This window comes from Silene latifolia, chromosome Y (genome assembly GCF_048544455.1).
Source record: "Silene latifolia isolate original U9 population chromosome Y, ASM4854445v1, whole genome shotgun sequence".
Classification (NCBI taxonomy): Eukaryota; Viridiplantae; Streptophyta; class Magnoliopsida; order Caryophyllales; family Caryophyllaceae; genus Silene; species Silene latifolia.
In genome coordinates this window covers 137170074-137242162 of record NC_133538.1, presented here as the reverse complement: position 1 = coordinate 137242162, position 72089 = coordinate 137170074, and the positions used below count along the sequence as shown (strand labels likewise).

Here is a 72089-nt window from a genome sequence, read left to right as displayed (position 1 = left end):
AGAAGAAGAAGAAGAAGAAGAAGAAGAAGAAGAAGGAAGAAGAAGAAGAAGAAGAAGAAGAAGAAGAAGAAGAAGAAGAAGAAGAAGAAGAAGAATAATAATAATAATAATAATAATAATAATAATAATAATAATAATAATAATAATAATAATAATAATAATAATAATAATAATAATAATAATAATAATAATAATAAGAAGAAGAAGAAGAAGAAGAAGAAGAAGAAGAAGAAGAAGAAGAAGAAGAAGAAGAAGAAGAAGAAGAAGAAGAATATTACTAATAATACTATATATACTAATAATTATACTAATTTGAGTGTTTAGGTAGTCACCACAAACCACCTTCTATCCTAATTAGATGGAATAATGGAGCACCAATTTGCCAAATTGTTGTTCAAAACCTAGCTTGTGTAACTATCATACTAATTTGAGTGATTCGGTAGCCACCAAGAACCACCATCAATCCTAATTTAAATAATTAAATAAATAAAAGTTAACAAATCCTAATTTTATCTTTAACAAACAAATAAATTTTGAATGATTAATTAAAAATCAACAAATAATATTAATAATTGATAAAAAATTAAAATACTTTATTAATTGTTAATTGGGATCAATCTTTTGAGTCATTTGAGCAATTAGAATAAGTTTTAGGAAAAATGATGATTTAAGAGTTCATTTGGTCGGGTTTTACGTAAAAAAGGGTATTAAATGGAATGTTTAAGAAAAAAATGTATGTGAAAAAATAAAGTTCGTATTTGAAAAAAAAAACTTATTTATAATAAAAGTAATAATAGTAATATTTTTAATAATAATATTAGTTTATATAAATTAATAGTAGCAATGTTATTAATAATATTATAATTATTTAATATTAATATTAATATTAATAAGAGTATTAGTAATTGTATTATTTATATTAATATCGATATTATTTATTGTAGTAATCAGAATATTCATTATAATAATAATAATAATAATAATAATAATAATAATAATAATAATAATAATAATAATAATAATAATAATAATAATAATAATAATAATAATAATAATAATAATAATAATAATAATAATAATAATAATAATAATAATAATAATTGTGATGATTAATTAATTAATAACAATAATAAAAATATTAATATTATTGATATAATAATTTTAATATATTAATAATAAATAAATATGAACTGAATAGTTTAAGATAAGTAGAAATGAAATGTGCTGAACTTAGTGGGGCTGAACTAAACTAAATGAAGTCGAAATTTGAGCCGAGTTGAATCGAATCAATCAATGAAGTCAACTCAATCAACTCAATGAATAATCAATCGAATCGAATCGAATAGAGTTGAGCTCAACTGATGTGAGCTGAAAATAAGCCAAAAAGAACAGGGCCTTAGGGTTGCTCGATCGAGTTTCCGCTGGCATAATAAGCAATGATTCTATTTTTCCAACGATTTCGATCAAGTGACCCAACTACTAGATCGAGTAAGGCCTACTCGGTCGTGTAGGCACTTGTACTCGGTTTAGTAAGATTAAAACAAGGACAAAGATTACGAATTCGATTAATCGTTCCTGCAAAACAACAACTCGTTCGGAGTCCAAGGTGTACTTAGAACTCGTCACTGATTATTTCTATTTGATTACTATAAATTCACATTAACTTGCAAATAACACGATTACCGTAACCGATCATTACATATCCCATACTCCAAACAACTTACGATGCAACTCAACCATGACATACATTAACTCATATATATATATATATATATATATATATATATATATATATATATATATATATATATATATATATATATATATATATATATTAAATTGAATCATGTGAGGCACCCTCCTTAGGATGAGGCAGTTGAACCCTTACTAAACCATTGAATCTAAAAACTAATGACGCACTAGATGATTCCACGTGTCCCGTACAAAAACCCAATCTAACAAACACAATTCGCCTCATACTCCATCATTTACTTCACTGACTCCAGACTCTTCACTTTCTCTCTCTTCATCCCGTCTTCGTCTACAGCTCCGTCTTCACCATTCACTCACATTTCAATCGCCATTTTATCACTCAACCTTTGATCGCCATTATCAACCTAATTTCTTCTCGGAATTAGGTAAATTCAGTTCGATTCATCCCGATTTCATTCCGCTTCCATAACACTAATTTTCGATCAACTTAATTAATCTGTTAAACTTTTGATCAACTAGTTTAATTACTTATTTCCGTTCTTCTTTTGCAGGTTTTGATTGATTTTTCTGCGTTTTCGTATGTGCCTTTCTCTTTATTTACTATTTACTGCTTAGATTTCGATTTTTGTTGCTTAATCTGTTAACTTTTGGTCAGAAACTTATTTTATTAGTTTAATTACTTTGTTTCGCTCTTGTTTTACTATTTTCCTTCACTCGATTTCCATGTATTTCTATGTGTTTCTATTGTGCTCCATTATGCTCGCAATTGAAGCTTCGTTGTTATTGTTCAGTGTTAGTTAGGATCGATTTCATGTAACCTAGGTTTGTGATGAAACACTCAATACAAAATGTTGAATAATACCTAAGTTTGTTAGCATAAATTAGTCTATGCTGTTGTTTCATAGTTAATTTTAGTAGCTTCACCTATATTTTGCGAGTTTTTGGATGCTTGAGTACAAATTTTTGTGTATGTCAATAGAGACAGAGAATAGAGAATTATTTACTCAGGTTGACAAATATAACACAAGTACACAAGCAAGGTAACTAAGCTAGAAAAACTCATTGGAATAGACTCAAGAACTTTACATGAGTTTGTGCTTGCAGTCTCCCCTTCTACAAAGAGGAAGAAGTCGCTAACACCGATAACTTTATGATAGAAGATCCATGGTAGAAGTCTGTCCAGGCCAGCTGCAGTTGTTGATGTAATACATATCTGTCCAAATTATGGTCATTTAACATAAGCTCATACCTTGTTCAGAGCAAATAAAATCATGTTTGGACTAAAATGTGATGTCTATATATCGTGTCAATTTGACTCGTAAAGTGCAGCCGGCCAAAGTGAAGTGTCGAAGTAACACGAGCTCAAACTGCAACTAAGTATATCTAATGTTCTTAATTGAGTCATTAGTCAACTGAAATTGGCTGTCATTCACATGTCAAAGGCATCTCAGACATGTCAAAGGCATCTCAAACATGTTGTGTTTGCCACTTTATTTAACATTCAGGGAGGCCTTCATCAGATTTCATGGTTCCAGTTTCTCCCTAGCAATTCCGATGTAACCTCTTTGCCCGACATTAGGTTTGCGCTACCTCTTGACATATGTTGCAGTCCTTCTCAAAATGTTGTTACCTTGCTCTTGTTAACAATACTTATTATCGCAATTGCCAGTGCAAGGGCAGGACAGCGAGATGCTTCTATGCATCAAGTGCTTTCTTCACATCTTCAGTTACAAAAGAAAGGATTTCTCAGCTCGTGGACCAACTCTTTTGTGGATCCTTGGGATCCTTCTCAAGGGACACACAACCCTGGTAAGGCATAACCTCCCTCCCTGCCTGCCTCGTATTAGTTGTATACAATACAGGTTGTTTTCTTTTGGCCCGCTCTTTACTAGTCATTTCATGTGCACAGACGAGAAAATTAAACTATGGCTTTTTCTTCCTGGCCGATATTTGTCCATTCCTGAGACTGCTCAAACTGTTGTTTCTGGATTAAGAGGTACCTCCCATTTTTTGCTTATGTTTTCTTTTTCTTTTTTCTTCCTTCTCCCTTATCTTTAGTTTTGAGTTCCAGCAATGTGGAGTATTAACCTCTTGTGTATAGAATGGCAGCAGTTCCCTCCGTTTTTCTCTTTGGCAATGCTTTATGTGAACATTGCATCTTATTAGTTGTCTTTTTCTTCACGATTTGCGTCCTGTTTATCTAAAATGTTGCATACTTCATCATATATTTCGAATTCCTGTGATAGGAGCTTTAGTTTTCACTGCTCTTTGTTGATTCAATTGTCGGTCAGGTATCAAAAAACATACTATATCTTCTTAAAAATATGAAACGTGTTTGATGTTAGGCAAAACGTTAATGTTTTTTCCTGACCTGAAACTGCGAAGCTGGCCATAGACTGTAGCTGACTAGCTGTAGTGTGTTTGTTTACATTTAGTCCTAAACGCCAAACTTTTGTGACGGGGTATTGAAAAGTGTAGTTATAATTTGACATTGAAATGCATCTTGTAGATACTGATAAAAAAATCTGGATATGTGACATCCTTGTCGCAAATTAAAAGCATCCATGGGAAGGTAAGCAGACATGGTTGGCAAATGAACAAAAGAACTTTTGGAAGATAGTTGTGTACTTCATAAACTAGTATCCCATACGACTTCAAATTTATCACTCTCTGAAGTTTTTAAGGAGTAGTTGTTGCCTTGTTGGTATTGCATGTTCATTAGTATTGTACTGTCAGTCTTTTATAATTAATCATATCCTTCTGTCTTGAGAATCAAATTGGACTATTAACTGTATGTATTAGTGGCGGATCAGATTCATTTTATTTGTTTGCACGTTGCATAGAAATTATGACCGTCCTAAGTGCATGATGGCGTGATGCGTGTCTATTCTGACTTGAATTTGTAAAGCTTGGACTAGATTATGTGAACCCTAGACCTGATTTTGTGAAACTTGATTTTGTCAAACTTCATATTTCAACGGCTCCATAATATGGAAGAGATATAATGGGGGAATAGTAAATGTTTAAATTATTCTGCTCTTTTTATTATTTTGTGAATCATAGACCTTGTTTCGTGAATCCTAGGCCTTATATTGTGAAACTTGGTCATAAATGGTCAACATCGCGTATTTTCCTCTTTTTCTTATTTTGTGAATCATATACCTTATTTTGTGAATCTTAGAGCTTGTTTTGTGAAACTAGAAGGTAAGGGCATTAGCAATATATGAACCCATTTTGAGGTTTGTCAATTGCCAAATTATCAAAAATACAAACATTTCTACAACAAACCTCTTGTCAACAATAGATAAACCTTTTCAAGGTTCATAAGGTGGCCCACACATATTATTCCTCCTCTCACACTCTCTTTTTACAAACCCGTATACTACCTAGTAACCATTCCCAACAACAAACCTCAACACCCATGCCTAGCAATAGGAGGTTTGTTGACAAACCTGAAAAATAGAGGACATGTCATCGCACAAACCCGTTGACAAACCTCTATTGCTAATGCCCTAATATTGTGAAATTTGGTCATAGAATGGTCGAAATCACCCATTTTGCTCTTTTTCTTATTTTGTGAATCATAGACCTTGTTTCGTGAATCCTAGACCTTATATTGTGAAACTTGGTCATAAATGGTCAAAATCACCTATTTTGCTCATTTTATTATTTTGTGAATCCTATACCTTATTTTGTGAATCTTAGAGCTTGTTTTGTGAAAATTGATGGTAATATTGTGAAATTTGGTCACAAAATGGTCGAAATCGCCTATTTTGCTCTTTTTATTATTTTGTGAATCATAGACCTTGTTTCGTGAATCCTAAGCCTTATATTGTGAAACTTGGTCATAAATGGTCAAAATCGCCTATTTTTCTCTTTTTCTTATTTTGTGAATCATATACCTTATTTTGTGAATCTTAGAGCTTGTTTTGTGAAACTAGAAGGTAATATTGTGAAATTTGGTCATAAAATGGTCGAAATCACCTATTTTGCTCTTTTTCTTATTTTGTGAATCATAGACCTTGTTTCGTGAATCATAGGCCTTATATTGTGAAACTTGGTCATAAATGGTCAAAATCACCTATTTTGCTCCTTTTATTATTTTGTGAATCCTATACCTTATTTTGTGAATCTTAGAGCTTGTTTTGTGAAAATAGAAGGTAATATTGTGAAATTTGGTCACAAAATGGTCGAAATCACCTATTTTGCTCTTTTTATTATTTTGTGAATCATAGACCTTATTTCGTGAATCCTAGGCCTTATATTGTGAAACTTGGTCATAAATGGTCAACATCGTCTATTTTCCTCTTTTTCTTATTTTGTGAATCATATACCTTATTTTGTGAATCTTAGAACTTGTTTTGTGAAACTAGAAGGTAATATTGTGAAATTTGGTCATAAAATGGTCAAAATCACCTATTTTGCTCTTTTTCTTATTTTGTGAATCATAGACCTAGTATTTTCAGTGTTTGTGAATATTGGAGCTAATATTGTGAACCGTGAAGCTAGTTTTGTGAACTTAGTACCTGATAATGTGAAATTTCGACTTGATTTGAATGATTTTGTGAAACCTGGACCTAATTTGTGAACTTTGTACCTTATTATGTGAAATCTCGACTTGATTTTGTGAAACTTCATTTTGTGAAACCTGGATTTTATTTTGTGAAACCTAGATCTGATTTTGTGAAACCAGGACATGATTATGTGAACTTTAGACCTAATTTTGTGAAACTTGTTTTTGTGAAACCTGAACCTGATTTTGTGAAGGTAGGACTTAAATTGGTTAATTTCATAGTAAGAAATACTTGTATAAGCCAATGTGTCATGTTTCACATGTACACGAAGTTACTAATGTTTTCATGTCTTTGTTACTTGTTGATGCATAATTTAATTTTGGTACAATATCATATATTAGCTCAAAAGGTAGAGCATTGTGCTATTGCGCAAGGTGTGGGTTCGAGACCCACATAGATGAACAAATATAAATATACGATTATTATATAATAATTACCATTGCCAATGTATGTCTAAAGTCACCTATTCAAGTCTTAGATTCACAAAATAAGGTCCAAGATTCACAAAAAACATGCATAGGGTTCACAAAATCAGGTCCAAGCTTAGATAAATCAAGTAGTCTCACAAGCTGTAGCTTAAGAATTTTTTTTGTTATATTTTAGAGACAGAGTAAAGTATTTGGGCTTTTGTGTGTGAGAAAATATTTGGGCCAAAAGAAAAGTTAGGAATGACCCTAAATTTCTAGCCCAATAAACATTGAAAATCAGTCCATGAAGAAATATGGTGAGAACGGTGAGAACGCACACTAGCCATAGGATTAAAAACAATCTAATGGTCTTTATTATCAAAATATTCCACACCGTACCGCACAACACACTCAAGCTACCCATTATCTCTCATACCTCACCACCACGTCACTGTCAGTAGCCACATCACCACCCTCACTGTCGGCGGCCCCACGACAATTTCGGCGACACCACGCGCCACGGCGGCATCACTATTGCACCACCGACGCCTTGTATTCCTCCCTCCTCAATCCCTAAACTCCCTCCCATAAAATCTTATCCCGGTGGACCATCTACGATCACAGATTTCGTGCAGGTGGTGTAGTCGGAACATGCCAGGCGACCACCACATGTTCCGCTGTACCACCAACATCCATTCTTACCTAATCCATCTTACTGCCTTTTCACCTTCTCCCTATTTCGTGGCTTTTTTTTTTACTGTGGTTACCACCAGCGCTGGTGGTTGCTGATGGTAGTATCCAGGGTTGGGTGGGTGATAGTGGTTGTTGGTGGATCCCAAACACATCGATCTCCACGTTACATACAATCTACGGCGACCGTCGTCGAACGACTCTTCATTCCTCTTATTTAAAATTTGCTACAAAACCAATGAGCTAAATGAAACTAGTGTATCTAATTGTAATATTGATGTATCTCAAACCAAATTTAATGTACCTAATAACTAATTATGTGTATCTATGCTAGATACATTAAAACAGCGGTTAGTTACATCAAGGATTATTGTAGGTGCATCGAAATAGTTCAGAAACCAACGAGGATAATGAGGAGGTATTTTATTTTCAATTGTTAGAAAAGGACGCGAGCCATTGAAACTCCATTCGAAACTGAATTACGGCCGTCTGCAAGTCACCATCACGTGCGCTTCTTAAACGTCATGTCATCACCGGATATTATGGGTTGGGACTAGGGAGGAGCGCCGACGACGGAGGTAGGTCATGAATTTAATATAATCAGATTCAGATGACCGGCGCCGTCGTTAACTTATCAGATGGCCGATGTCAGGTTTGATTGAAATGGAGGGTGTTAGTTTGGAGTACTCTGTTAGTTTGATGAGGCATGAGAAGTATAAAATGATAAGAGCAGGTGAGAGAAAAGGCAAGTTTTGGGGTTTGTTGTGAGCAGTGACTTACACGTGAATTGTTTATATGGTTCGTTCTCACCGTTCTCACTGAATAGTCGTTCTCACCGGATCCTAAATCTATATATATATATATATATATATATATATATATATATATATATATATATATATATATATATATATATATATATATATATATAGGAATGGGATCATGTGAGGATACACTATCTTTTTGAGGATTGAGGATTTCGTTACAATATCATAGGTTGTTCAATACAATATCACGGGTTATTCGATAAAATATCACAAAAAAAAAAAAACATCTGTACAGAAAAAAAAATTATAATTTTTTTTTTAAAAAAAAAAAAAAATTTTTGGCAAAGGTCGGATTTTTCGTGATATTGTATTGAAGAACCTGTGATATTGTATTCACTAATCCTCAATCCTCAAATATTTAGGAGTTCTCACCGGATCCCGACTATATATATATATATATATATATATATATATATATATATATATATATAGGGTCGGGGTCAGGTGCGAACTGAAAGACGGTGCGAACCATACGAACTACCCCAAATACACATGGTATTAATACTGGATACATGTGTATCTAGTAGTCATACGAAGTGTATCCAGTATTTATATGAAATGTATCTAGGGTGTTATTTTTTATTCACTGCCCCACCGCTACCACCACCACCACTGCTGCCACCATCAACACCACCACTGTCGACAAACACCATACCACGACAACCACACACGACACGTCACCACCCCACTACCACCACTAATACGACATCACCAGCCCTGCCATCTCATGACCATCACCACTGACCCCACATCACCGCAACAACCAGGCAGCAGCAGCACTGTCACCGACAAACAATACTGAAAAACACCACGAATCCACAGTAAAACAATCACCACTAGTATGTTCTCCCTTCCCCTGCTATTTTGTTAAAATAGGTGAAGGAGACTTTGTTGATTAATTTGAGAGGTAGAAAACTTGTAATAGGAGCAAATGCAACTAGGGAGTGGATAAATAGTGTGTGTCCGAATTGTATCTAACTTGAGGGATGATTACCTCTTGTTAACTCTTGTATGATGGGCTTTTATTAATATATAAACTTACCTTTCCCAAAAAAAAACAATCACCACTGCCAACACCAATGCAACCACCACCACAATGACCGCACCAAGCAGCACCAACGACCACTACGAGCAGCCCTACGCCACCAGCTCTTCGGCGCTGACCTCCTTCCAATGACCTTTCTCCCACGCGAATCCCCTTATCGTCGATGACCCGTCACCACAGCGACCATACAGATCGACACTCTATTCGTTGCTGCTCCCACGCCTTCCTCGTCGCGACACACCTCCGCACAACACATCTCATCCGCACTCACAACCAGAACTAGTTAAGTTTTGGTTTTATACTTCTTAGAATTCGATCTAAATGTTAGATCTACCAAAAAGGAAGTAAAATTTCAAAAATCTAACTGACCCAGCGACGTCATCGGGGATTTTGGAGCTGGAAAATGGAATCAAAATGTTTTGTAGCCGGAAAATTTCCAAAATGTCGAGAATTTGGTGATGAAAGAATTGGAGTTGCCAAGTAATAAACGTACAGTCGCCGACGAGTTGGTGGGGCTCTTGTCGGAGATGGTTCGCCGGTGAAAGGTCCGGCCACCGGTAGCTGACGTTGGGATATAAGTGGATGATGAATGGTTGCTAAGTGAAAATAGGAGGAGAGAGGAGATAAGGAGCGTCAGTCTTGTTGTGTTTTGTATGGATATGCAGTATGTGTGACAAGTCTAATCTTAGTTGGTTCGTAAGTTCGCACCGAACTTTAAGTTCGCACGAGATCCTATTTCTACTTATATATATATATATATATATATATATATATATATATATATATATATATATATATATATATATATATAAACAACAACAACATTAATCTACTTTTACTTATACATATCAAATTCCATCATCCAATATGTGCATTCAATTGTATTAAACATTACATTCGGCAAATCAACTACCACTTATTACCCATATTTTACTCTATTACTTTACATATCACACACAATCCGGCGAGCACAAGTTGTAGTTCACATTGTTACACTTATTCACAACGGTATACGACATCATTTATCTGTTATATTCCATAGCATCTGACGACAAATTCACATCATCTAAAGCACATATAGAGACTTGTAACTCATTACCAACTTTAACGTGATCATATATTCTCATGTAAGCTTCCCACACACTCCGACATTCCTCAACATACATATTCACATACTCAACTATACACACACTTACACATCTTACCCTACCACTAGCACACACACAAGGCATCATATTGATACGTGCATTTTATATAGTCCTTTTAGGCCTTTTTATGCACGTATTTCTATGTTATTGTCGTAGTTTATGCTACGAAATGCCCCGAATATGCTACTTTGGTTTGTTTTGTCTTATATGCATGAATGAACCAGAAAATAGTGAAATCGAGCCTTTTACCGTCCGTTTAGCATGCATTTGGAGGAAGAGTGAATTTGGAGCGGGAATGTAGCTATTTTGAGATGCGCAAAGAAGAAAGATAGCTAGGCGAGCAAAGGAAGAACTTCAAATTGCTAGTGCCTACTTTGAAGAGCTATATCTATAGTTCTACAACAGATATTCAGGTGATTCCAATTGGAGATGAAAGCTTGTCCTCTTAGCTTTCCAACTCCACCGGAATCGCCCTATTTGCCAAAGTAACGAAGAAATGGCAGCCGTTTGAAGTTCAGTGCGCAAAGCAGGAAAAGTACTCGATCGAGTAGATAAATCACTCGATCGAGTACTAGCTACAGCGAGAAGATATTAGTCGAGAATAATTAGATTATATCTTAGTTTTATCTTATAATTAGATTAATAATAATTATCTCTCATTATATAAGAGATACTAAGTTAGACCTAAAGTATTCATTCATTCCCTGGAGTCAGTAGAGGGGACGGACGACGGCTTGTTCTTCATTTTCTTTATTTTTCGGATCCCTTTGTAACTTCTTCTCTTCTCTTAGACTTTAATTCTATTTAGTTTATTTCTCAATTCCTTTCTTATTGCCCTTAATTTCTCTCTTTTATTTATTTCTCTTATGCTAGTAGATCTTATTAATTCCCTTATTATGCCTCTTGATTTAGTTTATTCGTATATGATTGTTATTGCGATTATGAATATGCGTAGCTAATCCCTTGGGTATGTTAGGATTAGGGAAGCCGTGGTAGCAACATGTTATAATTGACTTGAATAGATTAGTCTTGCGATAAGAATTGTATTAGGCAATTTAATTGTTATCAGGTTGAATGTATGCATGCAGGAGACCAATAAATCTAGTTAACCCCGACCTGGATCGAAAGATTGGAAGGGAAGGCTTGCTTAATTACAATAGGGTATTGTAGTGAGGGCGAAAGCTAAGCTATTTACGCTCTAGGGCGGTTTAAGGACCGAAAGGTGACGACCATAGCTCTTCTTATTAGTAGTTTAATCGCCTCGATTTTTGGATAGTGTAGCTGCCACGGTGGACCGACTCTTAGCATACTCCCTTCCCTCTGTTGTTAATTTCTTCTATTTTTATCTCTCTTTCCTTAGTCTCTTAATAGTTTTAGTAAATCATTTCAAACCCCCACTTTGTGACCCGTTACGCATAGACTAAAATTAGACAGATAAATCTCATTTTTGCCTCCCTGTGGAGATCGACCCTACTTACCGCTGACTTCTGTTAGGTGTAACTTAGGTATTTATTTTTGGTACCTGACGACGGTACTTATTTAGCCAGGTTTTTGGAGTGGCTCGAGCCCAGACGAGATGCATTTTCTGAACTCCAATTGTGCTGGACTATCTTCCGGGGTATGAATGACCCTACGCGAGCATACCTAGAATCTATTGGTAAGTGGGATTTCGAAGGAATCCCCGTAAATGAGGTATTAGAATTCTTTGATTGGTTTGCTGCTGAATCTCTTAAACCCAACTTTTCTCTTCATGTTGACTCAAATGAGGGGGTGGGTGAGACCTTAGAAACCAATCTAGGAAATGCTGACGGAGACATAGAGGAGACCACTAGCGTGGTTGACAATCCTTTTTATGAGGATAGTTTAAAACCCCTTTATGATTCTAGCACTGATAGTGAGGGTGATTTGAAGGCTCTCTTTGAGAATCTCCATCTTGACGAGTCTAGCAATAAGGAGAGTGAGGAGGTAGGTTTAGACAGTCTTGAGGTCAAATGGGATACTTACGATGATATAGTAGATGAACCTATTATAGAGGACCCAATTGACCCAATTGACTTTACCGTCCCTTGCATTTGGGATGAATACCCACCTTCTCCTTTAGCAGTCCAGATTCCTCCACCTCACAGTTTTCACCCGTCTGAGCATCCAAATTCTATTCGCGTTGTTTTTGAGTCCAATGCTCTGTCGCTTTATTTTCCACCTGCGGTTATTTTGAGTTTTTATATTCCGCCCTTAGCTGGAGGGCAGAATTATCTTGTGAATGATTTTGGGAGCTGTCATAGGAAATTCGTTAGGCTTAAACGATCTTGCATTTCAATTTCCTATGCTATTACTATATTATGGTGCTACTTACAGTTTTGTGTAGCACATGCGCAGCTATTTGACAGGTTGGTGCGAGCTTTGAGTTGCTTTGATTGGGTTCAATTAGAGTAGTTGGCTGAAAAAGAAGGTCGAGCTGAGACCTGTCTGAAACTAGCGCTACCCGGGAGGCGACCCGGATATTTATTTTTAGTTGTTTTTCAAACATTGCATTTTATTTCAGTTGTGTGTAATAATTGGTCTTCGTACCATAGACTATATCAGTATGCTTGCTTTGTTAGTTTTGCGGGCAATTTTTACTGCGTTTTGCAGGAATACACTGGAGATTACTCGATCGAGTACTTTTTGTACTCGATCGAGTACTTTTTGTACTCGATCGAGAGCTTTTTCTGCTGATTTTACTCGATCGAGTGAAATTTCTACTCGATCGAGTACCCTCAAAAAAAAAAAAAAAAAAAAAAAAATTTTTTTTTACTCGATCGACCACTACTCCACTCGATCGACCACTATTCCTCTCGATCGAGCTGTTTTGGACGCCCATTGCTTGGATTAGCTTCTTGTGACGATGTTTCGGAGCTATTAGTGACCTCCCATGTTGCTGGCTGGTTTGGGGACGCCCCTTATTCGCGCAATCTTGTGAGTTTTCCGCATTTACTCTCTTTCTCTTTTAGTTTGCATTTCCTTTCTATGTTTTGGTACAATGAGGGCATTGTACGGTTTGGTTTGGGGAGGTTATACATCCATATCTGTGTCTGCATCTTGTTTTTATTGCATTTCTGTTATCACATTTAATTTATGTCTGCATTGTTGTTTATTTCCATAAAAATTCAAAAATTCCCTAATAATTAAAAAATTCAAAAAATATTCACGTTTATTTTTGCATATAGGTTGAGTCGGAACGGTAGATTTCCATTATGAAATTGCACTTTAACTTGTCTTTTTACTTGAGCCTTGCACTTTATTGATAGTTATTAGCTGAGTCTTACGCATATCTACGAGTTTTTGTTCAAATATAGCTGACCGTGTAGACTTGACCTGATAAGTTGGCAACCTACTCTACAATTTCTGAGTTTTAGAGCCTTATAACTGGTGACATTCATGACCGGTTCATGTAGGAATTGAGAGTAGTACTCCTTGCATAGCATGTTCATTATTTTTGCACTTTTATGACATTCGATTTCTTGTCAAATGCATACATTCGGGTTTGTGGTCGGTGTCACATGCAGGGAGGTGCTTATAAATTTTTCCTTGTTCTTATATTTTTCACCCATATAGCTCCACTTAAGCCAAATCTTGCCTTTTTGACCCATTAGCTACATCCAAAACTCAGCCTGCCTAGTTAAGCTAGTTTAGTTTGTCTTTTGTGGTATATTTTTCCGTCTGCAGATTGGCCATGTGTATTTTGATTGGAGTTGGTGTATATAAGGAGGGAGAAAAGAAAAAAGAAAAAAAAAGAATTGGAAAAGAAAAAAAAAAAAAGAGAAATTTACGTGAAGGAAAAAAAAAAATATGAAACAAAATCAAAATCACGTATGCAGGAAACCAGGAAAGAATGAAAAAATCAAAAATTTGTTGTCTGGTTGTATTTTGAGACCGTACGTATTCATTTTTATCTTGTGACGGTCTCACTCCTCCGTTTTATTCATATCTTTTTGAGGAGATTGTGTATTGGGTAGTGAGTTTTGTGCCAATGAAGGGCACTTGTGTTTATTTTTTAGTCAGTTGAGATTCGGACGGTCTTATATGGTTCTGTTTAGGAACTAGCTTGACGCTTTTACCTCCACATTTCCATAACTTGTTTTGCCTTTTCTCACCTGAACCTCACTTTCCCATATCATTTGTAAGCCCTTAGCTGTGACGGACATTGTTGGTTGGAATGTATGTGTAGTACTTGAATCGTCTATCATCTTTGTTGCATGCATGTTATGTAGGTCGCAGTCTAGGTGAGTGACTGTTTTCTCTTTCTCTATTATACATATACATTCTCCCTTTACTTCATGAGAGAAGAGTGACCACGTGAGAGTCCGATTTTGTTGGTCTTGCAAGGTCGATAGGTCAGCTTTATTTATGGACATCTTATAATTCGTTTGCGTATTGACCATTGTAGCTGTAACTGTTGATTTTAGCTTGCATTAAACTGGTTCAAGTAGGCAAGTTAAGCTAGCTCTGAGTTATCATTTCCGTTCCATTAGTTGCATTTTAGTTTACTCGAGGACGAGTAAAGGTTTGGTTTGGGGAGATTTGATACGTGCATTTTATATAGTCCTTTTAGGCCTTTTTATGCACGTATTTCTATGTTATTATCGTAGTTTATGCTACGAAATGCCCCGAATATGCTACTTTGGTTTGTTTTGTCTTATATGCATGAATGAACCAGAAAATAGTGAAATCGAGCCTTTTACCGTACGTTTAGCATGCATTTGGAGGAAGAGTGAATTTGAAGTGGGAATGTAGCTATTTTGAGATGCGCAAAGAAGAAAGATAGCTAGGCGAGCAAAGGAAGAACTTCAAATTGCTAGTGCCTACTTTGAAGAGCTATATCTATAGTTCTACAACAGATATTCAGGTGATTCCAATTGGAGATGAAAGCTTGTCCTCTTAGCTTTCCAACTCCACCAGAATCGCCCTATTTGCCCAAGTAACGAAGAAATGGCAGCCGTTTGAAGTTCAGTGCGCAAAGCAGGAAAAGTACTCGATCGAGTAGATAAATCACTCGATCGAGTACTAGCTACAGCGAGAAGATATTAGTCGAGAATAATTAGATTATATCTTAGTTTTATCTTATAATTAGATTAATAATAATTATCTCTCATTATATAAGAGATACTAAGTTAGACCTAAAGTATTCATTCATTCCCTGGAGTCAGTAGAGGGGACGGACGACGGCTTGTTCTTCATTTTCTTTATTTTTCGGATCCCTTTGTAACTTCTTCTCTTCTCTTAGACTTTAATTCTATTTAGTTTATTTCTCAATTCCTTTCTTATTGCCCTTAATTTCTCTACTGTTATTTATTTCTCTTATGCTAGTAGATCTTATTAATTCCCTTATTATGCCTCTTGATTTAGTTTATTCGTATATGATTGTTATTGCGATTATGAATATGCGTAGCTAATCCCTTGGGTATGTTAGGATTAGGGAAGCCGTGGTAGCAACATGTTATAATTGACTTGAATAGATTAGTCTTGCGATAAGAATTGTATTAGGCAATTTAATTGTTATCAGGTTGAATGTATGCATGCAGGAGACCAATAAATCTAGTTAACCCCGACCTGGATCGAAAGATTGGAAGGGAAGGCTTGCTTAATTACAATAGGGTATTGTAGTGAGGGCGAAAGCTAAGCTATTTACGCTCTAGGGCGGTTTAAGGACCGAAAGGTGACGACCATAGCTCTTCTTATCAGTAGTTTAATCGCCTCAGTATTTCAGATAGTGTAGCTGCCACGGTGGACCGACTCTTAGCATACTCCCTTCCCTCTGTTGTTAATTTCTTCTATTTTTATCTCTCTTTCCTTAGTCTCTTAATAGTTTTAGTAAATCATTTCAAACCCCCACTTTGTGACCCGTTACGCATAGACTAAAATTAGACAGATAAATCTCATTTTTGCCTCCCTGTGGAGATCGACCCTACTTACCGCTGACTTCTGTTAGTTGTAACTTAGGTATTTATTTTTGGTACCTGACGACGGTATCACATATATTACTCACATATCCTTATACCCACTTCGTATGCTACACACACATATACACACACAATTCTCGACTCAATATTCCCATTCGGAGTGGCTGACTTAAGCATATTGGGGCCAGGATTTTGGAATGAGAGCGCCTTCCCACCCAAAATCAAACAATTGTCGGGGCTTCCATTACACATACACCAGGTTCATTTTATTAGACTCACTACGTTCATTAGGCTCATTGGTAACAGGTTCCAAAATCGTCGCTCTGATGCCACTTTGTAACACCCCCATTTACCAAGGAGCCTTAATAAGACCTTCCCCAGCAGATAAGGGCGTTACCATCTCGGTTGCCCGAGGAATAATAAATATCAAACATCAATGAAAGAACGATTAAGTTTATTACAAGTTGACTCAATAAAGAAAAAGGTACAACTATCAACTAAGTGATTTTATCCATGCCGTGACTCGTGATAGACTCGTCCCTCCACAGTACCCAGCTGAGCTCCACAAATCAACACCTGCTAAGACCGACTGCTCACCATAATGGATCACGGCAACAAGAAGGAAACACAAACAACACCACACAAGGTCAGTAACTGAAAAACAAAACAAACCACTAGTTATAGTATACAAACGAACCATCACCATTTCCAATCAACCATCACTCCTCTAACTACCCGAAGGTCAAGTCCTGCTAGATTACGGCCACAACCAGTAATCCACACCGCCAGTGGGAGACCACAGCAGTTCCCACCTAAGCCCCGCCCATCTTTACCGAGCGCAAACCTATGTTCCTTAATGTACACACCTCCTCTTGTGGCGGGTTCCACAAGAGGCGAATCAAGGGCGTGAAGCCACTCCTGCAAGTGACTCCACTCAGCCGAGGGCGCACCTCGCGAACCAGAGACAAACAACAACAGTCAACTACAACCAATTTATACTACCAACAACAACACCAAATCCAATTGGACAACACTACCGACATACTAACAATCAACAGTACTGAGTAAGAAAATCTACCTTTAGCAATCCGCCGCAACACCGCATATGACCGTATGACGACAAGCAACCACCATTACCACCTATTACAAATAGTATGACAACCCCTATTACTACTACCACAACCATAACCAAAACTAAGGAAGACGATGATGATGACAACTTACCTATACACAGCCTTCCGGCGACAAGACCGCTATCCGACTCATGCTTCTCATCCTCATGGTGTCTCAACTCACAAAGGGCTCCAAAGGATGAAGATTGGTGAAGGGGAGAAATGTGTCGGCCATTAGGTTTAGGAGAAAATGAAATAAAACTAATTTTGGTTTCACGACTTCACGATTTATATTTTACCGCAGAACTCAGTTACTCGATCGAGTGTGGGACTTACTCGATCGAGTGGCCTCTACTCGATCGAGTCACAGAGCTACTCGATCGAGTAACCCCCGCTAGATCGAGCTTCCTAAAATCAAAGGTTACTATGATGTAAGATCAAACTACTAAGGCTTACAAAGGTTTAGACATGTGTTTAAGGTTAGTCAACGATGGTCAACGGGTCCCTAACAGGGCGGGTATTACAAGTACAGTAATTTTAGATGACAAGGATGATTATGTGGGATCAAATGAGATTGTCTTTAATGTTGATGAACATCTACATGATGATATGAGTGCAACGAATTATTCCCCGCCCCCAAAACATGATTTTAGTGATATTTTCGTTCCTTTGTTACAGGATGACGATCTTTTGGGCGAGTATGATGCTTTTAGATATTCACTTGGGCTTACCTATATCCTTCTTCCGATACTCTTGATGTTAAGCATAGTTTGGGAGATAGTTGTTCTATGATTAGTGAAATGGGGGCTAACTCACCTTGCGCAGAATCTATGACAATGATATTAGGGAATGCAGAAGTGAGAATGCTATTTTAGGAGCATGAGGGAGAGAAAAAAAGAAGTTGAGTTTGAGCCGATAAAAGTTTGTCCATCTAAAGCAAAATCTCTTATACTTCTAGTAGAAAATTCATTCATCTTAAATCCTAATGCTCTATCAAGTACTCTAGTTCCTCCTTCGTCATTGTGTCTCATGCCACACTCATTGACAAATAATCCCGAAAACGAAAAAAAAGCTAGATATAGACATCGAGATTCAAAAAAATACTCGTTAGATGCCTATATCTCCATTGTTTATGCTTTATCATGTCTAACTAATTTCTTTTGTGACTTTTTAGAATTTCATGTGAGGTTATTTGACGAGCTTCTTTTGTCATTTCTCCGAATATAAATCAGGTACCTTCCCGGCAACGGTACCAAAAACTTGTTCAGTTAAATATTACCGCAAGCGAACGAGTCAGTTGCAGTTCTTACGGGTCGATCTCTGGGAGGTCAGGGACTAAGTACCAGTCGGTCTAAACTACGAGTCAGCTACGCGGATCAATAATAAGTTGTGATAAACTAAAGTAAATGAACTGCTAAAGCAATAACCAAACTATAAAAGACGAAATCTATTAGGAGATTGGGCTTATACTAGGCCCGGCTACCATTAGGGTTAGCCAAAGTAGGGTTAAGTTCTAGGATGAGTGGTATTATAAATACCCTCACCATAATCATGTAAGACACAACATCAATAATACAAATCATTTATGCAATTCTCCCCATAATCTTATCATGGTATCAGAGCCTCCTTCCTGAGAGGACTCTTAATATCGCTTCCGCCATCTTGCCGGTGGGCGAAAATGCATGACGCTCACCGGTACGCTCACCGGCGGGATTTACATGTGAAGATATATTAATTAGTTTTTGAGTTCGTATTATTTTTAGTTTATTATATTTCAAAAAAAATAATAAAAAAAAATAAAGAAGATGATAGTACAAGATGCTGCCGTGAGCAATATGGACAAGGCCAGAAGCATCCCCTGATTTGTAGATTGATTTTTGAAGGGAGTTTTGCAAGTCGAAGCATTGAAGCCTCTCGTTAACCAAGGAAATTATTGAAATTTATTCTTCTTGAAACTTGATTAAAAAGCATCCGACTCCGTTTAAGGTGGTATAAATTTGACTGGCGAGTTACGCAATCTAATTTGGAGTCCGAAAAATTTAGCGTTCTCCAAATATTGAAATTAACGGATAATTTTCCGTTTTACTGAAATTTGTTAGGTCCGATTAGTGTTCCTACAAATTATTTAATATTCGACAAGTTCGAAAAGCTTAACGTTCTTGTTCGAAGAAATATTTCTAGCGAGTTTTATACTCGTTTATCTTGCCACCTTGCGAAGCCGATGCAGATTAATGAAGACTAAAAGTTGAAGATTTTGATTATTTTTTTCCTATTTTGATTTTATTTTGTAATTCTCCAATCGTAAAGTTCGTCCTACGTACTGCCTTTACGATTGCGGGAGGGTATTAGGAGATTGGGCCTATATTAGGCCCGGCTACCATTAGGGTTAGCCAAAGTAGGGTTAAGTTCTAGGATGAGTGGTATTATAAATACCCTCACCATAATCATGTAAGACACAACATCAATAATACAAATCATTTATGCAATTCTCCCCATAATCTTATCAAAATCAATATAATAATTAAAAGGCTATATTTCATATCATCGCTAGACAAGCTCATAAATAAAAACACGATTGCTTAATTGTTATTCAAGTGAGACTACTACACCTCTAGCATATTAACGATAATTCTTCCTAAATATGTCTAACCCCCACTTCCGCATGTAAATTAGACACATAGAAGCAGTAAAACCGTAGATACATCCCAACTATACAAACTAACATTCCCATGAAAAATCATATAATCATGACTAGAAGTACGTTCTTAAATTGAATCCCCGCTTTCGCACGTAAATTCAATTGTAACAGTAATAAGTAAATCAATAAGACGCTTTAAACATACAATAAAATCTCTCCCAACTTCCGTTGATAGTTACAAATTATTTTTTGTCTAATCGTATCAAATGCATTGCATAATCGTGATAAAATCAAATCAAACTCGAACAAATAATGTCGTAATCGATTGAACAATTAAAACATGCTTGTATTGACTAGCGGCAATATAAACCCTAAATTGACTATTCACCAACTGTTAGGGCTAAAATTAGCCCAACAAAGGAGGCCCACTTAATAAAATGAAAGCTATGGAAGGAGTGATAAGGAGGAAGGAAGCCCGCGGATGGAGAAAGGGGGAACGGGCTCAAGGGAGATCAGGATCCCATCATAGAGAATGCCCGGATTAAGGAAATAGGAGTTAGGGAGAAGATAGGGAGAAGTTAGGGAGATCAGGGAGAATTGGCAAGGGAGTCCGGGTTTGGAAAGAGTCCTTATGGAAATTATATTCCCTTTCCATATTCGGAGTAGGACATATCTAGGGTTCTTGCCCTATAAATAGCCAAGGAAGCGAATCAAGAAGGACATTCAACACACCATATTCACACATCCACATTCAAGATCACACCTCGACATATCATACTCAAATATACATTCATCTAGGATCTTGCAGGCCTGACACCTAGGGCCAGCAGGATTAGCTTTGTGACACGATTGTAATCATCCTCCAATTCATATAGTGCAATACTTGGCAGGGTACCGTCCCTCCCGTGGTTGTTCCCACATTGGGTTTTCCGCGTCACCAAATCTTACGTGTCAATTTACATTACGCACTTTATTTCTCTATTTATTTATTGACATACGAACGATCATACAACCAACCAACGAGTAAGACTACATTGACCCTAATTAATCGACTTGGGTAAAAATACCTAAACACCAACTACGATAAAAATAAGAGTAAATTATCAAAAACTCCCTTTTGTATACAACTTTTTAAAAATTACTCCCTTTAATAAAATTTTTTAAAACTTACTACCTTTAAATAGCAGAAAGTTAGAATTTGATACCAAAATTCATCTCAGGGAAATCAATAAGGAATATTCCGGCCATTTTGATTTTTTGCCTCCAAATATGTTTTTTTCCGACAAAAATACCCCTCTCCCTATTTTTTTTATATCCATTGTTCATTCACATTATCCCTGCTAGTTTGTCTTCCTCTCTATCTCACCGATTATCCACCAAAATCAAACTCTCAAAAAATTTACCCCATATCTGATTGTGTGTTCATGTGAAGAACACAAAAAATCAAGAGATCCCACCTTAATTATTGTCTAAGCACTGTTGTACATAGCAACGAATAACTCTTACTGAGTAGAAATAAAAACCCAGAAAAATTTCCTAGATCGGAGGTCTATTCAACAAGGAAACGAAAAGTTCATTATTGTTTTAAGGCTCCGTGACTTTGTTGTCATTAAAGCTAAAATGTGCAAAAATTCTTCTGGAGTATAACCCCATATTTGTTGCCATTTATACTCATAAAAATTGCCATCTACTATATTTTAAGTTCATGGTAAAAATCCACTGGAAAATCTTTGCAAGTGAAAATAAGCTTTATGAGAAAGAGAAAGGGAAGAGGTAGCCTCATGAATAAAATTTACAGAATCACAGAATGAGAATGAATCTCAAATTTTGATGTTTCTGGGATGAGCCGAGACCTACTATTGTGTCCACAAGTTTCTGCAAAAGTCACTTGCAATTAGTCCAAAGCATGAAAGGAGAACGAGCGAGGAAGGCGGGTCGGCGTCATTGTCTCGTGTTACCTACGGGTTGGTGTCTGACCATCTTAACCAGCCGTTGGAATCAATAAGAAATATTCCGGCCATTTTGAATTTTTGCCTCCAAATGTGTTTTTTTTTTCCGACGAAAATTAACCTCCTAAAATTTCCAATGAAATAGGAGCAATTAACAGTAACTTGAGGAAAAATCAAGGTAAAAAAATTACAAACTTGCTTAATGCTCAAGAGGATGAATTAAAGTTGGCGGTGATGAGATGAGACTAGATTATGCATAAGATTTTGATTAACAAGATTAATGAAAGGGTAAAAAGGGGAAATAATAACTGAGGGGCAAATTTGACCATTCACATCATATTTCTTCGGAGAAGGCATTTGCTATCAAATTTTAAAATTTGTCTATTTAAAGGTAGTAAGTTTTAAAAAAAATATAAAAGGGAGTAATTTTTAAAAAGTTGTATATAAAAGGGAGTTTTTCATAATTTACTCTAAAAATAATCATAACAAACATAATTAAACAATACATAATTAAATTAAATAAGAGTAAAGGGAAGAAGAAACTTAGTCTTGAATTAAAACGAAACTAGTTTTAAACCCGTGCAAAATTGCACGGGTATGTATTTAGGTCGGTATGAATGTTTTATTAATGAATATTTCTTATTATGTATCAATTGGGCAAATAAACAGATATAGTTTTAAACCCGTGCAAAATTGCACGGGTATGTATTTGGGCCAGAATGAATTTTTTTTAATGTATATTTGTTTTTGCATTTCTATTGTACCTATCTAAATGGTCTAACTCAACGATGTACATAATTAATGTTTAAATTTGTTAAAAACATGTCTTCACATGCACTACTTTATAAGGAAATAACGTAATCTAATATTGTCAATAAAAAATGCATACATACAAAACTTTACAATCGGATAAAAGAAAAATACATCTAATAATCAACTTTAACAAATGCAAGTTATTCTAAAAATTGAAAAATTTCATGATACACTACATTAGTAGTCGTAGTAGAAGTACGCATATCTGAGTCACAAATTAAAATATTCAAGCCTTCTTTTCGGGTGACCCTGAAAAGTGCGACATAAAGCTGGCCATGACTAAACACTGGTCTTGGAAGATAGATGCTGACCTGAGATAAAGACTGGCCTTGACTCTTGTTTATCGTCATTGCAAAACAAACAAATATGGGGAATTGTCTTCTCTTTAAACGTCTGGGAAATCTACTGGTGTCCGATGGAGTAAGTGTTAGTCGAGCAATATGCACTCTATCACCTTTATGACTACCAGTTAAGACAGTACATCTTATCACGCGTTCCCCCAGATCAGTCATAATTAGTCTCGTGCCGTTACACAACCCACGTGATTGATCAATGTTTCGCAGAAGCATCACCATAGCACCGAGCTTCAACTTCAACTGGTGATTCGGGAGTCCGGTACATTTAATATTGTTGAGGAACTCAATAGAGTGAATGTCACCGCCACCTGTACCTCTGTCATCACTACACACCTCATCGGAGCTTAAATAAATTCTCTCATCCTTTTTAATAAGCGACAACACATATTCATTTACTGATTCAACAATCTTGTGAGTAGGGGCCAGGATTGCCCTTTGTTGGAGATATTCCGGATTCCACAATTGTGCTAGCAGATCCGGATAAGTGACATCTACTAATGTCTTAATAGGATTCGTCACATCCTGAATTAGTAAGTCGGCTGGTAATTCTAGATTAACTTCTCCATCATTTTCACCGCCTGTTATACCATCTCCAATCTCCAAGAGCCATTCGGAGAATTTCCGTAACTCCTCAACATTGTCAGTTGAACTACCAACTTGCAATCGCATATTTTTGGTCAATCTAAGTACCTATAAGTGGTATACGTTTTAATTATATAAATATAGTACGACAAAAATAATTTAACTAAGACTCACATAAAACGGTAATATGGATATTTAAAGAAAGAAATATATATACCTTGCAGAAAGACCATAAATATGATGAACACAGGGATGCAGCCACAACATCTACTCTACTTCCTTTTGAAACAACTGGTAATGTCTGTCTAAAATCACCCCCGAATACCACAACTTTCCCACCAAACGGCAATTCAGCATTTCCCACCTCCAAAACACGCATTACATCTTTTAAACTTTTATCAAGGACCTCAAAGCAATGCCTATGAGTCATCGGTGCTTCATCCTAAATTATGAGTTTAGCACGTATCAAAAGTTCAGCTAAATCACTGCCGGGCTTAATTCGGGAGCATATGGAATCCTCCGTTACATTAATGGAAATTCCAAACCTGGAATGAGCTGTTACACCACTTGGAATCAATGTTGCTGCAATTCCACTTGACACAACAGCCACAACAATATCGCCCTTACTCCTGAAACAGGCACACAAAGCTCTCCAAAGGAAAGTTTTCCCAATTCCACCATATCCATAAACGAAGAACACCCCTCCTTTGTTATTTAAAGCAGCTTCCATCACTTCATTATACACCAACCTCTACTCGTCAGTCATTGAAGATAACTGAATCTCATGTTCTTTACTCAAGGATTGTCTATCGTACGAAAATGCATCCATAAGTAAACTATTTCGATGATGTGTCGTTGCAGACATGTCTGGGAACGGCATTCCCTCAAATCGACGAAGTGAACTACCATTTGTTTGAAGAGAATTTTCAATATCAATAAGTGCATAATTTTGCAAGTCTTCATCGGTAAGCTTTAAATCTGTGGTTAAAAAAGTTGCAATATTATCTATGTGATTTTATATACTGCAGCAATCAATTCATAGAATAGATGAAGGTAAGAATGCGAAATATGAAGAAATGTTTTAAAGTTGTTCTAATTAAAATAGCGGTAAATGTTTACTATGAAATGAAGACACACCTTGATTGTTAAGAATAGTGCGTTGCCTATGAAGGATGTCGTCCGATAGCAGTTGCCAAGTTTCGTCCCATACTCTGCTCGGCATAGACAAAGTGCCACAAAATAATAACGTCGCGAACAAATTTCTCAAGTAGAAGCCAGACCCCCAATCAGCTGCTTCGTTGATAGCTACAATATACTCTCGATCATCACCAATTAATCCCAATGCATAACATGCTTCTCTAAATGTCGGATGAACAAACTGATTCACAGTCCTAATATCCTCAAAACATTTTGGTCCCTTAACGTGATTCAACATTACTCTCATGAAATACAATTCACCACATTGCGGGGGAACGTGAACCAATCTACCAATCGTAAATCCTTTTTTCCTAAGGCTCCATTGACGAAGTTTCTTTTCCAAACAAATTTGGTTGGAAATTCACAGTACAATAATTCTTTAGCAACCTGCATCTCTTCTACTGTCGAATTATTACAGCCCATCCAATTAAGAAATTGGGACACCCCGAGCGAAGTCTTTTCTACGACCTCATCAACCCAATCATCATCGTGGAAGACAATAGGTTGCTCATCCGGAAGATGGTATTGTAGCCTTTCAACAGCAGGAGTTCTGTAGTGGATATCAAACCCAAAAATTCTCCATGCGGCTTCACATGCAGAGAGATAGCGACAATCGTAAAACCTCTTAATCTCATCAAATCGACCAGGGTCCTCCTCATTACGTCGTGTGTAAGACGACTGCATGGTAACTCGATCAGAGCCCTTGTTAATGTACTTAAATAGGTACTTTATGAATCTAGATTGATTACACCATTCGACATTGATATGAGCCCGATATTTCAACAACAACTTAGAGTTATATGGAATGACAAAATCATTTCCCAGGGGCACATCATCTTTAATCACCGTAACTCCTTTCTTGCTTCTCTTGTATATAGGGTACCCATCACCGTCAACCGTTGTTCTCTCAGTGCACGGCTTTGGGTAATATTTTGAGCACTTGCCTCTGACCATACACGGATATGAGGGCTTTGCTTTACCACACGGTCCATGAAGCATATACTCGCAAACAACACTATGTAAGACGGGATCTGTAGTCGGATCAGGAATCTCCGTGGAAATGATTTTGTCGACATCTGCGGCTGTAGGAAATTTGTCCTCCCGATGTAGGAACAATACTATATGGGCATGAGGGAGTCCACGTTTTTGAAATTCAATAGTATACACGACTGCAAAAAACACGTTCATAAATGTCATTAAATTTTTCTACAGTAATGCTATGTCACAAACGATATATTAAATTAAAAGATTAGCAATTGGTAGTACCTCCTCGCGCTCTTCCAAAAATATGTCGATCCTTTAAGTCCCTAATCAACTCATCGAGCTTCATTTTAAAGACGCGACAGACAATATCTGGACGATCCTCGGGTCGCAATCCTCTTTTAGAAACAAATCGTACTATTTCCGGCCACTTTGGATTACAGGTGAAAGTGATGAATAAATCTGGATAACCAAACCACTTACAAATAGTCATGGTATCGAGGAAATTTGCTTTTTTCCAGTTGTCACCTCCGGGGAAAGAAGAAGGCACGATAAACCGAGTACCCGCCGAAGATGGCTCTACATCTCCTCTTCCAACAGCATTTGAGAGGTTCTTATAATTATCAACTCGAAGTCGATCTTGGTTAAAACGAATGAAATTCAGCCTATGCGATTCGACCAGCATATAACAATCAACTAAAAATTGGTCGAATGCCGTACCAGATAATAAGATCGTTGGAAATTCAACATCTGGTGGTCTCTCTATAAGATGATAAGCAAACCACTCCCTACACGTTGTTTCTTCACGTGCTTGGTCACTCGTGCTAACACCAATAGAAAAAGCACTATGTAGGATACCCGGCCTATACCCATCTTCTCCGGATGGAATTAACAAAGGATATTGTAAGAGGGTGTATAAAGGGTGCAACTCAGATATCCGCTGTAAACCACCGCACAACCTTCTGACAATAATATCTCGCTTCTCCATATGTGGACCAATATCCCCCTCAATTAAAGCCGCTACCTCTGAAACTGTTGGAAGATTGTAAGTTCTTCCATCACTTGATCTCCTTGAAATCAGTTTGATACTCACTTCACTGTCTATATTTTCAGTTAGTCTATCCCTAACCTTTCTAAATGTCTTTGCAATTGTATTGTGCGAGTCAATCATATTTTCCAACAATCGTATTAACTCGTCATTGAACCTTGATGGATCCCCTGGACAACAATTAAAAACAAAATTATTGCCTACGAAAAAAAATTTTATACAAAAAAATTTTATTACGGAAAGAAAATATATTTACCTAATTGCATTTTTTCGATTTTGAACTTCCTCTTCCGTGTCATATATGTAAAGTTGACAGAATTTTGGCCTTGCATCTCTGGTCGGTACCAAAGTCCCTATCCGATGGCAATTTTGACCTCCCATCCTAAAGGTATATGGTCCTTTACCTTGATTGATGGAATGATCGATTTTACCGCCCATAGAAGTGAATGAGAACATCGAGTTATAAGCTCTAATGTTTTCTCTATAATGATTGCTAAATCGATGCTGACCGGTCAACAACGACTTTATAAGTTCAGGCGGCTGCTGTAGAAATGCGACTTCAACTTTTCCATCAGAACAACAAAGTGAGAACTTAGGACGTCTTGTACCACGTCTTTTATCTTTTCTCTCCTCAAACCACATCAACGTGTGACATTTCTTGCACTCATATTCTGCATCACCACAGTCCCAATATCCTTCCCATGCTAAACAGTTTTCAAAACAAAATTCATAATTTGAGACATAAAAATTAGACGACAATAACGAAAGCATGTTGCAATTCAAATTAATAAATAAAAAGTCATGAATGAACTAACCATCATTATTTAACGGCACGGAAGTATTTTGCTGAGTTCTCGAGGATTCGCCATGTGAATAGGATGCATTCAAAAAACAACTACCGGGTGTTTGTTCAATTCGGTTTACAGACGGAATCACTTCATTGAAAGTTTCACCATATTCAGCACATAGATCTCTCACTAAGAGCTCAACAACATCGGTCGGACTACAAATAAGTTCTACACAACGTTTTTAATTAAAATTTAGACTTTCACAAACGTTAATACATGTTAAATGTAAAAAATTAAATATAGATATATACATGTCACGTTGGAGGTTGCTCGTGTACAATTGACCGTATTTTGAGAAACGTCACTATGAACGCTACCACCACGTTTCTTAGAGAATTGCGACTGTCTTTTTTCTCTTGCCGTTCTCGCTCTTAACTGATTAGGCGTTAGAATAACAGTGTTCGCATATGATGGAGTAGGATCATAAGAAACGTTACTTGGCGGGGTTCTTATCGGTAACTGTTCACTTATGGTTCTTCTGCTACTTCGATGACATGGGGTATGAGAAACTGAAATTTTCACAATTGGTAATGACTTATTATAATTTTTAAAAAAGAACAAATGAAACAGGATTAAAATAAAAAATGTAAAAAATTGAATATATGTAGTAAAATATTAATAATTAAAAATAAAGAAGTACCGTTACTAATGTCAGATAGCGGTACTCGAAGATTTGACATTGATTATGGCGTATTGTCAGTAATCATCAAGTTTCTTTCTGATATCCGAACACCTATATTGGTAAACCATAACGACAAAGACAAATTATGTCAAACGTTATATTTTATTGTACATTTTCAAACTGTAAACAACATGGACTGTGTGTAAACACATCTCGAACAAAATTAAAAGGCCAAACGATATCACATATGGGCTGAGAACGACCCAATTTGCACTCAACATCTCGAAATCCCAAATTTGGGCTCACCAGTTCTTTCATTCCCGTCCTGCTCAAGTAAAAAAAAATCCCTAATACTAACCTATTATATATTAATTTGGGTTCATACCTTGCTACAATTCCCGTCCAACCCAATTCCCGAACAAAAATAAAAACACAAACAATAGCAAACATGGGCTGATAGAAATGCAAATTTGGGCTAAACCTTTCTAAATTTCCGTCCATTAAAATCACAATAACCCTAATAATTTACCCCACCTATATATACCCCTTTCCCCTCAATAAAACCCTAAAATCCCGTCTCCTCTTCATTACACGCCTCCGCCTTTATCGCTTTATCTCCCTCTCTCTCTGCTGCTTCTCTCTCTTACTAAAATCCTAAAAATAAATACTAATGCTCCGTTTATTTTGCCCAGTCTACCTTCATAGACAAACATCTTCATTAATAAATTACTTCTCTCATAAAAACTTAGACACTCCCATCTCGCCAATCGTCCACCCTATTTCCGATTAGCAACCCTTCATTGTCCGATCTGTTCTTCATGCATGCACACGGTCATTCTTTAACATGGTGAAGGTCGATTTTTTCTTATTCGGACCGTTTATTCAAGATGTATTAATGGTAAGTTCAATTTCACTCTATTCTTTAACTTTCATTCCGCCGCTTAATAAGTAAAATTGAATTTTTTTCGACTTTTTTAAACTAAAATCGTTGATTATATTGTTAGATCTATAAATTTTATGACATATTTGAGTTGATGGTAATTAAAAAATCGACATATAATTAAAATGGTTGTTTATACTGTTAGATCTATCAATTTTTTGACATATTTTAGTTGATGGTAATTAGAAAATCGACATATAATTAAATTGGTTGTTTATGTTGTCAGATCTATCAATTTTTTGACATATTTGAGTTGATGCTAATAATAAAATGGACATATATTTTTTTTAAGATCATTGTCACTTCTTGATTAAATACAATGATTTTTAATTAGATCTATGACTTTATTTCATATACATGTTATTAACAACTTAAAATCATTTTTTCTTAATATTTATCGCATTTTTTTATTCGTAATATAGTCGATCTGTGATGACGGATTTAGCATGTATTGAATCTGATTTAAAATAGTTTTTTTAATTTAGTTTTGTTTGTCTTCATTTTTTATCACTCTTATTGAAAATATTGCCCCAAATGATTGCTGCCGTTTTTGGTGTTATGAGAAATAAAAACCCTAAGTTGATTAATTAAAATTCCTTAATCTCGCATGTTTTAGACTGGGTAGAACCTTACCTAAACTTGGGTTCAACCCAACCCAAAAAGGGATAACCCGACCCAACCACCACGGGTTTTAACCCCATCAAACACACCACGGCTTTTAACGCGACCCAACCCAACACGGATTTCAAACCGACCCAAACCCCATACGGGTTCCAACCCGACCCAAACCCCATACGGGTTCAACCCGACCCAACCCCATACGGGTTCCAACCCGACCCAACCCCATACGGGTTCCAACCCGACCCAACCCTATACGGGTTCCAACCCGACTGACCCAATTACATGACCCACTTACAACACAACCTGGATTGACCCAATTACATGACCCAATAACAACTAACCCTTGACTGACCCAATAACAACTAACCCTGGACTGGCCCAATAACAACTAACCCTGGACTGGACCAATAACAACTAACCCTGGACTGACCCAATAACAACTCTACCTGGACTGACCCAATAACAACTCTACCTGGACTGACCCAATAACAACTCTACCTGGACCGACCTAACCCAACCCAACCAAATCTGGACTAACCTAACCCAACCCAACCCAACCAAATCTGGATTGACCTAACCCAACCCAACCCAACCCAACCAAATCTGGACTGACCTAACCCAACCCAACCTGGACTGACCTAACCCAACCCAACTTGGACTGACCCAACTCAACCCAACCCAACATGGACCTAACCCAACCCAACCCAACCCAACATGGACTTAACCCAACTTGGACCTAACCCAACCCAACTTTGACCTAACCCAACCCAACTTGGACCTAACCCAACCCAACCCAACCCAACTTGGACCTAACCCAACCCAACTGTTGGACCTAACCTAACCCAACTTAACTGTTGGACCTAACCTAACCCAGCCCAACTGTTGGACCTAACCTAATCCAGCCCAACCGTTGGACCTAACCTAACCCAGCCCAACCGTTGGACCTAACCTAACCCAGCCCAACTGTTGGACCTAACCTAACCCAACGACCCAACTGCTGGACCTAACCTAACCCAACAACCCAACTGTTTTCTTTCACACTCAGGTTTCAATTGGTTACATTTGTGTGTTGTATAATAGAGTAATGTAAATGTCTTACTAAAATGCAATAGACTAATGTAAATGTCTTACTAAAATGCAGGTTCATTCGAAGCATGCATATTGTTCATAAAAGATGGATTTAGTTAAGTAATCAATAACATTCGAAGCATGCATATTGTTCATGGAAGATGATGAAGTTAAGTAATCTATAACACAATATAACAGATTTTAATTTATAGAAAAAAATTAAGAAACTTACTGTTTTCATTGTTCATTCCTTGCTGCCGTCTCCTTTTTTCTGCCTTGTACTTGAATTCCCTTTTTCCATGTTTAACCCCCCACTGTTTTGATGCTTCTCAAAATGATGCAAATTATGTGCAAAAATTGGCAGTTTCTAGTTGCTTGTCTTTTAAATTGATCTTAAAAAACTGGTAAACTAAAATGTGTTTAATTGATTTGCTTCAATTTTCTCACCTGTATGCATGAATTTTTTGTTTAGTTCACTCATCTCTTGCCCACTAACCTGCCAAATGTTGTTTTTTTGACTCAACTACTGCCCACTACTTTAGAAACTGCTAGTAATGCAACATGGGTAGTTTATCATAACTGTTTAAACCGCCATTTGTGCTGAAAAATATCGACTTTGATTTTTTAGACGTTTTTGACTAAAAATTTCGTGACTATGCTACAATAACAATTTAAGAACTTGATATAAACTTATGAGAAGTATCGTATACTGGAAATTTGTACAGTGGCCTATCTTAAATTTCCCGACGTTTTTTCTTAGTCATTTTCTAACTAACCTACATTAAAATTCTCAAAACTTGTTATAAATGTTGCAATTCTATACATCTTTTTTTTTTCCATGTTATTCAATAAATGTCAATTACTCCTCCAGCATATTTGTTTTACTTGTTGGTTGGATATCGAATGTAATCAACTACTGTTGGCTGCATAAAACGTGTTGCTTTGGTAATTTAGTAATTGTTAATGACTATTGGCTTGTATCGTAACTTTGAAATGAAAAGTAAAGAATTAAATGTACTATTGTTGAGAAAAGTTCATTAATTCATTGTTAAATTGAAATACAATAGTTGAAAAGTTGAACATATATAAGTTTCGATGATGTTGCTAGCTTAACCAATATGATGCATCTTTGTCATCTACTTCCTTCTTTATAATTGCATCCAATCTTTCCTGTCCTTTAGGCTCCATATCTGAAAGTTGTTGCATCACTTTGTCCTTCAGTTCTTTGATTCTCTGCATAGTAAACTTGCTACACATCTAACTTAAATATGATAACCTAAATTGTTCTATTACAACCTGAAATAAACTTGGTCCAAAACAGTAAAGAAAACAACAAAGTCCAAAAACAGAAATACAAACATGGTCCCGAAAATTCTTAAGTGCTGAAATGTTTTTTTAGAACTCCATAGGCTGCTTGCCCATCTTAATTTCCTTCAGTTTTGTTGCAGATGATTTGTCGGATGCTTCAGCCGTTTCCACGACTCCTTTCTGTGGTGTGATCTCTTGGGAATTCAGCACAGGTTCTGACTCAACTATCTCTCTCATTTGCTCCTAACAAAAAAAAAATTATTACTAAAAATGCCATTAGTATCAAAAAAAAATTGTTCAAGTTAAAATTCAATTCACCATCATTGAATCAGATCTTGTTGTGTCCCTTGTCGAAGTTGAAATTGCTTGTTCCTAAAGAAGTGGACGATATTTATTAGTAATTGAAACAAAAATCAAAGTCATTACGTGTATAGGGTAGTCATTAATTGATGTTATACCTTTCTTGCATTATTCATGTCATCCCACTTAGCAATTGATCTTGGATCATCACACAAACCGATAAACCCCAAATGACTTTGATTTTTGCTCAATGTTGTATAAATCAGTCACTCTTATTTTTGCCACAAATGTTCTGTCAAGTAGAGGCCTGAAATCTGGGGGAGGGACAACACTGTACATCTGAAACAATATTTAAAACTTAATCAGTAACATTATACGTTGGTTAGATATTATTGCAAATTGTATGTAAATGAGTTTTAGGTTACCTCATCTTCGTCAAGAATGGCTTGTGCTGTTTTCCCAAGCAAATCAACCATTACATCATCCCAAATAATGAACTCAACCGAGTCTGGATCTTCATATGTCACAATAAACTTAACTTGAAACCTTGGTATTGCTGATGTCACCCTCACACCCTTCATTGTGCAATTATTGTTAATTTTTTCCTTGTCACAATACCACAACCCATCTTCTCCTTGCTTCACTTTTGATCTGCATTCTTTGCAAGAGTAGTAGTACCAAGTACTACCAGATGTATCTAACTCAATTATCTTGGCCATTGTGACATATGCCCCTCCTGTAACATTCCGTTTGATGTCTATGAGTGTCTTGGTATTGGATTTGATAGTTGATGATATTATGGAGCTAGCAGCATTAGGGGATGGTAGTTGGTTATGTATGGAGTTGGTGTCGTGAGAGATATATATGTGGTAGATACGATATAGTGAGTCATGTTGTGGAAGTAAACATAGTTGGTGGAGTGGGTGTTAAGAGTTCACGTTCTATGTTCGGTCGAGTTCTTGAGTCCTTAGCTAAGTTGTTGTGTCTTGGTCGAGTCTGTATGGTTGTTTTTATGTATGGGTTGAACTTCGGGGACGAAGTTCCTTTTAAGGAGGGAAGACTGTAATACTCCGTATTTATAAGTCTTGGGGTACTCTATCGAGTAGGCCTTACTCTGTCGAGTAAGGGTAAGTTGCGTTTTAGAATAGTTTCGACTGTTGGGTACTCGATCGAGTAGTCAGCACTCGATCGAGTAAGGGGGTACTCGATCGAGTATCTTGGGTACTCGATCGAGTGTTCGGTTTTACGGGGAGTTTTCTCGGGTTTTGTTAATTATGCGATTAAGGTATTTAAACATAGTCGTCATTGTTTTAAATCACTTTTACAAAACCTAAAACCCTGTTTAAGAGAGAAAGCAGCCACTTCATCTTCCTAATCGCATTCTTAGCAATTCCCGGAGTTCAGTCGGTCAGTTCTTGTCGTTATTCGTACCGTTGAGTTCCTTGCGTCGAGGGTAAGCTTTTAATATAGTTTTTATAATGTTTTGTTAAGATTGGTTAAACCCTAATTTAGGAATTGGGGGTTTTGGTGTGTAGTTTGTGATGTGTAGTCTTTATGTCTTTTTGTATGATAGGAGGAGAATTCGTAGAGGAGCCGTTTTGATACAATTTGTAGATACCGTCTGCGTGTTGTGCTTTCCAGGTAGGATTTCCTACTCGGTATTAGTCCCATAATGGGATGATTGTTGATGTGTTGAGATTGATTGTTTGATATAGTAATTGATTGTGACTACTGATTGTGATTGTGATTGATTGTCTATGGCTCTCGAGATGCGTTCTCGGTGAGTGGGGTCACTTGCGGGAGTGACTTCACGCCCTAGTTTCGCCCTTCGTGGAACCCGCCACGGAAGGGGATGTGCACATTAATGGGACAGGGTTATCGCTCGGTATGATGAGCGGGGCTTAGGTGGGAACGGCTGCGGTCCCCCACTGGCAGGGCTGGTCCAGTGGACAGTCAGTATTGAGACGATGGGAGTTGGTGTGTGTGTGTGTGTGTGTGTGTGTGACAGTTCAGCTGTCTGTTTATCTTATTGTTGATATATGTATTGAATTGTGTGATTAGTACTAACCCCGTTTAAATGTTTTAAAAACTGTGGTGATCCATTCGGGGGTGGTGAGCAGTTATTGAGCGGTGTGATATGACGCGTATGGGATAGCCGGGATGAGTCATCACATGGCGGTTAGAAGTCTTCCGTCGTGTCGACGAAGTCTAGTAGCTTTGATAGTTTTAGTCGTAGACCGTACGAGAACCTTGTAATTCTTTTTATTAGTTTTGGTTTGAACATGTAATCACTTAATCTATAATTACTTTAAAAGTACGTTTCTTTATTGTCTTATGATATTCAGTACCTCGGGCAACCGAGATGGTAGTATCCTTATACCTGAGTGGTCTTGGTAAGGCACTTGGAGTATGGGGGTGTTACAAAATGGTATCAGAGCGACGATTTTGGAACTGTAACAAATGAACATAATGAACATAGGGAGTCTAATAAAATGAACCTGGTGTATGTGTAATGGGAGCCCCTACGATGCTAGGTTTTGGGTGAGTAGGCGCCCTCACTTCAAAATCTTGGCCCCATGATACTTAAGCCAGTCACATGGTATGGGAACGTGGAGTCCGTGTGTATATGTGCGACGTGTATGTTAATTGTGCTGTATATGGTTTGTTGAAAGCATGTTGCATGATAGTTGGCTTACATGTTGGTTGGAATCGTTGGAAAAGTATATGAGAATGATGAATGATATGGTAGAAAAAGAAAGTAGTTCGTATATGATGATGTGTGATGAAGTGGATTTGTAATGTTGTTGTATTAGCAACATGGGAATAGGATTTGTAGTGTATGGGTGTGGTTTGTGTTATGAAAAGTTATGAAAATTTAAAACATGCGGGTAATACATGATTGAAAGTTGAATGTTATATGAGCATGATAGATGGTAATGTTTGGCTTTTGGTGAGTAGTAACATGAAGAATAGAGGTTCAATGATATGTGTTTTATATAACGAATTGGATGAAAAGCATGATGGTTGTTTATAACGTGGCACTTGATAACACGAAGTAGATTATTTTGTTGATTGTATGAGGAGTCGCGCTGATTTGAATGCGTAGTTGTAATCATAATGTTGAAATAATAATGAATGCATAGTACGTTAGGGTATGTGAGATAACATTCGGGTAGTATTCACGAGTCTGCATGACTCGATCGAGTGGGTTTGATTCGATCGAGTGGGTACTTGTCGTTATTTTGACCCGAATCGTGTTTTTGGGCACTCGATCGAGTACCTCGGGCACTCGATCGAGTATGGGGTCACTCGATCGAGTAGCCGGGCTACTCGGTCGAGTAAGTCGAGATCGAAGGTCTTTTGGGTTAAGTCGGGGCACTCGATCGAGCATGATTGGGCACTCGATCGAGTAGCCTCAACTCGATCGAGTAGGTTCTCGTACTCGATCGAGTGGGGTCTCTGTGCAAGTCATATGCGTGTTTCGAGTCATATGTTTATCTTTTGACATTCGTTGCATATTATGTTTAATTCAAAGGTGTTGTATTACTTCTTTATGCATTGTTTTACGTATGTGTTGGTCCTGAAGCGTAAGTTACCCAATCTTATGTTGTAAAGAGTGGCACTATGATGAGTATGAGTTCGGTGGGGAGGACATGAATTATAAGTGATTATGATAGATGGTGGAAAAAGAAAAGGAAGATTGGTATAGTTTATTGAGGCATGGCGCACGTTTTGCGAGACGGAATGAGTGATATGATTGTGTGTTGAGTAATGTAAAAATAAGTGAATATAGGCAAGGGATGATGTGAGTATAATGAACGTGAGAATGAAAAGATTGAAAGTAAGAATGTGGATAGTGGCAGCTTGAGATGTGTAAAGAGTTATGGAAGGAAATGGTTAGGAGTCGTGTGGGTTATGGATTTATGTAGTGAAAGTTCGTTTAAAGGGGTTGAGAAGAGTAATATATAGTGAACTTTGTGGAGACATGTCGCGAGGTGTATTTATAGACAGTGAGTGAGTTTGGGAGGTTTATTAAAAGATGAAACTACTGTGTGAGTTCCTTGGGTAATTAACGGTATTAAATGAATTCTGATTTCTAGAGATGTAAAAAGGGAGATGCAATTGTTTGAACATTAAACATTGGTTCTATGGATAGATTAGTGGCAAGTATGAGTGATAGCATAATAAGAGAAGATCCATGGGAAGAAAGAGTGAGATGATGTCGGTAGAAAATAATAGAATTAAGTTTTGGAGCAACGAAGGGGTAACCAGATTTCTAAAGAGTTAGCTAGAAGGAATAAGGAGTTGAATTATTAATTGGTATTATTGAGTGTAAAGAGAAAGGAAGGATAAAAGTAAGCTGAGGAAAATGTTCACCGGAGCTATGTGACATAAAGATGAGAAATCATCGAAATATGTGATGGTATCACGAGGATGTTAGCTAAAGGTTATATAGGAGTTTCAGGGCAACATGATTGGTAATGAGTTTCGAGGAATTAAGGGAGTAAGAAGTTGGTGGAGTATTGGCACGATACGAGATATTTGGTGGAGAGTTGGATGACAATACAAATAAGATAGCATTGGGAATAATGTTGAGGTAATTTTGTGGATGGGTTTGATGTTCGTTATTTGCAATGTTAACCAAAAATGGTAGAAAAACCATGTTATTTTGATATGAGTGTAAGAGATTTGATATACGAGCAGCGGCGGCATTGTGGTGTTATCACTAATGGCTAAGAGTGATGGAATATTAGAAAGGTAGCAATTCTAAAGAGGTTGATTTGGTAGGGACCTGATTGTTGTGTATGATTGTGAGAGGGTATAAGATGTGGTTAGATGAGGCGGACGCTATTAGTTGAATAGTGAAGGTCGATTATATTTGGCGAGAAGTGATGGTTGTGCGAATGGGGAATATGTTATGAGGGGCATATGAGTTAAACTCGGGCGGCAGGTAACCTTTTTCGAGTGGTGACTTACGTGGTCAGGATTGACTAGTTGGTTGTGATTACGGGTCTGTGATTTGTGTAAATGTTTGTGTGAGGTTTTGACCTCACAAGAAGTAGTATGGTATGATAATTATAAAATTGTTTTATGAATGTTCGGTAATATATATGTTGGACACGGTAATTTAATTTAATGATATCCAAAAAGGTAATAATTTGATTGATTTGACATGGCTAGTTATAATTTTATGTGTATTGATAACACATGTGTATCCCGGGAAATGGTAGAGATGATGTTCATGAGATGCTTATCTGTTTATCCATATAATATGTTGCGTGGTAATTTAATAAGGTGGATTTGAGTAAGTTTTTCTTGTCTGAGAAGTTATGCTAAGTCAGTATTTATGGGAATTGTATGCAGTTGTGATGTCTATCGGTGTGGTTGTGGTGCCTCGGGTGGTGATCCGGGCACGGTACATAGTGCTGTGATGCGGGTATTTTCGCACTACGGTGTGGCTGTTGGTGGCGGTGTTGTGATGCCGTCACCGGTTGTGGTGGAGTAGGCGGGATGATTATGATTCGGGTTTCGAAAGTACATACCAGTTATACATAGATTGTTGTTTTGTTTGATGTTGCTCTCTGCGAGTGTTAGTTTGTGCTGATAGACAGTTGTCTTGCTTATTCATGTTTTCTTTACCAGGTTAAGTTGGGAATGAGGTAGAGTATGATGTGAAATAGAGTTGTATATGTTTCGTTGTTGTCATGGGATAGTGATAATCTGTTGATGGGACACGGTTGTGAGAGGTTGTTACGGTAATTTTGATCTTGTTTTCAGATGAGACATCGTTAGACATGGTAATGGAAAATGATTCGTGGAACATGAGTTGTAATGAGCTGAAAGCGGCAGGTAGTTCATAATCTTTTGTTGGGACAGTGAGTGTAGGGTGTTGGGGAAATTAGTGTCATGTTAAGTTGTGTATGAATTTTGCGGTAATGAAAGAAAGAACTTGAGGATCTAGTGTGCGTGTACGTAACGAGTGCGGATCGTGAGTTATGCTTCTGGGAGATAAGTGCCTTACATAGAGAGGTATGTTGTTTGGCAGTAATAATGAAGAGTGGGTATGGTGATTTGCTACGAGTTTATGGTATAGGTTAGGTGCGCTGCCGAATGAGTTGAGGAATGGGAAATGTTTATGTATGGGAGCCTTGGATATAAAAATGGTGAGTGTTTGGTTTATAGACGGTTATCTTTGACATGTGGTGGTACAGAGGGTAATGAGATGTAGATATGGTTTGGTATTAGTGAGTTACGAGGACGTAACATTTGTCTTAAGAGGAGTAGGATGCGATAAAACAGATTTTGATGGTTGTACATATGGTAATAAAAGATTCGTGTTGTGGGTGATTTTATTAAAGGTCATGACCGTGCTTGTAGTAGCGTGATGTTTAGGAGTGTGAGAATATTTCGCTAGTGTTGACGGTTGGATGATGAGGTTACGAGTGTGAGTAAACTTCGAGGACGAAGTTCTTTTTTAAGGGTGGTAGAATGTAACATTCCGTTTGATGTCTATGAGTGTCTTGGTATTGGATTTGATAGTTGATGATATTATGGAGCTAGCAGCATTAGGGGATGGTAGTTAGTTATGTATGGAGTTGGTGTCGTGAGAGATATATATGTGGTAGATACGATATAGTGAGTCATGTTGTGGAAGTAAACATAGTTGGTGGAGTGGGTGTTAAGAGTTCATGTTCTATGTTCGGTCGAGTTCTTGAGTCCTTAGCTAAGTTGTTGTGTCTTGGTCGAGTCTGTATGGTTGTTTTTATGTATGGGTTGAACTTCGGGGACGAAGTTCCTTTTAAGGAGGGAAGACTGTAATACTCCGTATTTATAAGTCTTGGGGTACTCTATCGAGTAGGCCTTACTCTGTCGAGTAAGGGTAAGTTGCGTTTTAGAATAGTTTCGACTGTTGGGTACTCGATCGAGTAGTCAGGCACTCGATCGAGTAAGGGGGTACTCGATCGAGTACCTTGGGTACTCGATCGAGTGTCAGGTTTTACGGGGAGTTTTCTCGGGTTTTGTTAATTATGCGATTAAGGTATTTAAACATAGTCGTCATTGTTTTAAATCACTTTTACAAAACCTAAAACCCTTTTAAGAGAGAAAGCGACCACTTCATCTTCCTAATCGCATTCTTAGCAATTCCGGCGTTCGATCGGTCGGTTCTTGTCGTTATTCGTACCGTTGAGTTCCTTGCGTCGAGGGTAAGCTTTTAATATAGTTTTTATAATGTTTTGTTAAGATTGGTTAAACCCTAATTTAGGAATTGGGGTTTTGGTGTGTAGTTTGTGATGTGTAGTCTTTATGTGTTTGTATGATAGGAGGAGAATTCGTAGAGGAGCCGTTTTGATACAAATTGTAGATACCGTCTGCGTGTTGTGCTTTCCAGGTAGGATTTCCTACTCGGTATTAGTCCCATAATGGGATGATTGTTGATGTGTTGAGATTGATTGTTTGATATAGTAATTGATTGTGACTACTTGTGATTGTGATTGTGATTGATTGTCTATGGCTCTCGAGATGCGTTCTCGGTGAGTGGGGTCACTTGCGGGAGTGACTTCACGCCCTAGTTTCGCCCTTCGTGGAACCCGCCACGGAAGGGGATGTGCACATTAATGGGACGGGGTTATCGCTCGGTATGATGAGCGGGGCTTAGGTGGGAACAGGCTGCGGTCCTCCACTTGCAGTGGGTAGTCCAAAGGTGGACGATCGATATTGAGACGATGGGAGTTGGTGGTGTGTGTGTGTGTGTGTATGTGACATTCAAATTGTCTGTTTTATCTTATTGTTGATATATGTATTGAATTGTGTGATTAGTACTAACCCGTTTAAATGTTTTAAAAACTGTGGTGATCCATTCGGGGTGGTGAGCGATTATTGAGCGGTGTGATATGACGCGTATGGGATAGCCGGGATGAGTCATCACATGGCGGTTAGAAGTCTTCCGCCGTGTCGACGAAGTCTAGTAGCTTTGATAGTTTTAGCTGTAGACCGTACGAGAACCTTGTAATTCTTTTTATTAGTTTTGGTTTGAACATGTAATCACTTAATCTATAATTACTTTAAAAGTACGTTTCTTTATTGTCTTATGATATTCAGTACCTCGGGCAACCGAGATGGTAGTATCCTTATACCTGAGTGGTCCTGGTAAGGCACTTGGAGTATGGGGGTGTTACACCTCCTTTGGTTAAATTTGGTATCTCTGATAGTGTTTTGATGTTTGCACTTGCGAGGATTGGAGGATGGTACCCAACAGTTTCTGGAGCCCCAAAGACGGGTTCATCATCATCTGGAAAACTGGTAAGAAAAGTGGCTTAATTAATTTAAGCTGAAATTTTACTGTTTAAAAAAATTTTAAACTCAAACTGTTTCTGTATTCTATTTGGACTGTATATTTCAATTTTTTTTTAACTGTTATCGACTGCTTCATTTTGTGGACGATTTCTGGAGTTTTCATGTGCGTTTTCTGGTCAATAAAAATTACTGCACCTACTATTTCACTAAAGACAATAATATCACATAAAACGGATTTAGATGCCATACCTATTGTTGAACACTTTCACCTCGTTCATTTCTGGATTAACCAAAATATTTGTTGCACCCCAAGTTGATGTTATGCTAACTTCCCCTGCATAGTAAAAAATAATGAGACAATTATTTTCCAACTATTTTTTCTTAAATTTTGTATGTAATCAAAGTGTTTGTAATGCTGAAAATGGTATTAAAATGACCAGAATTTAGACCTTCATAGACAGAACGTTTTACGAATAGCATAACCAACGTTGGCTTTGGTTTGTTAATGAACTCTTGCTCGATTTCTGAAATTTTTGAACATAGTCCCCAAACAATGAGCAGCACAAGTTTTGGTTCCTGAAAAAACGGTTTGTAATGATTATTTTGTAATGGTTTAAAGTTTGGCATTTTGTTTATAGAATATAGTCAACTTACAGATGATTGTCCAAAACAATAGTCCTCCTTCTCTTGCCATTGCTCTCTCTTATTGGATAAATGTGCTCCAACCTTCCAATTACGTCTGACATAATTTTTCACTTGTTAGTTAACATTTAAGGTGCATACATGAAAAATTAATTGTAGGCCATTGTTGCTTACCAATATAAAGTCTATTTGGCATTGCTCCAAACACGACCTCATTGAAAGTGTAGAAAGCATGGGTAGAAAGAGGAATATCTACATTTGGAATGGGTACCACCCTAGTGCTGTACTCGAACCAAATCTTACACGGGTGAATTGTTGCCATGTCAAGTCCCACACGGTTTGATGATACACTGAACCTTCTGTTTTTGTATGTGCTCCCTTCATTAAGGTGCTCTAAGAAAAGGCGAGTCAGCCTCTGGTTGATTGATGCCTGAATTGTGTCTCCCTGCATTCATTCATATTTGTTAATACCTTGTGACAATAATTTGAAAAATGACACAGGAAAAGGGGAAAAGGGAGACTTACATTTTCATCAATTAGGATGAGTTCTACACCTTTCACTTCCTTGGGATTTGTCTCAGACTTTCTGTACCACAATCTCATAACCCGAACAGTTAGTTGTTCCGTCCTTGCTGTTTCTTTGGTGATGCTCGAAATTGGAATACTCTGGATGTGTGCCATAATCTCAAGTTTTTGATTGAATTTGCAATATTGAGTTTGTGACATTCTCAAGGTTTGCAATCCTATATATAGTAAAATATAACCTCTTGTAAACACTAACTCCCCCACTACTTCCATTACCCATGAACCCCACTTCTTTGAAACTGCTGTACATACTGCCAGTCCATATTTAACTGCATATATGCCCTAATTTCAGAATATGCTGATTATTTTAATTTAATGCAGTTTCGGATTTGAAGGGTGGACGGTCCAAGTGTATTTATTATGATGATAATAATGATGCCTAACATTCGTACTTGTAGAAGTAGAAATTACTCGGTAGTCTATCATTGCCATCTTCCGAATTCGGAGTGCGAGGCTGATAGTTAAATTGCCAGAATTTTTGCTCCAAGTACATAATCCTCGGTGATGAACGACTTTCTATACAGATCTGAGAGGATTACTTTTTTAAAAAACAACATATTTTTAAGTGTGTCGACTTTTCGTATCGTGATTAAATTTTTTTACTGTTTGCTGAAGTCTATATTAACTTAATTTAATATAATTTTTAATATAATTTTTTTTATCGTGATTATTAAAAAGAATTTAATATAATTTTTAAATCACTTGTAATTTAAATGAAAATTTATTTGTTTATTTTGTGGAGTAAAAAAAAAAAATTAAAAATAGCGTTTACTGTTTGCTAAAGTCTATATTAACTCGGTTTGCTATCATTGTCACCCACCAATTTCGGTGTGCGTGGCTGGTACTTCAGATGCCGAGTTTTATATTCCTATTACATTTCTCGTCATTATTGATATTTTAAAAAAAAAATCTCGTATGCTGTATTTTTAAAAAATCATGTTTTCATTATATTTACTGCGCAAGGTAAAATTATTAAGAACAAAAACACTTGTTATTCATTTTGTAATTCATTCTCGATGTATTTTCGATTCGTATATAATTGTAATTTTTCCTTTAAATTATGTAATTTTATTGTGTAATTTTGGTTTACTAATTATGTAATTCAATTACGGTAACTCGCTTTTGTAATTAATTTTGCGTAAATGTTATTCGTTTTCTTAACACGGAATGTATACAATTCTATCATAAAATTAATTTGAAGAAGTATTCCGTAAGATGACTTTATATATTTTGTTGCGAGACGGATTTAAGCGCATGCTTTGAAAGACGGATATCTCAGAAATTAAATACGTTGCACACACATGGGTCACACCATAATCTCGATTTTCTCAAAAAAAAAAAAAAAAGATGTATTTATGACGTGGCGCGCTCTCTGATGAGTATTGTCTTTTGCTTTTATAAAGATAAGATTGAGAAAATATCTAGAACGGAGGACAAATAGGTCAAGCATAACCATCGTCTGAACGTTTTGAAACCAAGTCCCAACAAATTAAAACCTAAAACTAGTACTAATAGTCTCATTACGTTCTCCCCTGACTTGGTTTATTTTCTAATTATATGCTATAAAAGCCCACTAAGTTGGATAGGGTCATAACGACCCATTTACTTGATTTCATTTGCTTGGACCGCGATTCATTCAGCCACACTCAATTATTCCACATGAGCTTCAAACATCGCGCCTCGGCAATTAGTAGATTATACAACCAGTTGTATATAGTTGTACGGTTTAGAATTCGAGCTGTGTATTAAAATTTTTGAGTTTTGTTTAAAAGAATCTGAGCTATGCTGTAAAGTTTTTGAACTCACACACTTAAACATAAAAAAATAAACTCTTATAAAACTCAGAAAAATTACACATAAGCTCGGATTAATGTATATGGTTGTACAATACTTATTATACAACTGGTTGTATAGTAGTATTTGTGGCGCCTCGGGTTTGACCCATTTCTCGAGCGGCATTTCTACATCATCAAACTTCAGCATAAAAACTACCTTCCTTCTAATAATTTAACAAAGTAGTAGTAAACCGCAAAGGAGGAATATACCATACAAATCATGCCAAAAATGACGGAAACCAGTGTAAAAATATGAGGAATAAGTATATTAAATATAGTTAAATTAACGACTTATCATAAGCGAAGTCAAATGCTCTAGAATTATCTTCAGATAATCCTCACCATATTCCATGTATATAGATAATTAGATTTAGTGCCCGTGCGTTGCACGGTTACTAAAAATTGTTTTTTTTAAAGTGAATTTGTGAAAATGTAATTATATTGGTGTAAGTAACTAATGACTTCAAAATTATGTATAATGTACTTTGTAATATTAATATTGTACTTTCTCCAATTTCTTATTATCTTCCTCCTTTTTTTTGGCACAAAAAATAAGAGAGGAAAAAAGAAAAAATAAAGTATTGTAATAAAAAATGAATGAAACTTATAAAAAAAGAAAAGATGAAAGATAATCAAACTTGTTTGAAAAGAGAAAGGGGGAAGATCATAAAAAATTGGAGGGATGTTGTATGGAGTATTATTAGGAGGTGTACTAAAATTTTATTCTCGTGTACTCATATATTCGTAGAAATATTTAAACTTGCGGAAATTATAGTGCTCCGTACGCAAATGAGATTGTGCATTTCGTGTTTCCACACTATATTAACCCGATAAAAATAGAAAGTGAAAAATAATGAAAAGATATATACTCCTTGAGATTGAGATTAGATATATTACTCTATATAATATTAAAAAGAGATAAATCACCAAACTAATACCCAAAGCTCGCATTGTTGTACACGTTATACCCTTTATACTTTTCCATAAATTTCTAAGAGAGACAGTTTTTCATTAATTTTCATGATAGATAGTTATTATTTTTATTTTTAATTTTAATTTTTATCTTTTAATTTTTAGTTTATTTTATTGGTTATCTCTTATTATTATTTTTATTTAATTATTATCTTTTATCATTTTAGTTAGTTTTTAGTTTATTTATTGGTTGTCTCTTATTAATGTAGTCAGAGACGGTTTATCAGGAGATTTACTGTTTTGGGTAGCAGCAACTATCGTATTTGTATTGTCTCGTGTCATTGTCTTATCCTTCTCCCACGCACATTTAATTTGCTTATTATTATTCTTGTTTCTTTCCGTTGTTCATAATTTCCTATCCTTCTACTGGACATTAATTTATTTATTAAGTTATTCGGATGTTTGTTCTATAATCAAATCCCTAGTGATTAAACCTCAACTTGATTAGTATGATTAAATATCAAATAACATACGTCTTGCAATGGACTTAAAATCATTTATATAATTGCACAAATTTCTATTTTGTTTTTTTGCTACAATTTATGATTCAGTTAATTCTGACTTATTTTCAGCTCACTTGAGTTTAGTTCAGCTCTATTCAGTTCAACTCAGCTCAGTTCAGTTCAGCTTATCTCGACTTCATTCAATTCAATTCCACTAAATTCAGCTCGTTTCAATTTTACACGTCTTAAACTTTATAGTTTTGCTATTTATCATTCGAAAAATCACTTTACCAACTTCCGCAGTTCTAACACCATTTATTTTTAAATCTCTGGAGAAGATATTAGCATGGAAAACCAAACAACACAGCAAGAGACTTTCTCAGCTTCTCTCAACGATCCAAAATCTATTTCAAACATCTAAAGTTTTGTTTTTCCTCTCAAGGCTATTTAGAAAGAAAGCAGTTGTTCCCAATATCTGGCCAACTAACATGCAAATCTTGACACACTTGCATTAGTATTAACAGAAGGGGGCCGTACTTAATGTAACTCTATGTATTCCGATAATTTTGGTTTGCTATTCCGTAATTCCCATTCCTCATTCTCCACAAGTGTAATCTTATCGAGCATGATTTCATGATATATAAATAAAACTCAATCTCTAACTCAATGGGCTATCTGCCCTGCTGATAGCTTTGTTCCATCGCTAAGATACGTCTGTACGTGACCCAACATGCCTCAATTCTATCCCCAAACTTAGGACAAGTGCTTCATTCTATATCCGGTCTAACTGAGATTTTTCACATGCTAGCTGCAGGAATGTATCCACACACAAACCGTAGGAATATGGCTAGCTATCCTCACATATGCCCATACGTTAACAAAAGGAGTATTCCTAGCTATCTTCACGTATGAACACGCGTAAACCGCTGATATTCCCTTCCTACTGAGAAAGCAGAGGCTATTTATAGCTCGTTTGAGGAATTGGCTGGCGCATTAAATCCCCTTAATTATATATACTCATTGGTTGTTTATATATATATCATAATAATATTTTTTATTTTAAGAGATAAAGTTTCTATGAAAGAAAAGTTATTCTGTTATTTTTTTAGATCAATATTCCCAATAATTTTTTTATTTGAAGAGATAAAGTTTCCATGAAACAAAAGTTATCTTTTTAGATTAATATTTACGAATTCTGTTATTTTTTTAAATCAATATTATTATTATTATAATTAGAGTGTTTCAAAAAACTTGGAGTCTCTGAAAAAAGCCTCTTTTATATATATACTAGATTTAATGCCCGTGCGACGCACGGGCTTAATTGTAACGTTCTTTCGTGTATAATTTAAAGTTATCCTATTTGTTTTAGCTTGGTGTTAATTTAAAAATCAATTTATAAAAAGTACAGTTAGTTTGTTGACATTAACGAAGCGAATTGAACCCGCGCCATAATTTCTTTAAGAAGGAATACATAGAAGGCACTTATCATTTTAATATATTAAACTTTCTTTTTGGATTGGAGTAAGACATTAACCAAATTAAAATGATAAGTGCCTCCTATATTTAAAAAGAAGTATTAGAGGTACGCGATTCTAAAATATTGGGCTGAAACACATTTTATTCACACATAAGAAGTACACGATTTCTTTTTGAAATATTAGCATTACTATTTACTTTAGTTACGATCAAAAGGTTTTTCCACACAAAGTTAGGTTCTAGCAAGTATTTATTGTTTCAGTGGATGATAATATTGTAAGATATTTCTTAATTAATTGTCTATTCGAAATTTCTTTCCCATTCAATCTTTTACATGATTATATTACAATTATTAATCTCATTTATATTTTCTCTCCAGAGTAATCAATATACATAAAAGAAAGTATACGTTTGATATTTGATGGTTATTAAGCATACAAAGATTAGAAAGATGTTGAATCAAAATAGAAATAAAATTAAAGCATACTCTTTTTATTGTAATTTGTAGATATGATTGGAGTGTACTTTTCGAACAATAACGTAACTTATTAAGATGGTCACATTGATATTAGGGCCCCCGGGACACGTTTCACGTTTGCAATTCATCTTATTAAAAGATTAACACTACAAATTAAACATGCAGAGTGTGTGCATCAAAGTAGTGTAAACAACATCATTCGGAACCAACTCTCTTTCGCACATCTCATCAAACAACCGATTAACATCTTCTAACCTGGCATCCTTAGCTTACATAATTTACTGATCAATATACTATAAGAGTGAACATATCTGGAGCAATTTTCTCATCCTCCATAACCTTCAACCAAAAACCCTTCTCAATTTGACCTATTCTAAACTAACCACTGATCAGTGTATTAAAACTAACGACTGTCGCCTGCAAATTTCTCCTCTGAATTTCACAAAACACCAAATAAGCATCCCTAACTCTACCATCCTTAGAAAACCGATTCATCGCATATGCTCTCCTTACTCAATCATTGACCTCCGCTGCTAGGCGTCACTCCGTACTTGATCATGACCTCCGCTGCTAGGCATCATCACCTATGAGAACATGATTAACATCGTGAGGAAAAAAACAACCATGATCGGAACGACAAAATAGTACTCCCTCTGTCCCGGTCATTTGTTGTCCTTTTTCATTTTTGGGTGTCTCAGTCATTTGTTGTCCTTTCTATTTTAAGAATGGATTTGATGAGTAATTTGATCATTCCCACTCAATTTATTCCACTTGTCATTTAGTAATTGACCCTCTACCCTTTCCTTGGTCTTTGTGCCAAAACCAAAGGACAACAAATGACCGGGACGGAGGGAGTAGTAAAACAATTACGGAGTAAAACATAAAACAAAAGAGGATCTCTACTTATTTAATTGGTTATAGCAGAAGACTTTCTCAATAATAAGTAAAATATACTCTTTGGCAACATAAAAAAATTCCATAAATAAACAATGTTGGTCGGGTATTATACTCTTTGTCAACATAAAACAATCCTACTGCAAGAATCCATACCCATTGTATTTAGGAATTTATGTTGTATTTAATCTAATTCAGAATTATTTAACAATAAAATAAATCAAACCAACCTTTAAATTAGTTTCATGTGTGTTTATCTATCCATTAGATATTGTACTCAATGCATCAAGTGTTTGATTTCGAGCCATGCATGCTATTATCGATCGTTGTTGGTTTCCTGTGAAAACAATGCAAATAGAATTAGAAAAAGCTCATAAATCATTTCATGGATGAATGATAGTATCCAAATCTAAAACGTTGTAATTGTATTGAAACAGCCATACATGCAATGGACATTATCACATGCACTCCGTATATCTTTGGATTAATTGTTAGTTTGTTACCTTTACTCGTATAGAGACCACGTAAACACCACAAATATGCAAAACACCACAAATATGCAAATAATTCATCTAGACGTCTCCGCATCTATACAATATAAATGGAATTGTGCTGCAAAAAAAAGAGAAAAAAGAAAAAAATCATCAACCAATAGACTTAATACTATGACCAAATAAAAAAAAAGATTACATATTAGAAAAACAATAGGACGAAGATGAATAGTTTGTGGTAAGGGCATGAGTATATATATACAACATTGGAGATATGTGTTATATTTGAGTCATATTAAACTTCTTTTTTCTAGCATAAATATATTAAGAATTCTACCTATTGTCAAGTTTGAGGTTTATTAATTTTACAAACTCTATCTTTTAGTTTTATTTGAGTTTTTTTATAGTCTAGGTAGTTTGCAAAAGATGGAGACTCTAATATCACTCGAAAAAAGATTCCTTTAATAATATAGATAGAAGATATTGATTCTCATGTATCCTATTAGGATGTAAAGTAGGATGTAATTAATTAGGAAATCTCTGGATTTAGACTCCTATATATAGAATTAGACTCTTCATATGCCTTTGTACATGTATATACGTGTGTACTCATTTTTGCCGGAAGTAACAACGCAAAATAATCATTCTTAAAACTCTTTGATAGAATCATAGTAAATATGTAAATTATTTGCCTATTATTTGTTACCTAGTCTATTGTAATTCGTTATTCCTTTTGTAGCAATTAGTTCCTAGTTTGTAGGTTAGCATATTGTATTTATACTTATCATATTTCTAATGACAAAATCAACCATTAATCTCCTTTATGGTATCACACTAGGGTACAATTCTCAAAATCGCTTCCACTCAACCCTGGCAGTCGTCTTCTTCAATTCGACTCTTCTTCTTCCTTATCTTCTCTCGACCTCACGTCAAAACAATGACTACTAACGCAATTACAAAGTCGACATTTCACCATGCTCTTGCCGTCAATAGCATTCGTAACCACATCACCGTCATTCTCGGTATGGACAATTATCAAAACCCTTTATGGGTCACCCTATTCACGAACCATACTAAGTCAAATCGTGTGCTTTATCACATCATCAAACCGAAGGGAAGACTTCCTAAGTGTGACGATTAGGGGTGCTAATGAGCCGAGACAGCTCGCGAGCTATTCCAGATCGGCTCGGTCAAAGCTCAGCTCGGTCAAAGCTCGGCTCGAGCTCTGGCTCGGCTCGAATACTTTTCGAGTCAAGCCGAGCAAGGCCTGGCTCGGCTCGAAAAGCTCGCGAGCGGCTCGATTTTTAAAATATAGTAAAATATATTTATATATTCTAAAAAAAAGTCTTAATTAATTAATGTTTACCCAAAACTCCACTACCCTAGTCCATTACCCAATTACCCAATAATCCACAAAGCAGTAAAAAAACCTAAACTACCGTCTTTGCTTAATGCCGTTCTAACTTCTAAATTCTACGGAGTAATTGTTTACAATTTTACATCATCTTCTTCCTCGCCGTCGCTCACCGTCACGCAGTTAGGACTCAGGCATTCACCTTCAACCCAGGTACTCTATTTACTTATGGCTAATCACTTCATTCTTTCATGTCTTTTGATTAAATTCTGGAATTATGGGTCGTCTTTTTACCCAAATTGGGTAATCGCCGGCTGTTTTTCATCGTCGCCGCTGTTTTTAATCATCGCCAACTCCATTAATTGATCATCCACCATTGGCTTTTTTACTGAGTAGATGATTTCTCAGACCGTCTAATGACAACTCAAATCATAAAACTATGAAAGGAGTTCATAAGCCTCTGTTTTTATTCATTTTTAGTAATCGTCTTAATTTTCAATCCCTTGAAATCGTTTTTAGTAATCGTCATAATTTTCAATCCCTTGAAAGTATTATCCTCTTTTTTTTTCGTTTAAATTTTTGATGCTATGGACTATACAGTATACTACGTGGAGATATAGGAGCCAATCAGGCGCGGGTCGGGTCATTTTTAGTACTACTCCGAAATCAGTAATTAAAATGATTACTAAAAACGATTTCAAGCCCATGTGGTTCATCTCGTATTTAGGGGAAATCAGGTTATATTTGTTGATGGTTTTCTAGTAGATGTAATGTGGGATGTTTATGGTTGGTATTTTGATCAAATGGGAAGGAAAATGATAAGAATAGAAGTGGTTTATTCATGTTTAGGGCAATAAGTGGGTTGGATAGCAGGCTTTGGTTGGAAGAAGAAGACAAGAATTATTCCATTATCAAACCATACAATAAACTTCAGCTGTCTTGTTCATTCATGTTTATGCCAAATAGAGTGTATAATGCCAGATAAGAATAGAATTTGGCTGATAAAAAGCACATCGGGGAAAAGCATCAGAAATAAAAAGCATCAGAAATAAAAGCAAGATACCAACATCGCGATAGACCTGAATTCTCCTTGTTGATTTGTGCTTCTACTAAGAATCCTAGTTGATTCTCTGTTTCTCCAGATTTTTTTTTAATTCTCCTTGCTGTCCTCAATTGAATTTACATACTGAATACTGATTGATTGTTTCATTTCACAACCACCTACTTGTATTTTTATAATCGTGTTTAGTCTTTCCCAAATTTGAATTTTAAGTTGTGTTGTTGCTTTTGGCATTACAACTTGTTGGAGCTTGTGTCCTCCACAATTAGTGTGATAACATTTATAAATCTCTTATAGGTTCACAAGGGTATAATTCGTATTTTATCAGTTGATTAACGATTACTTAATAACGGTTGGCTTGCTAGAAAGTTTGACGTTATTATCATACTGATGGCGGTGATCAGCTGGTCCCTAAAAGTCACACCTAAAGGACGTGTTTGAGAGATGTGATTATGAAAATGTAATCACATTGATGCCTTATATGACTAAAAGGTTAGTCCATGTATTTGACTAAACAATTAGTCAATGTGATGATGAGACGATTATTTATTCTAATTAAATAATATTAGCTCGCATTTAATTAATCACAATTAAGTAAATTGAATATAATATGTTATATTTAATTAATGTATATAATGTTAGCTTAAACGAATTAAGATGTTAATTCGTAATTAAACATAATCGGTTATATTTAATTAGCAAATTATATATATGCGATATTTATAGTTAAAGAGTATTTTATACGAGATTGTTATAATAAATGTTGTCAGGCCGGAATTAATAAATCGACTACAAACGGTTATGTATGGACTTATTAAAACGGGACAACATATATGACAATTAATAAAATGTACACATAATATATATTTTGATAACTACCCAAAAATAAGAAGATATTTCTCCTTATTTTTGGGAGTTTGACCGAAAAAAAGAGAGGAAAAAAACTCACCTTATTTCTCTCCTCTTTCACGGTTTAAGAGGGAGGAATAGGAGATCATTGGCTTATTCTTTTTGACTTAATATTCTCTCATCAAACAAAACACAAAACCCTAAATTAATTAGTGAATTTTGGGGTTCTATTCTAGCAAGAACAATAGGCATTTCTCATCACATTTTGGGTGCAACGATTAGGAGAATATCATTTCGATATTGTTCTTAGGCCGAATTTGCAAGGACCAAAGGTTGAATCTTAATCCTCTACTATTTTGTTTATGCAATTTCATTTATGAATAGTTTTCATAATCATAATTTCGTTATAATCCTAATAATCTTAAAAGAAGTATACCGATATTTCCTACAAGTGGTATCAGAGCCAAGGCCACGAAATTATTTTTGATGATTTTCATAAATGGATTTAAACAAATTTGAAGAAAAAAAAACGGGTCTCGGCTGTTTTAAAAAAAAATTTGCCGTATGAAATTTTTTTTTAGGCCGTGAGTTTTGTTTTGTTTTGTTGTTCTTATTTCCATTTTGATTTATTAATATTGTTGTTTTAATAAGTTAAAATGATAATATGATGAATTTGTAGTTGTTTTGATTTAGTGAGGATTAAATTAAAATGTAATTGGAAATCGTTTTGATTGTTGATAATTTGTTTTTGCTATATAATTTTGGCATAGAAGTTAATTTAATCATGTTCAAATCAATTGTGATGAATCATATATACGAATAATCGATTTTGTCATAATTTGGATATTCATTTTAAGAGGTTAAATTGAATCATGAAGTTTGAACCTATGTTTAGATTAAAAGATCATGTTCATGTCGATCTTGTTATATTAGCAACATTAAACTTTTTGTCCACATAATTTTTTTTTCGTCAATAGTCAGTATAAACGGCTGAAAGCCGTGAGCTTAAGAAAAAAAACTTTTTTTTTTTTGGGTTTTAGGGCTTAATGCCGAGTGAAAAAAAAAGTTTCTGTTTTTTTTTCGGTTTTGTGATTTTGCCGAGAAAAAAATTTTTTGTTTTTTTTTTTCATTTTTGGGCTGTTTTCAGCGACCAGAATTTTTTTTTTTAAAAAAAAAATTTGTTTTGTTTCGGTTTTTGCAGAAATGCCGAGAGAAAAAAAAAAGGGTTTCTGTTTTTTTTTTTTTGTTTGTTGAAAGAAAAAAAACCAAAAGAATTTTTTTTTGGGCATATATGCCAAGTGCAGCCGGGTATAACAAAAAATAATTTCTGTTTTTTTTTTGTTTTGGCCAATGTTAATTATTATAAATCATTTCTATATTTTGTATAATTGTTTGTTGTAAAAAGGTTCACAAATTAAAGATACCCAATTATTTTAAAGAGGTTTAAAATAATGTTGAATTAATTCATATTACAAGATTAATATGTATTAAGATTAAAATTATTGTGAGTAATTGAGGAATTGTCACATAATTTGATCATTTAAATAGGTGATTTGGATAAATTACTCTACATAATTAAGGAATTATGTCTTGAATGTTTAATTTATTAGTTGATGCATTTTTATTTAGGTGAATGTTTTGTTGAATGGTTTATTTACGTTTTTTTTTTTGCAATCGGTTGTAATTTGTAATACCTAGTGTGGCCTTAGTTAAATTATGTTTTCGTGATGATGGAAACATAATTTTTAATGTAATTTTGAGATCTCGTATCTCCTTTTGGTTTCCTTTAAGTATTACGGTTTTGAAATTAGAATGTAAATAGGTTTATTTTGTAATTTATTAATTGTAATTTTGAGAAGACTAAAGATGGAGATTGGATTGCTCACTCCCGCTACATGGACCAAGATAGAACATCAAGACAAGCTTCTCGGGTCCAAGGATGGATTCCAAAGTTGTATTTATGTTCATTTTGGTAGATAGGCCACACTAGGACTTTATTTTTGTTTTACGTTTTACCATTCTTATTGCTTTTCACTCACATGATAGTTAGTGCATCATATTCCGCCTAAACCAAACCACCTAATATGCATGAAAATTGACTCATATAGATTGAATGTTAGTTTTCATATACATACAGATGTCACACATTTTAAGCCATCATCTTAGTTTATTCATTCACGCATGCTAGATATTAGTTCACTTAAAATGAATTAAAATAAAGTTGATGGGATCTTCCTCTAAAACTGAAATTGAGAATAGTCTTTATAAGGGCAAACAACTATGAATCCCTTCTTCGTCGGTAGGCATATAGGACCTTACTCTCCATATGACCCCTTCTACTTTGGGTAAGTAGTTTGTGTTGACTTAGTTTACCTCAACATTATAATCCGAAGAGTTTCTCGTGATTATGATGGACTATAGATAGAATTTACAGAAATTTATCGACCAAGAATTCTAAAAGTAGAATTAGCCAAAAGGTTGGCTTATCAATTTACAGATAATTGAGTCTTGGGATCATTTATATAATTCTTGAGGGAGGTCAATTGTATAAATGCTTGAGTCTTCGCGTTATAACAGTATTGCATTAGACTTAAATCATAACGATGAGAAAGCTTATTATATTATTCTTCTTTTCGCAGTGTAGAATACGTTTTATTTTGATAATACTGTTACAACAAATGGCTGGAAATAACGAAATCTCAATGCCAAGTGCCACACTTGGACGCGAGTCCTGGCTGAAAGCCTTCATGGACCACATGAATCGGTTCACTCGACTGAAGAATGATGGGTCCAACTTTGCGGACTGGGAGGCATCATTGCGGAATGCTGCCATTGCTGACGGTAAGCTTAAGTACTTAACTGAGCTAATACCGGTAAACCCAGGCCCCAATGCAGGAGTTAACAAGTCACTTGTTTATAGTGACTTCGTCATGGAAGCGGGTGCAATAAAGAACGTACTCATTTTTGCAATGGAAACCAATTTGCAAAGACGCTTCATTGCCCAAGGTGCAAACAAGATTTTCACCACGCTCACTAACGAGTTCTCAAAAGCACCCAGAATCGTTACTTATGAGCATACCTGTCGCTTCTTTGATGCGAAACTCCAGAAGGGCCAGCCGGTTAGCCCACACATTCTTAACATGATTGAGAATGTCGAAAAATTGGAGGCACTTGATTGCAAAATCAGTGAGAGCATAGTCATTGATCGTATGTTTCATTCACTTCATGATGGTTTTGCCCTTTTCAGGGCAAATTACTACATGAATGACATGAAGAAAAGTCCTCATGAGCTACACTCACTTCTCGTACAGACCGAGAAGGATATGAAATTGAGTGGGAGCATGAAGCAAGATGTTCTCGTGATTTCCAACAAGAATAAGGGTAAGGGCAAAGCTCCCGGCGACCTAACTGTAGGAAAGCCAAAGTTTAAGAAGCCAGGAAACGGTAAGAGTGGGCCTGGTGAGACTAGTGGCTCACAAGGCAAGACAAGGAGCAAGGGCGGTGACATTGAGTGCCACCATTGTCACAAGACTGGACATTGGAGGAGGAACTGTCCCGTGTACCGTGAGGACATAAAAGCAGGCCGCGTCACTCTTGTTGGTATGTCATCTTATATTCATATGATTGAGATTAACCATGCAAGTTTCGGAACTTGGGTACTTGATACTGGTTGTGGTTCTCATCTGTGTAATCATTTGCAGGGCCTAAAAAACATCACACCTCTTGGAAAGGGTGATGTGGACCTGCGAGTCGGGAATGGAGCTAGAGTTGCTGCAGTCTCAAAGGGAACATATGTAATCCAACTCCCTAGTGGTTTTGAGTTATATTTATATAACTGTTACTATGTACCCAGTTTGTCTAAGAACATTATTTCTATTTCCGTACTTGATAAAGACGGTTTTTCATTTTCAATAAAGGATAATAGCTGTATTTTCTCTTTCAATGAAATGATTTATGGCAAAGCAGTTTCCATGAATGGAATTTATATCTTAGATCAAACCACAGATATATTACACGTGAATAATAAGAAATTAAAGGTTGGTGACAAAGATCAAACTTATCTATGGCATTGTCGAATGGGACACATAAAAGAAAAACGTGTAAAGAAACTCGTCGAGAATGGGACTATTCCCGCATTCGATTTTTCTACATTTGGCACGTGTGAATCATGTCTCAACGGCAAAATGACTCGAATTTCCTTCAAAGGTGTTGGAATGCGCGCGAGTGACCTATTAGGACTCATACATACTGACGTGTGTGGACCTATGTCAATTACCGCTAGAGATGGCTATAGATATTTTATCACTTTCACGGACGATTTGAGTAGATACGGATATGTCTACTTAATGAAGCATAAAAGTGAATCCTTTGAGAAATTCAAGGAATACCAGAATAAGGTTGAGAACCAACTGGGAAGAAAGGTTAAAGCACTCCGTTCAGATAGGGGTGGCGAATATCTTTCAAATGAGTTTGATCAACACCTTAAAGACTGTGGAATCGTTTTACAGTTAACTCCACCTGGAACACCTTAATTAAATGGTGTGTCCGAATGGAGAAATCGAACATTACTTGATATGGTTCGATCCATGATGAGTCACACGGTAGTACCTGATTCATTATGGGGTTTTGCTCTTTTGTCAGCTGCTCTTATACTTAACCGAAGTCCGACTAAAGCTGTCGACAAGACTCCATATGAAATGTGGAGGGGAACGGTCCCCAACTTATCCTTTATTCAGGTTTGGGGCTGCGAGGCTTATGTCAAGTGGAGACACGAGGATAAGCTCGGCCCGCGATCGGTCAAGACATACTTTATTGGTTATCCAAATGGAATGTTTGGTCATTACTTCTATTCGCCTACCGAACATCAAGTTTTTGTTGCGGCTAGTGCGACGTTCTTAGAGAAAGAATTTCTCGAGAACAAGTCAATTAATAGAACCTTCGAGCTGTCGGAGATTCCAGAACCAACAACCGAGGAACAGATGGAGGAAGTTGTTCCTTCAACTGATGATACGGTTAATATTCCTCAGGAACCTAGGAGATCGGGTAGAGTCTCTAATCCTCCAGATAGATACATTGGTATGATCGTAGAGAATGACGTTTTGCTCCTAGAGAGTAATGAACCCGCTACCTATAAAGGTGCCATGGCCTGTTCCAACTCAAAGCTATGGCTTGAAGCCATGCAATCCAAGATGGACTCCATGTATGAGAATGACGTATGGGATCTTGTTGATTTACCTAATAAGGTAAAACCTCTACAGTGCAAATGGCTTTACAAAATAAAGCATTCTGTAGACGCGCAACCAGATACTTATAAGGCACGACTAGTGACAAAAGGTTTCACTCAAGTGCACGGATTGCATTATGATGAAATTTTTGCACCCGTAGTTATGTTGCGTTCCATTCGGATAATCTTAGCGATTGCCGCTTTTCATGACTATGAAATTTGGCAAATGGATGTGAAAACTGCCTTCTTAAACGGTTATTTGGAGGAGGGGTTGTACATGGTGCAACCCGAAGGTTTCATAGATTCTGAAAATCATAAGCAAGTGTGAAAGCTTAAGCGTTCCATTTATGGACTTAAGGAAGCTTCTCGGAGTTGGAATCATCGTTTTGACCAGGTGATAAAAGAGTATGGTTTCACTCGATCGGTCGAGGAACCATGCTTATATGTGAAGTCGAGTGGGAGCAAGATTGTTTTCTTGATATTGTATGTCGATGACATACTCTTGATTGGGAATGACATTCCTCTCTTATCTTCGGTTAAAGGATGGTTGAAGAACCATTTCCAGATGAAAGATCTGGGTGAGGCAAAACGCATATTTGGAATCCGTATCTACTGAGATAGATCACGACGGATGTTATCACTAAGTCAGGAGTCTTATTTGGATAAGATTCTTGAAAGGTTCGGCATGACCAACTCCAAGAAGGGGAACCTTCCAATGACTTCTGGGATGCATTTGAGCAAGTCTCAGTCACCCACGACGCCTGAAGGGATTGAGCGTATGAGTCGTGTTCCTTATGCATCAGCCATAGGATCAATCATGTATGCCATGATATGCACATGTCCACACGTGGCATATGCATTGAGTATGACGAGTCGGTACCAAACGAATTTAGGTGAAACACACTGGGTAGCTGTTAAAAACATCCTTAAGTACCTACGGAGGACTAAGGATAGGGTATTGACTTATGGAGGAGATACTAAGCTATGCACAATCGGTTACGCAGATGCTAGCTTCCAAACGGATCGAGATGATTCAAAATATCAGTCCGGGTACGTCTTCACTCTTAATGGTGCTGCGGTCAGCTGGAAGAGTTCCAAATAGGATGTTGTAGCAGATTCTACTACTGAATCCGAGTACTATGCCGCTTCGGAAGCAGCAAAGGAAGCTATATGGATGCGCCAATTCTTACAAGGACTTACGATAGTTCCTAGTTCGAATGACCCGATCACCATCTATTGTGACAATAGAGGTGCCATCTTCCAGGCTAAGGAGCTAAAGTCTAGCAACAAGTCTAGACATGTACATCGGAAAGCTCACCTGATCCGTGATTACGTGGAGCAAGAGGAGATAGTGATTGACAAGATAGCTTCGGATGATAACATCGCGGATCCTCTCACTAACTTGTTGAATTATGAAAAGCATGAAGGGCACGTTATTTCCATGGGAATTAAACGTGTTCCTGAGTTGTACTAGTTGATTATGAATTTGATACATTATCTCTTTCATATGCTATTTATAACTTCATCGTTTTATTTCATATTTTGTTTTTCATGTGGATTGTACTGACAACATTGAACGCCACAAAGTGAACTGAATTACATTATATTTGTTTTGGTCTGTAATCGCCTACATGAGCTGATAACTCTGGCTATTATATTGTGCAGTCGATTGATGGTGGGTTCAACGAGCAATAAGTCAAACGGTTGGCTGATCGATCACAGATACGAGTTATAACGATACCTCGTAGGACAGTTTTTGTGACAACGTAATGGAGTCCTAAATGTTTAAAACATTCGGTGCCCGGTCGTGGATTGGACGTCCATTGTGTTCCTAGAGTCGATTCTTTTGACTATCGACCGTCTCTTGAGATTAAGGCAGTTTTTGGGTGACTTTGGTTTCTTTCTCATGGTCTGCTGTAACAGGAGGCTAAGCAGTTTTTTTCTGGGTCATTTCATACTGTGCTTATATCTGCAGGATTCGAGTTGAAGAAAATATCCAACCTTTATCAGGTTTAGTTATTTCGCAGGGCCACTCGAGGAGTTGTAACTAAAATGCATGGCCATGCTCGAATGATGATTCGTTTATCAGTTAAGTTACTCTTTAGTCGGGGAAACCACTCTTGATATTGATCACTTGTAAAATACGACCTTTGTGAATACAGATTTTGCAAATTGTTTGACATTGAGTGGGAGAAATTTTAGGATATGAGAATCGGTTATCGCACATACACTTGTGAGGACAAGTGGGAGATTGTTGGAGCTTGTGTCCTCCACAATTAGTGTGATAACATTTCTAAATCTCTTATAGGTTCACAAGGGTATACTTCGTATTTTATCAGTTGATTAACGATTACTTAATAACGGTTGGCATGCTAGAAAGTTTGACGTTATTATCATACTGATGGCGGTGATCAACTGGTCCCTAAAGGTTACACCTAAAGGATGTGTTTGAGAGATGTGATTATGGAAATGTAATCACATTGATGCCTTATATGATTAAAAGGTTAGTCCATGTATTTGACTAAACAGTTAGTCAATGTGATGATGAGACGATTATTTAATCTAATTAAATAATATTAGCTGAGACGAATTAACTGTCAATTCATAAATTGAATATAATATGTTATATTTAATTAATGTATATAATGTTAGTTTAAACGAATTAAGATGTTAATTCGTAATTCGAATTAAGATGTTAATTCGTAATTAAACATAATCGGTTATATTTAATTAGCAAATTATAAATATGCGATATTTATAGTTAAAGTATATTTTATACGAGATTGTTATAATAAATGTTGTCAGGCCGGAATTAATAAATTGACTACAAACGGTTATGTATGGACTTATTAAAACGGGACAACATATATGACAATTAATAAAATGTACACATAATATATATTTCGATAACTATCTAAAAAAAGAAGATATTTCTCCTTATTTTTGGGAGTTTTGACCAAGAGAGGAAAAAAACTCACCTTATTTCTCTCCTCTTTCACGGTTTAAGAGGGAGGAATAGGAGATCATTTGCTTATTCTTTTTGACCTAATATTCTCTCATCAAACAAAACACAAAACCCTAAATTAATTAGTGAATTTTGGGGATCTATTCTAGCAAGAACAAGAGGCATTTCTCATCACATTTTGGGTGCAACGATTAGGAGAATATCATTTCGATATTGTTCTTAGGTCGAATTTTCAAGGACCAAAGGTTGAATCTTAATCTTCTAGTATTTTGTTTATGCAATTTCATTTATGACTAGTTTTCATAATCATAATTTCGTTATAATCCTACTAATCTTAAAGGAAGTATACCGATATTTCCTACACAACTGGTATAGATTTTTGCAAACCATGTCGTCCTATGCTTTTTGTTGTATCCTTTATCCCAACTATCTTACACCAAACTTAGCCGCTCCATTATTATGTTTTTCTGAAGGTTTAAAAGGTATTCGCTAATTCCTATTTACTTGTGTTAGATCGCACGTTTACTTGGTACTCGAAGAATGACATTGTGTATTACTTTCTCCATCATTATTTATCTCATGCATGAATGTCTTCTTTGGACCTGAAAAATTAAGATGTGATTTCTACTAACAGATTTCCTGCAGAAATCTGTCTATGACTGCAAACATGGTGAAAATAATGACCACATAAAATAGTAGTGGCAATGAGAAGGTCAATATCTAAGCATTCATGATCAGTACCGTAAACAAATGGTTGGTTAGTTGAATATGCATGTCAAAAAAGAGCAAACATACATAACACATTATTAATGAATCCGCGATTTTCGAGGGTGACAAAATTAGTTTATGGTTAAATATGGTCCACTTTTTACCATTTTTCTGTGAACCGAGTTTGATACTTAAATTTCTTAATGTATAGGATAAGAGAGCCAGATAAACAAGGACAACCATGACTGGTAAATTCTCTATTTATTGTTTAATTATCTTGCACTTGAATTTCAATGTAAATTATTTAATCACATGGTTCTATTTGTTGTCTACTTATATGTATTGCAAAACCATCAGAGCCTACCTCTCCATTCACTCGTCTTATAGTGGAAGAATATTTTGTGAATGTTGACGATGAGATGGAAATTGAAGAACAAATGGAGGCACAAGTAACGGAGGAGGATACTTACCCTCATCTTAATTCTACCAAAGATGTGCTTGCTGAGGAAAGCCCACTTCCCCATCCTTTCAAAAGAGAAAGGAAAGCCAAAGTGTGGAAGGATTTTTTAGACCATACTTTGGTTAAGGGTATATGGAAATCTAAGTGTAAGTATTGTGACAAAGCTTTATCTTACTTAAAATCTGGGGTAACATCTCATTTTAATAGGCACTCAAATAGATGTGCGAAGAAAGCATTGTTTTCTAAGAGGCAAAAGCTTATTAATTTTTTACCATCTAATTCGAGTGCGAGTGCATCACAACCTGGTTTAGTTAGTGCTTTACATGATGGCCAACTTGACATGTCAGTGATGAGGGAGGGAATTGCACACTGGATACTTATGCATGAGCATCCTTTTAGAATTGTGGAGGAAGAGAGGTTTAATTTGATGATGAAACGGGGAATGCCGCAATATAAAAGTATGTATCGCCATACCATAAGAAGTGATTCTTTTAAAGTGTATGAGAGTGAAAAAAAGAAGCTAAAATCATTGTTGAAAGGTGTTGAGAAAATTTCTTTGACCACGGATTTATGGAAATCAAAGCCTAAAAAGATTGAGTATATGGTCTTGACGGGTCATTTTGTTGATTCTGACTGGAAGCTCCAAAAGAGGGTCTTGAATTTTGTTCATTTACCTCCTCCCCGAGAAGGAAGAGACATAGCCAATTGCATATTTAAATGCCTAAAGGAGTGGGATATAGAGAATAAAGTAAGTATTTTTTCCCTTATAACATTTCATTTTTCTTATGATTTATTTTCTACTCAGCATGTTCATACTAACTTGAACATAACTTGAACACCTTATATTAATAGCTTATCAAATTTTATTTTATTTTTCAGATTTTCAGTATATCAATTGATAATGCTTCAGCAAATGATACTTGCATTCAAGTTCTCAAGGATACTTTCTCTCTCACTAAAAGGTTGCTTTGTGATGGTAAGTTGTTCCATGTTCGTTGTTGTGCACATATTCTGAACATTATGGTACAACATGGTCTTAAAGAAGTGAAAACTATTATCTCTAATGTTCATGAGAGTGTTGATTATATTAATCAATGTGATGTACGACTCAAAAAGTTTACTGAACTAGTACAACAATTCAACCTTAAAGAAAGAAGACTGGTTCTTGAATGCAAGACTCGTTGGAATTCAACGTATGAAATGTTAGCTTGTGCAATCAAGTTCAAAAAGGTGTTTGCAAGGCTAGCTCAAGAATATCGTAGTTATACTTATTGTCCTAGTGCTGAAGATTGGGTGAAAATTGAAAAACTGAGCGAGATATTGGAAGTGTTTAATGATACGACCAACATTATATCAGGATCTGAATACCCTACTTCTAATTTGTTTTTGGCTGAAATTTATAAAATAAAAGTGTTGTTGGATACACAGTTAGTCACTTATGATGAATTTGTTAAGAAATTAGTTAAAAAAATTAAAGAAAGTTTTGATAAGTATTGGGGTCAATGTAATTTGCTTATGGCAATTGGAGCTGTGTTGGATCCTCGATTGAAAATGAAGGTTGTGGAAATTACTTTTCCAAAGATGTTCCCTTCTGATGATGGTAGTGTAGCTCGAGATAATGTTAATAAGGTAAGATAGACCTTGTATGAGCTATATAAAGAATATGTTACCATGTATTCTCCTACGGGGCAGAGTGATGAAACTGAAGGTAGCTCTTCTATGAGTATAAGGAGCAACACTCCAGGATTATCCAACTTTTACGAGCGGTGAGAAGTGAGTATACAATTGAGTCGAGGAAATCTGAAGTTGATGATTATCTTGACGAGGGGTGTTATGTTCCTCATGAGGATGAGTGTTTTGATGCCTTGGCGTGGTGGAAAGATAAATCCATGAAGTTTCGTATATTATCTCGGCTGGCAGTTGATATCTTAGCTGTTCCCATTACCACTGTTGCGTCTGAGGCGACGTTTAGTGCTAGTAGTCGAGTTATTGATCCTTATCATGCTTCATTGAGTTCGGATGCAGTAGAAATGTTGTTATGCACCGGAGATTGGTGTCGATCATTATATGGATTGAAACGAAAGAATAAGGTAATAAACTGATAAGTCCGAAAATAATCTTTATTTTAATTGGTTCATTTACTTTATTTTAGCTGTTGTTTGATTTGTGAATGTTTTTTTTCCAGAACAAAAGCGAGGATTAACCAGGAAATTCATCTCCCACTTCCATAGGTTAAGTATTTAAGTGGAGGACATGGCTGTATATTATTTACACTTTTTATAGTACCAAAATTATTTGCCAGACTCAACTTATTTATTTTCGTTACAAACTTATTTGTGTAATGTATACTTTGCTGTAGGAGATGCGCTGAGACATATGAGGTCATAATGTATTGCTCGTAGAAGATGAAGACGGGACGGGACGAGATTGGGAAGATTGAAGAGGCGACAGATGGTTTTGTTATGGATTATATAACTTTTATTTACATTTTTAGTAGACTTTATGGGGAATTATTGTTTTTGGTCAAAATAACGTAGAAAGACATTACGGAAATGTGTACTCAAACTATTAATTTATCGTATTGTAGCATGAGACTTGGTTGTTAAAAATGTAATGCGTTAAAAATCTAAATGAATTCCTCGCTGTCACGAGCTATAATTCGAGAACCTCACGAGCCAAGCTCACGAGCCCACGAGTCGAGCTCGAAACGAGCCAATGAGCCGATCTCAAAACGAGCCCACGAGCCGAGCTCGAGCCAATTTGATTATGTCGAGCTCAAGCTCGAGCCCACCCATTTGAAGCTCGACGAGCTCGAGCTCGAGCCGAGCACACCTTCACACTTCTCGAGCTCGAGCCGAGCACCCCTGGTCTCGCGCTCGACTCGGCTCGTTAGCACCCCTAGTGACGATCCGCACACTTCGAACCGTTAGATTTATTCATGCATATGTAATTTCATTTCCCTTGTATATATTTAGTAAATACTTCCCTAGTTTAGCATAGTTAGTATAGCTTTTCTTTCCATAAATAGGTATATCGTTATTCTACACTTTCAATGTTTCCTGCTACCAGGATGTATATCGCTATTCTATACTTTCAACGTTTCCTGGTATCAGAGCCCGGTCTTCGGACAGGTTTCTGCACGCCGCATTTGTTTATCGAGATCGAGAAAATGGGAGAAACAATCAAGGATCGAGTGGATGCCTTAGAGGAATCATTCGACGTCAAGCTTCCCAAACTCGAGGGCGTCGTTATACGGATGGCCGCGAGCCTCGAGGAGTTGTAGAAGACGTTTTGTGAACTCGAGACAAAGGTGGATGGGATGAACACCCGCATTCAAGCGATCAGTGATGCAATCCCCGATGATCGGGAGGAAGAGATCAATCATCTCCACCGAAAGGTCGAGATGTTAGAGAACACTTGTGCCACGCTCGTGAAAGAAGTGGCCAATGAAGGGAAATCTTTGGGGGGCCATAAGGTGAAGGCACCTCCACCTCGTCCCTACGATGGGGCGAGGGATTCGAAAGCGGTCGATAATTTTATCTTCGATATGGAGCAATACTTCCGAGTAAGTGGGCTCGACGAAGACACGGAAGTTGTCACAGCAAGCATGTATCTAGCCGACGATGCCAAGATGTGGTGGAGGGCTAGGTATAAGGAAATCTATGTGGGCACGATTATGGTGGCATCGTGAGCCGACTTTAAGAGGATCTTGAAGAATCACTTCTACCCCGAGAACACTGAGTTTGTTGCTAGGAAGAAGTTGAAGGAAATCAAGCACACCAAATTAATCCGAGAATATGTGAGGGAATTCTCAGCGTGCATGCTCGAGATTACCGAAATGTCCGAGATAGACAGAACATTCGAATTCATTAACGGGTTGCAGAGGTGGGCACAACAGGAGGTCATGAGGCAGAATCCTAAAACTCTGTCTTCGGCTATATCGGCAGCGGAGCGCCTGCTCTACTTTCACGGGGAGCGAGAGGCACTTAGAGTTGTGGCACCAACGGGGAATACTGGTGTGTCACAAAGTGGGTACAATGGACAAAGGCCACAAAATAGCGATATTTCAGTTGGGAACAGTCGGTTCCGCTCGCAAGGAAGTCAAGCCCAATCGTCGAGCACTACAAACTCGCCCTCAAGCTCGTCTTCGAAGGCGGTAAACTCAACCGTTTCCACAACGAAGAAATCGATCGCGTGTTTTGTGTGCAAGGGTCCTCACAAGATGGCCGATTGTCCAAACAAATCGGAGTTCAATGCCATGTTCAAGAAGATGCCGAAGGGGGTTCAAGAAGATACCGAAGGGGGCTTAAGAACGTCTTGATAGGGCGCTAGCTGACTATCACCAAAAGTATAACGAAGACTCGAGTGATGGTGAAGACCAACCACGGATGGTCTCACTTCAAAGGATTAGCGCGATGGGGAAGTACGAAGATTCATGCGTCAAGAAATCCAACGGGTTCATGTACGTGGACTTGATAGTGAATAGGAAGCAAGCACGAGCCTTGATTGACTTGGGTGCCTCCCACAACTTTGCTACTAAAGAGGAAGCTGATCGGTTAGGGCTAGTTATGCGGGATGCTAACAGCTGCCTGAAGCCGGTCAATGGGAAATTGAAACGCGTCCAAGGAGTGGCTAAGAAGGTCGCGGTCCAAGTGGGTGAGTGGGCAGAAGAGCTTGACTTCACCACCGTTCCGCTGGATGACTTCAAGTTAGTACTCGGGATGCAATTATTTCAGAAAGCATTGGTAGTATTGAAACCAAATGACGGATCGATGCTACTAATGGGGTCTATCGTAGTGAAGACGGTAGGCGGCGACGAAGACAAGGGGCATCATCGAATTTCAGTTATGAGGGTGATACCGACGCCAAAACAAGGGATGCAACCTTGGAGAATGCCTAAAGATTCAATGGAGCCGAGGGCAAACAAGACCTAGGCTAACTACGCTGCTAAGTGGCCTGGGGGATGAAAGGAGAGTCTACCACCTCACCGAGGAGTAGACAATGAGGGCTGAGATACCCAAGAGATAAGGCCTCGTACCATCAGGGGGCCGCGCCGAAACGCTGATTTAGCGTCCTAGAGATCTCACATGTCCTTGAATGCAGGTACCCCAGTGAAGATAGACAAGGATAAGGTCCATGGGAGCAAGTGTTTGGAGAGACCCCGAGAGATGTTTACTCGGACAACGGCAAAGTGGAATTTCCTGGGAGACAAGGAGCGAGGAGTGGACTGGGAGAACATGATGTTCGGCAACTTCTATGTCAAGGAGCTTCAGCCTATCCTTGAAGGGACGATGATGCCGATCATTGTGTGGTCAGAAGCTCGCCCACAAGCCGGAGTGCAGAGAATGCCGAATCCCAACACAACATGGACAACCAGGGCTCAAGCACGATGTCTCACTGAAGCACCATTCAAGATTATGGCGTTGCTTAGGGCGGCAACATATTAGGTGGGGGAGAGTGTGATGATCCGCACACTTCGAACCCTTATATTTATTTATGCATATATAATTTCATTTCCCTTGTATATTTTTAGTAAATACTTCCCTAATTTAGCATAGTTAGTATAACTTTTCTTTCCATAAATAGGTATATCGCTATTCTACACTTTCAATGTTTCCTGCTACCAGGATGTAAATATCAAATTTCCCTCTTTAGGGAGTACTACTGAATGAAAATCTGCTTCCTACCTTGTGCCTTCGTGTTGCTTGTTGTTGCTTTGTTGTGAACAACTCTTTGCCTTCACTTTTCTAACAAGCCGTGTTTGCGGGATCGACACTAGGATCCCGACTCACACACCCGTGACCGATTACGAACACCTAGTGCTTGACAAACACTAGTGCTTGACGCTCTCGTTGCAATCCTGTCGAGTGTTGCTGAGACCCGAGTATCGTGCTCGTGAGAGATCTTTCACTAGCACGAAGAGCCTCGTCGCTTGCATCTTGCCTTGAGCCGAGCAAGGATGCGCGCCACGATCCGACAAAAGTACCGGACCGTGACACTAAGCCACCTTCTACTGATGATGAGAAAGAATTATGGGACACCCTCGACGCGACGGTTCTACAGTGGATCTACTCCACCATCACCTATGACCTTTTGGAAACTATTGTTGAAGCCGACACGACCGCCAGGGACACATGGAACCGTCTCGCTGACATCTTCCAAGATAATAAGAATTCTCGAGCGGTGACACTTGGACAAGAATTCTCTCACATTAAAATGGCTGATTTTCCCTCCGCCTCTGCTTATTCACATCGGCTCAAGTCCTTGCCCGATCAGTTGAAAAACGTTGGCTCTCATTGTTGGAAATTATTAATCTCATTAATTTAAATATTCATATATGAAACAATTTATTTAGTCATAAAATAAATTCTAGATCTTATGCATGCAAACATGAACAAAAGTAGAGAAAAAATCGTTGTCCTTACTATAAGATTTCGGTCTTATGGGCACCAACAAGATCTCCTTCTTGTTAGTTCTTGAGCTTTCCAATAATGGATGAACATTCATGACTTCAAAATAGAAGCCCTCCAATAAGTAGCACCCAAGACTATCCTAAAATCCCACAAACTAACATGTACTAGATATTTGTAATGTGGTTTACCTTAAAATCGGTTACTAATACTCATATACTACTACTAGTATTATTAGTGTTTGATTTGTACAAATTTGATTCATAAAACTTGATTTTATGAAGAACAAGAGAGAGAAGGTTGTTGGGTTTTCACAAAACATGAGAGAATGAATTATGGAGAAAAAACTCTCCATAATATACACAAAAACCGGTTAGCACATGATGATTATGGACCATTTTTCTTTTTCCTTTTTGTCTTCACAAGACAAATTGTGTAAGCCTTTGTCCATAGTCATGTCACTATCAAGTGTCATAGACAAATGAATAAGACAAAACTTCTAAAATTTGTCCACCAATTTCGGTTTTGATGTGTAATATGAAGTCCATTTTAATTTTGTCAATTGTACAATTGTATGTCATGTGACATGTGACATGTCTTATGTCATGTTTTAATTTAACATGCATATTTAACAAATTAAATATCATTTACAAATTAAATAAATCACATTTAACAAATTGACTAGTAATTCAAAATTACTTTCACATAAAATGGTCAATTACTAGTTAGTATAATTCACAACATCTTGTAATTATAACTAACTTATCATTCTCATCTCGCGTGTTTCGCAAACACCGATTAATTTTAGTAATATAAATTCTTAAATTACTAAATAAAATCTTATTTAATCACATTATAATAAGATGTCATTTTCTCTCTTATGATGATAATTTGTTCAATTTTAAGGAATTAATTAATCTGTAACGACATACAATTAATTAACCTTTTTTCAATTAAGGGAATCGTCCTTTAGGTGTGACCTCAAGGGATCAACTGATCACCACCGTCGCACGACAGTAATGTCAAACTCTAGCCAGCCAATCATTACCGATATGTGTGGACCAGTTGACTATATATATTTAATGTATCATCCCTTTCGTATTCTTGCTATGAGATTTAAATATGTGATCAATATGATCGACAATTGTGATCGCATTATTGTCGGAGGACACATATTCCAACAATCTCCCACTTGTCCTCGACAAGTGTGCGTCACCAATTCTCTTGTCCTATTACTATCTCCCACTCAATGCAAGGTGTCTTTCGTGTTGTACTTGCAAGTGATCATATCGAGAGTGGTTTCCTCGATCTGGAGAATAACTGATTGACCGGAATTTTCTACTATAGAAACCATCCGAGCGTGGCCACGCATTTCCAGTTCATTACTCCTCGAGTGGCCCTGAGATATTATTTTAACCCTGACAAGGGGGTGGACAATTCCTATCGCACTATTCCCTTCGACTAGCCACAGCAATCATAACCCAAAATATGCCCATTTGACCTCATTTACGAAGGTCGTAGTAACATAAATCAAAGTTAATCTGAAACTGTGCCATCTTAGGCGAACAATCTTTAGTCAAAAGAATCGACTCATTAGAATACTATAGTAGCTCTCGCCATGACCAGGCTATATAAATTTGCCAGAACTCTATAAGCGGTCACTGCCCGACAAAGTGTTCCTAACAGTCTGCCTATGTGATCGTCTAGTCATCTCACATGACTCTATGGCACTTGAACTTGCCATCAATCACATCACACTCTAGTCAGTTCGAGACGTCACCTCATACAAGTGACTATGGGCGAATACCATGTTAATCCGGGTTTACTTTAACGGGGTTCAATGTTGTCTCTACAACCCGTTTGGATGTAACAAAGTATAAAAGGAGTTTTTTTTTTTTTTTTTTCCAGCTTAAAAACTCGAACGACAAATGTGATTATCATATATGAATAGTCAATACCTGATTACTATTTCATATTCTATAATCTAATTTGATCTTTTATGTAGTTATTAATCTCAATCCAATTGAAATGACATGACTCATCATGTTAAGCCTATGAAAAGGCTTTGGTTAGTAGGTTTTATCAACTTCTTGTACCTAACTCAACCTTACTACATACTCATTTTCCTTTGTAATGTATACGTTTGCATTACAAAACTTTTTGAGTACGTGTCGAGATCCAATCAAGACATAGGCCCTCTAGCCTTAGAATAGCTCCCACTGTTTTTACAGTGTGCGGGATTCATCCTTCTTGCACGTCTCATGATTGCAAGTGTACTCAATTTCCGTTGTAAATATTTCTCATTGTTCTTTATTGCCTAAAACGATTCTAGAAAATCTATTTCTTAGATAACATAGCCACAATGGTATCTTAACCATCCTAATGTGTTTTGATTATGGTTTTGTCAGAAACCATGCGCAATCTCAATTGTCAATTGTCATTTGTGTAACACCCTTACACAAAATTGCTTCAAAAACACTTTGCATTACATCCTTAATGCTTCTGCAAGCACTTAAGGGTAATCTTTATGGCTTACTTGGTAACTATTACTTAAATTCGATTTGAAACAATTCATCATACTCAAATTATATGAAGTTTAATAAATCATTTCCTATTTAATTGATTCGGCAGCGGAAGCAAATGGAATAAATCAAATATGTTCAATTCGATTGAACTAGTCATGAATCTTATCAACATAAGACTCCTCATTTGAAGCTAATATCATGTGGATTTATCTCCATAAATCCGGATATTAAAGATGTACTATATTTCTCCAAAGTCTTAAATCATTCGCAATGATCAATATGTCATCCACATATAAGACTACTAAAATTTCCGTAACTCCCACTAAACTTCATGTATAAACACAACTTCTCGACTTATCGGGAAAATTTTTATACCATGATCAAATCATTGATTCCAACTCATTGACGTCCTACTCAAGACCCTCTCTTAAGTTTCACATTAACTTAGGATGGCAAGAATCTACAAAACTCAAGATATGTATTGAATACATTCCTTCTAATTGAAGAAGTGGGTTTTAGATTCACTTGCTATATGTATATCATCATAATGAAACACAATCCCTAAAAGATCCAAATAGACTTAAGCATTTCAACTAGTGCAAAACTCTTTGCCACCAATCAAGCTTTGATATCTAACAATTCACTTGGAATTAATTTCGGATTTTCATGGCTCTAAGCCTTGTATTGAGTTGTGACTTAAACACTCTCATGTAAGTCATATGTTCATTACTTTCCAGAAGTAACTTGAATCAAACAATTTCTTTGTAAGTTGTAAGCTCTTTACTTTCTTAAAAGTAACATGGATTTATCATCTTCAACAAGTGATGAATTTAACCTCCTAGGTTTTCAAGAAACAACGTTTTACACAAAACGTCTCATGTAGCCAGGAAAGACCAGTTTCTTGCGACATAACATTCTTTGTGGCTCTTGAATAATTTCTCCCAATCTGTCTTCTAGAAATAAACTTGTATTTTAAAAAGACAGCTTCACGAGCCACAATCCCGTTGTACTCGTGATTATAGTAAGGAAAAATGAGCATTTGTTTCTTTTGAAAACTTACAAACATGGTACCCTACCATTTCATATCTCATATGATTCGTTTTAGATTTAGTGAAAAAAATAATTTAGACAAAATGATAAAACCCTAAAGAGGATCAAGTAACTCAAAGTAACTTGATTGAAGTCCAAACCATATTAAATAGCGTTTGATTTCTTTATCCAACCACACATTATCCCATAATGCGTGCTAAGAGAGATTAATTTGTGATACTATATCACATTTCCTTTGGCTTATATCAAAGTCTTCACTTTGATAATCACATCAGGACTAAATCGTGATTCTTTGAACTCATTGAATTTCTTCAAGGATTTCTCTATTTACCTTATTAAGTAAACACATTAGCGTCAACTTAAATCGTTGGTAAAAGAAAATGATCAACCTATTTTGGATCAATGATTTACAACCTCGATCTCCTTTTCAACCAAAAGGCACGAGACATCTTGCTTTGAATACAAGATATGCATATACCATAAGATCTAATGGTTTCAAGAGTACTCGATAACTCTTTGCGTTCATCATTCCAGAATCTAAGGTTTAATCTTAGGTTACCAATTTGAGTCTTGCATCATCTTCATGATATATCTTTCTAGTTTGGTTTAGAATATAATCACCTTGATAATGGGCTAGCCATACATCA

At 36.5% G+C, this 72089-nt stretch overlaps 3 protein-coding genes across 3 annotated transcripts; 1 reads left to right on the top strand and 2 right to left on the bottom strand.

Moving 5' to 3' along the window:
- Window positions 1-24544: 24544 nt before the first annotated feature.
- Window positions 24545-32375, bottom strand: LOC141629017 (uncharacterized). Its single transcript, XM_074442092.1, has 7 exons — window positions 32233-32375; window positions 27835-28022; window positions 27424-27723; window positions 26257-27189; window positions 25378-26159; window positions 24931-25210; window positions 24545-24771 (listed from the first exon to the last, which is right to left on the bottom strand). The coding sequence occupies exons 1-7, from the start codon at window positions 32373-32375 to the stop codon at window positions 24545-24547; spliced, it is 2853 nt and encodes a 950-aa protein (XP_074298193.1).
- Window positions 32376-41257: 8882 nt separating this feature from the next.
- Window positions 41258-42344, bottom strand: LOC141629016 (uncharacterized). Its single transcript, XM_074442091.1, has 4 exons — window positions 42189-42344; window positions 41838-42108; window positions 41471-41545; window positions 41258-41355 (listed from the first exon to the last, which is right to left on the bottom strand). Exons 1-4 carry the CDS (start codon window positions 42342-42344, stop codon window positions 41258-41260), a joined length of 600 nt encoding a protein of 199 aa, XP_074298192.1.
- An 18894-nt stretch (window positions 42345-61238) lies between these two features.
- LOC141629015 (zinc finger BED domain-containing protein RICESLEEPER 2-like) lies at window positions 61239-66904 on the top strand. Its single transcript, XM_074442090.1, has 6 exons — window positions 61239-61245; window positions 61355-62205; window positions 62337-63086; window positions 63170-63547; window positions 64527-64563; window positions 66561-66904. The coding sequence occupies exons 1-6, from the start codon at window positions 61239-61241 to the stop codon at window positions 66902-66904; spliced, it is 2367 nt and encodes a 788-aa protein (XP_074298191.1).
- Window positions 66905-72089: the final 5185 nt, after the last annotated feature.

What these genes read in the sequence shown, in the direction of transcription:
- LOC141629015 (XM_074442090.1), top strand. An exon ending in GATTGAAACGAAAGAATAAG is followed by an intron (nt 63,548 to 64,526) that starts GTAATAAACTGA and finishes TCCTGCTACCAG; the next exon opens with GATGTATATCGCTATTCTAT. An exon ending in TATACTTTCAACGTTTCCTG is followed by an intron (nt 64,564 to 66,560) that starts GTATCAGAGCCC and finishes CCTTGAATGCAG; the next exon opens with GTACCCCAGTGAAGATAGAC.
- LOC141629016 (XM_074442091.1), bottom strand. Translation starts at nt 42,344, where the DNA reads ATGGCACACATCCAGAGTATTCCAATTTCGAGCATCACCAAAGAAACA. An exon ending in TCATCCTAATTGATGAAAAT is followed by an intron (nt 42,109 to 42,188) that starts GTAAGTCTCCCT and finishes GAATGAATGCAG; the next exon opens with GGAGACACAATTCAGGCATC. An exon ending in GCCAAATAGACTTTATATTG is followed by an intron (nt 41,546 to 41,837) that starts GTAAGCAACAAT and finishes CAAAAATTTCAG; the next exon opens with AAATCGAGCAAGAGTTCATT.
- LOC141629017 (XM_074442092.1), bottom strand. Translation starts at nt 32,375, where the DNA reads ATGTGTAGCAAGTTTACTATGCAGAGAATCAAAGAACTGAAGGACAAA. An exon ending in GACAAAGATGCATCATATTG is followed by an intron (nt 28,023 to 32,232) that starts GTTAAGCTAGCA and finishes ACTTATTTGTAG; the next exon opens with TCCGACCGATGTTGTTGAGC. An exon ending in CGACAGTAGAAGAGATGCAG is followed by an intron (nt 25,211 to 25,377) that starts GTTGCTAAAGAA and finishes AATCACGTTAAG; the next exon opens with GGACCAAAATGTTTTGAGGA.